Source organism: Triticum aestivum, chromosome 7B, assembly GCF_018294505.1.
Source record: "Triticum aestivum cultivar Chinese Spring chromosome 7B, IWGSC CS RefSeq v2.1, whole genome shotgun sequence".
NCBI lineage: Eukaryota > Viridiplantae > Streptophyta > Magnoliopsida > Poales > Poaceae > Triticum > Triticum aestivum.
Window position 1 is genome coordinate 98,781,362 of NC_057813.1, and position 72,089 is coordinate 98,853,450.

The window sequence follows — 72,089 nt, forward strand, 5'->3', positions numbered from 1 at the left end:
GGTAAATTCCAATCAGGTGGCTGAACGATAGGTGCAGTGATCAAAGCTTTCTTAAGTATTTCAAATGCTTTGACACAATCATCATCAAAGACAAAAGGAATATCTTTTTGCAATAAATTAGTCAGAGGCATAGAGATTTTAGAAAAGTCCTTAATGAACCTCCTATAAAAACCGGCATGACCAAGGAAACTTCTTATACCTTTAATGTGCTTGGGACATGGCATCTTTTAAATAGCATCAACTTTAGCTCTATCAACTTCAATACCTTTTTCAGAAATTTTATGCCCCAAGACAATGCCTTCATTAACCATGAAGTGGCACTTTTCCCAATTCAAGACGAGACTAGTGTCTTCATATCTCTGCAAAACTCGATCAAGGTTGCTCAAGCAATCATCAAAAGAGGATCCATAAACGGAGAAGTCATCCATGAATACCTCACAAATCTTTTCACAAAAGTCAGAGAATATAGCCATCATGCATCTTCGAAAGGTAGCACGTGCATTACATAAACCAAAAGGCATATGTCTATAAGCAAAAGTACCGAAAGGGCAAGTAAAACTAGTTTTTGATTGATCTTTCGCTGACATAGGTATTTGAGAGAAACCATAATAACCATATAGAAAGCAGAAATGTCTATGTTTGGATAGTCTTTCTAGCATTTGATCAATAAAAGGTAAAGGGTAATGATCTTTCTTAGTAGCTTTATTTAATTTTTGGAACTCAATTACCATCCTATAACCTGTAATAATTCTTTGCGGAATCAATTCATCTTTATCATTAGGAACAACAATAATACCTCCCTTCTTAGGAACGCAATGGACAGGACTTACCCAATCACTATCAGCAACGGGATAGATTATACCTGCCTCAAGGAGCTTTAGTATCTCCTTTCTTACCACTTCTTTCATCTTAGGATTTAACCGTCATTGATGATCTCTAACTGGTTTGGAACCTTCGTCCAATTTAATTTTATGTTGACACAGAGTGGGACTAATGCCCTTAAGATCATCCAGAGTATAACCAATAGCAGCATGGTGCTTCTTCAGAGTTTTCAATAATCTTTCCTCTTCTTGCTCTAAAAGGTTAGCACTAATAATAACAGGATATATCTTCTTTTCATCAAGATAAGCATATTTAAGATTATTAGGTAAAGTTTTGAGCTCAAACACGGGATCACCCTTGGGTGGAGGGGGATCCCCTAGGATTTCAATAGGTAAGTTGTGTTTCAGAATAGGACCCTGTTGAAGGAATACTTTATCTATTTCCCTTCTTTCATTCATAAACATATCATTTTCATGGTCTAGCAAATATTGTTCTAACGGATCAGTAGGAGGCACGGCAATAGAAGCAAGACCAATAATTTCATCCTTACTAGACAAATCTTTATCACGGGGTTGTCTACGAAATTTAGCAAAATTAAACTCATGAGTCATATCATCCAAGCCAATCGTGACAACATCCTTTTCGCAATCGATACTAGCATTAACAGTATTCAAGAAGGGTCTACCAAATATAATGTGAGAAAATCATCTTGTGGGGAACCCAGAACAAGGAAATCAGCACGGTATTTAACTTTCCCACACAAGACTTCAACATCTCTAACAATCCCAACTGGTGAAATAGTATCTCTATTCACAATCTTAATTGTAACATCTATTTCTTCTAACTCAGCGGGTGCAATATCATGCATGATTTCATTATATAAGGAAAAAGGTATTGCACTAGCACTAGCACCCATATCACATAAGCCATGATAACAATGATCTCCTATTTTAACAGAAATAACAGGCATGCCTACAACAGGTCTATGTATCTTAGCATCTAGTTTAGCAATATTAGCGGTTTCACCACACAAGTAAATAACATGCCCATCTATATTATCGTCCAAGAGATCTTTAACCATAGCAATACTAGGTTCAACTTTAATTTTCTCAGGAGGTGTATAAGTTCTAGTATTACTCTTACGAACAACACTTGAAGCTTTAGCATGATCCTTCATTTTAACAGGAAAAGGTGGTTACTCAACATAAGTAGTAGGAACAATAGGATCATTATAAGTGATAGTCTTTTCTTCAAATTTAATGGGTGCAACTACTTTTACTTCAATGGGAGGATTATATTTAAACCACTTCTCCTTATAAAGATCAACGTGAGTAGCAAAAGATTCACAGAAAGAAGCTACTATCTCAGAGTCAAGTCCATATTTAGCGTTAAATCCACGAAAAGCATCGGTATCCATAAAAGATTTAACAAATCAAACTTAGGTGTCATACCTGACTCCTTACCATCGTCGGAACCCCAATCTTCAGAGTTACGTTTAATTCTTTCCAATAAATCCGACTTGAATTCAGTAGTCTTCAACATATAAGAACTAGCACAGGAAGTATCGAGCATGGTGCGATCATTTAGAGAAAGGCGAGCATAAAAAATTTGAATAATCATTTCTCTTGAGAGCTCATGATTGGTGCATGAATATAACATTGACTTAAGCCTCCCCCAAGCTTGAGTGATGCTTTCTCCTTCGCGAGGCCAGAAATTATATATGTAATTACGATCACGATGATGAAGATGCATAGGGTAGAACTTGTGGCGAAATACCAACTTCAATCGTTTATAATTCCAAGATCCCGTATCATCGCATAGCCTATACCATGTCAATGCGTCTCCACTGAATGATAGAGGAAAGACCTTCCTCTTGACTACATCATTAGGAATACCTGCAAGCTTAAATAATCCACAAACTTCATCCACAAAGATAAGGTGTAAACCGGGATGCAATGTTCCATCTCCTGCAAAGGGATTAGCTAGCAGTTTCTCTATCATACCCGAAGGAATTTCGAAGTGAACATTTTCAATAGGTTCAGTAGGTTGAGGAGCAACTATTTTCTCTACTGGTCGGGGCGAAGATGCCCCGAACAAGCCCCTCAAAGGATTAGTTTCCATAGTAACAAGTGACAGAAAATTTCAACACACTATATAAATGTTTCCTTACCAAGTTCCACTCACCAAAGGCGCTTCACTCCCCGGCAACGGCGCCAGAAAAGAGTCTTGATGGCCAACAAGTATAGGGGATCTATCATAGTCCTTTCGATAAGTAAGAGTGTCAAACCCAACGAGGAGCAGAAGGAAATGACAAGCGGTTTTCAGTAAGGTATTCTCTGCAAGTACTGAAATTGTAGGTAATAGATAGTTTTGTGATAAGATAATTTGTAACGGGTAACAAGCAATGAAAGTAAATAAGGTCCAGCAAGGTGGCCCAATCCTTTTTGTAGCAAAGGACAAGCCTAGACAATTTCTTATAATGAGAAAAGCGCTCCCGAGGACACATGGGAATTATTGTCAAGCTAGTTTCATCACGCTCATATGATTCGCATTTGTTACTTTGATAATTTGATATGTGGGTGGTGTCGGTGTATAAACCGGCGGATCTCGGGTAGGGGGTCCCGAACTGTGCGTCTAAGGCTAATGGTAACAGGAGGCTGGGGACACGATGTTTACCCAGGTTCGGGCCCTCTCGATGGAGGTAATACCCTACTTCCTGCTTGATTGATCTTGATGATATGAGTATTACAAGAGTTGATCTACCACGAGATCAGAGAGGCTAAAACCTAGAAGCTAGCCTATGGTATGATTGTTGTTCTGTCCTACGGACTAAACCCTCCGGTTTATATAGACACCGGAGGGGGCTAGGGTTACACAGGGTCGATTTATAGAGAAGGAGATCTACATCCGAATCACCAAGCTTTCCTTCCACGCCAAGGAGAGTCCCATCCGGACACGGGATGAGGTCTTCTATCTTGTATCTTCATAGTCCAATAGTCTGGCCAAAGTATATAGTCCGGCTGTCCGGTTACCCCCTTATCAAGGACTCCCTTAGTAGCCCCTCAACCAGGCTTCAATGACGATGAGTCCGGCGCGTAGATTGTCTTCGGCATTGCGAGGCGGGTTCCATCTCCGAATACTTCAAGATAAGTTCCAAACACAAGAATCGTCTCCGGCTCTGCAAGACAAATTCCATATACCACCATAGAGAGAATAATAATAATCCACGAATCTAATATGCTGACAATTCTTCGTAGTGTGACATCACGCCACGGCTTGGCAATTATTCGAACCGTTTTCCACAACCTGCTTCAGCACACATCGCGAGGTGGTTTCCTTGGCACGTCTTGTCAAAGCAGAGATCGTGTCCCCTTATCATGGGATCTCCATCAATACGGGTATGGGTAACCCAACCAGCGTCATCAATCGAGGCGCTTGGAAAAATAAGAGATTTCGAGAGGCAAGTGGGGAGGCATACATTTTACATCTCCTTTATAAAGGGACAGGGATCTCCCGTTTTCACCCACGCCTTATTCCTCCTTTGGTCATCCGTTCTTGCACCCTCGAGCTCCAGCGCCCAAGTTCTCACCTGCTCTGTAGGACCGCAGCATGTCCGGAGCGGGAGGCAAGTGGATGGCCTCCTCTGTCAAAGAGGAGAACATCACCAAGATTCGGGAGGCCGGATACCTGGCCGAGAGCATCACGCATAGGCTTCCGGCAGAGGGACAGATTACCCCCACTCCGAAGTCTCGGGAGAGAGTAGTATTTCTCCCTCATTTCATTCGCGGAATAGGATTTCCACTCCACCTGTTTGTTCGCGGGCTCATGTACTACTACGGGCTAGATTTTCATGATCTGGCCCCCAATTTCGTCCTCAACATCTCGGCGTTCATCATCATGTGCGAGGTCTTCCTCCGCATCAAGCCTCACTTCGGCCTGTGGTTGAAAATCTTCTGCGTGAAGCCGAAGATCGTGAGCGGCCAACAGGCGGAGTGCGGAGGCGCCATGGTGGGCAAGATGCCCAATGTCGCATGGCTCGACGACTCCTTCGTGGAGATCATAAAAGGATGGCAATCAAGGTGGTTTTACATCACCGAGCCGCACGACGCCAACTGGGTGGCGGCCCCCAAATTCAAATTCGGAATCCCCATGCGGCTCACTTCTTAGCAAAAGAAGGGCCTGGCCTGGGGCGAACCCACGGAGCTGACCGGACTCGAGAACTGCATCAAGGGTATGAGGGACAAGAAGATCAAGCTTGTCAACGTGGCCCGGGTCATGCTCATTCGCCGGATTCTCCTGTGTCAAAGACGGTCATTTGGTATGTGGGAGTTCGACCCGGCCGAACACCAGATGCTGCTAGAGCTCTTCGACACAACACACAAAGATATCTGGAAGGTGTTGTTCAAGACTGGCAAAGTTCCGGCTCCCCTTTCCGAGGACTATGGGCTCAGCACAAAGCGGTTTGCCAGTCTGGTAAGTCCTCTGACTATTACAAGATGTTCCTTTGGTACATTCGGGGGAGGATTTTTAAGTCACCATGCTGACCAAACAGGATTGGGTGGAGACGGCGGAGCAGATTAACTGTCCGGCTCCACTGCCCGAGGACCCAGTAGACGCACTCCTAGCAGAGATGCTAGTTCTGGCGCCTTACAAAGTGCCAGAGAAAAAGGCCGAAAAGAAGGCCACGAGGACCAGAAGGGGCTTCAGCGCGAGGCCGCACCTGACGCCTTGCCAGAAGAGGACGAGGCGCACTCCTCCCATGAAGGGGAGGAGAGGAAGAGGAAAGCCGCCTCAACTGAGGGGGCTGAAGGGTCCAAGAAGGTGGCCGCGGGGACCGAAAAAGGTCTCCGGCGCAAGGCCGTGATAGAATCGTCATCCGAAGATGACGAGGAAGATTCCCCTCCCCCCCCCCCCGAAGACGGGGGAAAACATGAAGAGATGCCCCCTCCCCGTGCTAGGGATGAGAAGAAAAGGAAGGCCGCCCCGTCGGGGGAGGCCGAGACGCCGAAGAAGGGAAAGGCGTCCCTTCTCGATCACTCCACTACCGCCGCTTTCAGCGAAGAGGAGTGGCTGCCCAGGGGCAAACCCCGGGCAAGATCGTAAGTATCCGCATTCCATAATATTTTCCTTTCGACTTTGACCCCATGGTTTGAAATGACGCCGAATCACGTATATGCAGTCTGGCCGGGTCCGATTTCGAGGTGTCCTCTTCGGAGGAGTCTCTGAACGAGTCAGAGATGAATTCACTCCCGACGGCCACCTTCCGACGACCTGCGAATGACACCGAGGTGTTTTCCCGGAGGATGCCAGAGCAGGAGGCGATGGTTCCGGAGACGCCCCAAGGAAAAATCCCGGGCGCCGGACACATGGGGGGTGAGATCCCCATGGATTATGTTGACGGGAGCCACAACAAGTCTGGCTCCCAGCCGGTTACTGCGCCGGAGCCTACAAAGGTTCCGGATTCCAGTAAGCAATCCCTCGCGAAGGAGGGAGAGCCGGCCGTGCTGATGACCTCCGCCCAACCGGAGGCGTCGGATAATTTGTCGGAAGTGCTTCGAGGCGCTTCCATCGACAATGAACACCGTACGCTTATGGGTACGGTGATTGAGAAGGTTTGGTTCACCAAAGCGGATTGACCGAAGCCTGCACCAGCCTGCTAACAGGCTTCGAGGTAAAACAAAGTGTGAGGAAATATCACCCGATAGACAGTAGCCCCTGATACTCTGGTTGGTGTTCGGAAAGAAAAGCCAAACGGAGGGTCAACTAAAAAACCATAGGAAGCTAATAATACTTGTCTGTATGAACAAACAGGCACTGCTGCTGACCGCCGCTGCACGCACGGCTGAGGTTGCCGGACTCAAGCGCGAACTGGGGCAGGCTGAAGAAGAGCTCGGCCTCGTGAAGAAGTAGCTCGAGGAGAACAAAGATAAGTCAAAACCCGTCCATATGTCGTATAGAGGATAAAAAGCTAGTGATGCTAATAAAAAGCATCATGGCTTTTGATAGGGACCACGACCGAAGTGGCAACCCTGAAGGAAGCGCTGTCCGCGGCCGAAGCCAAGGCGGATACGGAGCGCACCGAGCGAGAGAATCAAGATGCTCGGGTGTGAGAGGTACAGCAAGAGCTCCAGGAGCTCGGCAAGAATTTCTACTCCTTGGAGCATGACTTCAAGACGCAAGCGTCTGAGCTTGCGAAGGCCCTCCAGAGTGCGACCGACGCCAAGGCCGAAACCCAAAAGGCCCTCCAGGAAATCCAAGCGGCCAAGAATATAGCGGAGGGTAAGGCATTCTTTATGCAAAGCAAGCATGTGGAGGAGTCATTTCTTTTACTTACACGAATCCGGAGCTCTCCAGGGGCATTCGCAGATCTGCCACGCAGCATTTCGGATGCCGTGGAGTTCTATCGCGCTGAAGAGGGGAGCTCCACGGAGAAGCTGTTCTGGTCCCAATATACTGGGGCCGAACACCCGATGCCTCTGAGTGACCAACTGAAGCAGCTGGTCGAACTCCGCAATGCGTCCGAACAGGCCATGAAGGACCTCAAAGTCCGGATGTGGCCTAGCGAGCCCCTGCTCGGCAGCTACTTTGGCCTGGTTAAGAGGATGGTGCATGTCTGTCCACGGCTAGAAGTTATCAAGTACTCCGTATGTATTGAGGGTGCCCGACGGGCCTTTGCCCGCGCGAAGATGCATTGGGCCAAACTGGTTGCTGAAGGATGGACCCCGAAGGGCAAGGAGCATCGCTACCCCGAAAAATATTATAATGGCGTAATGAAAGGTGCTCGGCTTGTGGCGAATGAATGTCCTAAGAACATTATTTTCGAGTAAATGTACTCATGTTGTCTGTGTAATATGAGGACGGGTTTGATTGCGCTATATAATGCTTTCTTTGATTTAAGATATAACCTTCTCTGCGGCCGTTTATCAAAATCTGAAAGTAGGCCAGTCGTCGGCTTCCGCCCCCTTGTAACAAGTACTGGGATGTTCGTGGAAAACCCAAACACTCTTTTTCCAAATTCTTGGTCCTTTAAGGAGGTGTTTAGCGCAGCGAACAAGGCAATCGGACTATTCGGCTTTATAACTCTCACTTGGCCATAGAAGTCTATAATTTTAAATTTCGGCAAAGCCCCTAGTATTCGGAAGGCCGAACTGGGGCGTTATACACGCCTAAATCGGGCAAGGCCGATTCCTCACCTTAAGCGGAAAAAATCATTAGGGATTTAGTACCTCGCGAACAGCGACCAGCTCTCGCCGCATCATGACGGTCAGTTTTCGGCTTTCTCTACTGAGGTGCTCGTCCGGAAGAACCGGGACACAATCACAGTAGTTCTCCCTCTGCTACCTTAGCCGATATAACGGAATGTAAGGTACCAAAACAAGGGAGCCGGGCTAACCCAACTATTGACCCAAGACATGATTCGGAGCTAATGCATATAATGCTATAAGTTCGGGGTGCCGCACTATCGAAAGTGTTCGGGCTTTTCTTGCCATATTATGTGGCTCGAAAAGAAGCCCCTGGCAAACTGAGCGTACCAAGATGTACGGATGCAATATTGAATAAATATTCAACGGAAAAATATGAAGATAGTAATAAGAAGCTGATGCTGTGTACTACTTCCAATTTATTTGGACAATACGGCAAGGCGTACGTGTGCAATTAATGCATTAAGCAGAAAGAAATAGGACTATTTGACATGTCCTATGCAATGGCAGGCTACATGCGGGTATGTAAGGACAGGTATAACGATCATTGAAGAAGACGAATTGAGTATTCCCTTGTGTGCAATGCCTCTTGCCTCCTTGGTGTGCCCTCTGTGATGAGTCTGGTTATCCGATCTCTCTGAAGGGGCTGCCCGAAAGTGGGGTCCTGAAAAAGAAAAAATTGTATGCGGGCCTCATGGCGGCTGAACCGCACTCTGGCCGCATTGTCGTCTCGCCTCCACCTATGCCCATGGTATTTTGAGCGCATAGTTGTGTATGCGTGGTACGAACGCCGCCTGAATGGGGCTGGGGTGGAGGCTGGATTGCTAATCGAGCTCCTGGCGTGCCTGACGGTCCCGCTGAGGGGTACTCCGGACTCGCTTGACGGTGTTCGGGGATGTCGTTTCCGAATTGGATGTTTGTCGGAGGAGGCTGCTTTGTACTTCTGCCGCGAGGGCCGCGGTGTGCTCTTCCGTATGAAGGGAGCGGTCTGTATTTCCATTGACTGTTATGAACCCGCGAGGTCTTGGCATCTTGAGCTTGAGGTATGCATAGTGTGGTACCGCATTGAATCGAGCGAACGCGGTTCGTCCAAGTAGTGCTTGGTAGCCACTACGAAAAGGGACGATATCGAAGATTAATTCCTCGCTTCGGAAGTTATCCGGAGATCTGAAGACCACTTCCAGTGTTATTGAGCCCATGCAGCGGGCCTCTACCCCTGGAAATACACCTTTGAAGGTGGTTTTGGTGGGTTTGATCCGTGATGGATCGATGCCCATTTTGCGCACTGTGTCCTGATAAAGCAGGTTTAGGCTGCTGCCACCGTCCATGAGGACTCACATGAGGTGGAATCCGTCGATGATTTGGTCAAGGACCAATGCGGCTAGGCCGCCGTGACGGATGCTGGTGGGATGGTCCCTACGATCAAAGGTGATCGGGCAGGATGACTGAGGGAGTTCCGGACTAGGGGGTGTCCGGATGGCCGAACTATCATCATCGGCCGGACTCCAAGACTATGAAGGTACAAGATTGAAGATTTTGTCCCGTGTTCGGATGGGACTTTCCTTGGCATGGAAGGCAAGCTTGGCGATACGGATATGTAGATCTCCTACCATTGTAACCGACTCTGTGTAACCCTAGCCCTCTCCGGTGTCTATATAAACCGGATGGCTTTAGTCCATAGGACGAACAGCAATCATACCATAGGCTAGCTTCTAGGGTTTAGCCTCCTTGATCTCGTGGTAAATCCACTCTTGTAACACACATCATCAATATTAACCAAGCAGGACGTAGGGTTTTACCTCCATCAAGAGGGCCCGAACCTGGGTAAAACATCGTGTCCCTTGTCTCCTGTTACCATCTGCCTAAACGCAGAGTTCGGGACCCCCTACCCGAGATCCGCCGGTTTTGACACCGACAATGACCATGGGTTGAATTTTGGGGTGACGGGCTCCATCGCATAGACGTCCCTAAGTGCATGCTTTCGCTCCTGTTTGGGGATGTGAGTGGCATAGATCATGTTCACCATTTTTACCTGGGGAGGAAATTTATTCTGTCCTCCAGTGTTCGGACGCCGGGGCTCCTCGTCATCATCGTTGTGCAGCCCCTTGTCCTTGTTCTCGGCATTTATCTTGCCGGCCTGTTTGAACACCCAGCAATCTCTGTTGGTGTGATTGGCTGGTTTATCGAGGGTGCCGTGAATCTGGCACGAGCAGTCGAGTATGCGGTCCAGACTAGACGATCCCGGATTGTTTCTTTTGAACGGCTTCTTCCGCTGACTGGACTTGGAGTTGCTGAATCCGGCATTGACTGTCGTATCCTTAGCATTGTCGCCATTGTTTCGATGCTTGTGTCTATTGCACCGTGGCTTTCCATTACTGTCACGGATATCTGAAGTGCCAGGGTTTCCTGACGCGGTGTTATTGCGAGCCAGCCAGCTGTCCTCACCCGCGCAAAAGTGGGTCATTAGTGTCATGAGGGCCTCCATTGTCTTCAATTTTTCTTGGCTGAGGTGTCGGGCAAGCTACTCGTCACGGATATTATGCTTAAAGTCCGCCAGGGCCTCGGCGTCCGGACAGTCGACAATTTGGTTATTTTTGGTTAGGAACCGAGTCCAGAATTTCCTGGCTGACTCTCTGGGCTGTTGGGTAATGTGACTTAAGTCATCAGCATCCGGTGGTCGCACATAGGTGCCCTGGAAGTTATCGAGGAATGCGTCCTCAAGATTTTCCCAACTGCCAATGGAGTTTGCTAGCAGGCTATTCAGCCAGTGTCTGGCTGGCCCTTTAAGCTTGAGTGGGGGATACTTGATGGCATGTAGGTCATCACTGCGGGCCATGTGAATGTGGAGAAGAAAATCTTCGATCCACACCGTGGGGTCTATTGTGCCATCGTATTACTCGATGTTGACGGGTTTAAACCCTTCTAGGAATTCATGTTCCATTACTTCAACAGTGAAGCAGAGGGGGTGTGCGGCGCCTCTGTGTCGAGCTATGTCGCGGCGTAGTCCGATTAGGTCTGGCCGGCTATGTCCGGCCAGGCCGGATTTATCAGTATTGTATCCGGCATGACGATCGGTGTCATGAGCTGTGGCGCGCCCCCGCGATCCGTAGATCGATCTTGGTTGTCATGCATTGTTTTCCAATATGTCTTGCAGGTCCTGCGTATTGCCCCGGGCCATAGTGAACCGGTGTGGGGGTGCGGGCTGGTGACCGGCCTGATATGTCGTTTTATCCCGGCCACGGGGTGGCCAGTCAGCCTCCTCTTGTGCTGGAAGTTCAGGCTCTTCGGCCTCTTCTTCTAGCGGTTTGTGCTTTGGGTATCCCCTACTTGGGGGCTCGAGTCCATATTCCTCGGCTACCAGGACTTCGGTCCATCTGTCAGCGAGCAGATCTTGGTCAGCTTGAAGCTGCTGCTACTTCTTTTTCAGGCTTCTTGCAGTGGCTATAAGCCTGCGCTTGAAGCGCTCCTGCTCTATGGGATCCTCTGGTACGCCGAATTCGTCGTCACCGAGGCTCACCTCATCTTTGAAGGGAGGCATATAGTTATCGTCCTCCAAGTATCCGTCTGTCACCTGTTCGTTTGGGCTAGCCTGCCCGTGTTCTTGTTCGGCTTGCTCGAAGGTGGGTTGATCAGGATCGTATTCCTCTTCGGCACCATTTGGATTTTCTTCTCTAGTGCTGGTGTTGTTGTGGTGGGGCTTGGAGCGGCGCCGATGACGCCCATGTTTTGATTTTTTTCCCCGAGGGGTTATCTCCCGTTGCCTCATCACCGTTGGTTTCCTTGGGAGTATCCACCATATATATATATCATATGAAGAGGTGGCAGTCCAGCGCCCTGTGGGCGATGGTTCCTGTTCTTCTCCCGCATCGTCGTCTATATCGTCGATGTCTTCGGAATCGAAGTTAAGCACGTCGGTCAAGTCGTCGACCGTGCCTATTAAGTGGGTGGTGGGTGGGTAACAAATTTCTTCGTCGCCAGCTTCCCACTCGAGCCGGACATAGTTTGGCCAGGAGTTTCCTGACAGAGAGAGAGACCTTAATGAATCTAGCACGTCTCCGAAGGGTGAGTGCTGAAAGATATCCGCGGCAGTGAATTCCATAACTGGAGCCCAGTTAGATTCGATGGGCATGGATGCGCGCGGTTCGAACACACGACCGAAGATGAGTCCGGGGGTCCGGAGACACAAGTCCCTTTAGGAGAGGAGTCTGTGTTCGTCTCCAACGCCGAGGAGTGTGCGGCCTCCGGGGCGGGGTCCATCCACCCGTCCTCGGAAGGCACGACCTGCTCTGGAACAAAGTCCGGAGCTGTAGCAGGTGTGATGTTCCGAATAATGTTCGACTGTAGATCTAGGTCATGCACGTCGTGATCGCTCGGCGCTCCTGCCACGGGCCCAAATCCGTCGAAGATCAAGGGTTCGCGGATGTCGATAGTGTAGTTTAGGTTTCCAAACCTGACCTGATGGCCAGGGGCATAGCTATCGATCTTCTCCAGATGGCCAAGCGAGTTGGCCCGCAGTGCGAAGCCGCCGAACACGAAGATCTGTCTGGGGAGAAAAATCTCACTCAGGACGGTGTTGTTGAAGGTTGGAGAAGCCATCTAGCCTTACAGCGACGACACAGAGGAACTCTCAATGAAAGCACCAATGTCGGTGTCAAAACCGGCGGATCTCGGGTAGGGGGTCCCGTACTGTGCGTCTAAGGCTAATGGTAACAGGAGGCTGGGGACACGATGTTTATCAGGTTTGGGCCCTCTCGATGGAGGTAATACCCTACTTCCTACTTGATTGATCTTGATGATATGAGTATTACAAGAGTTGATCTACCACGAGATCGGACAGGATAAACCCTAGAAGCTAGCCTATGGTATGATTGTTGTTCTGTCCTACGGACTAAACCCTTCGGTTTATATAGACACCGGAGGGGGCTAGGGTTACACAGGGTCGGTTTACAGAGAAGGAGATCTACATCCGAATCGCCAAGCTTTCCTTCCATGCCAAGGAGAGTCCCATCCGGACACGGGACGAAGTCTTCTATCTTGTATCTTCATAGTCCAATAGTCCGACCAAAGTATATAGTTCGGCTGTCCGGATACCCCCTTATCCAGGACTCCCTCAGGTGGACCAGTGCTTGGGTACTTCCCATTCTTGGACAAGCATCCCACTTATGATTAACCCGTATTGCAAGCATCTGCAACTACAAAAGAAGTATTAAGGTAAACCTAACCATAGCATGAAACTAGTGGATCCAAATCAGCCCCTTACAAAGCAACGCATAAACTAGGGTTTAAGCTTCTGTCACTCTAGCAACCCATCATCTACTTATTACTTCCCAATGCCTTCCTCTAGGCCCAAATAATGGTGAAGTGTCATGTAGTCGACGTTCACATAACACCACTAGAGGAGAGACAACATACATCTCATCAAAATATTGAACGAATACCAAATTCACATGACTACTAATAGCAAGACTTCACCCATGTCCTCGGGAACAAACATAACTACTCACAAAGCATATTCATGTTCATAATCAGAGGAGTATTAATATGCATTAACGATCTGAACAGATGATCTTCCACCAAGTAATACAATTAGCATCAACTACAAGGAGTAATCAACACTACTAGCAACCCACAGGTACCAATTTGTGGTTTTGGATACAAGATTGGATACAAGAGATGAACTAGGGTTTGAGAGGAGATGGTGCTGGTGAAGATGTTGATGGAGATTGACCCCCTCCCGATGAGAGGATCATTGGTGATGACGATGGTGATGATTTCCCCCTCCTGGAGGGAAGTTTCCCCGAAAGAACAGCTCCGCCGAAGCCCTAGATTGGTTCTGTCAAGGTTCCGCCTCATGGCGGCGGAGTTTCGTCTCGTGAGCATGCTTCTGATTTTTTTTTCTAGGGTAAAAGACCTCATATAGCAGAAGACGGGCACCGGAGGGCCACCAGGGGGCCCAGGAGACAGGGGCGCGCCTAGTAGGGGGGCGCACCCCCGCCCTCCTGGCTAGGGTGTGGGCCCCCTCTGGTACTTTCTTTGCCCAATAATTCTTATTAAATCTAAAAATGACTTTCGTGGAGTTACAGGTCTTTTGGAGCTGTGCAGAATAGGTTTCCAAAATTTGCTCCTTTTCCAGCTAGAATCCCAGCTGCCGGCATCCTCCCTCTTCATGATAAACCTTGTAAAATAAGAGAGAGTAGCCATAAGTATTGTGACATAACGTGTAATAACAGCCCATAATGCAATAAATATCGATATAAAAGCATGATGCAAAATGGACGTATCAACGATCAAGAACAAGTACCCACTGCCAATGATCAATGATCTGTTTGATCAGTTGCAAGGAGCTAAAGTGCTTTCCAAGATCGATCTACGATGAGGATATCACCAGCTAAAGATTCGAGAGCAGGATATCCCTAAGACAACTTTTACCATGAGGTACGGGCTATATGAGTACACCATTATGTCATTTGGTCTGACTAACGCACCTGCCTATTTCATGAACATGATGAACAAGGTGTTTATGGAGTTTTTGGACAAGTTCATCGTGGTGTTCATTGATGACATTTTAGTCTACTCGAAGAATGAAGAAGAACATAAGGAGCATTTGCGTTGGTACTTGGAAAGCTCAGAGAACATCAGTTATATGCCAAGTTTAGCAAGTGTGAGTTTTGGCTGAAGGAAGTTGGATTCCTCGGACATGTTATATCCGGAGAAGGAATAGCAGTAGACCCCACCAAGGTAGTTACTGTGACAAATTGGGAAGCACCCACATCAGTTGGAGACATCCGGAGTTTCCTTGGACTCGCAGGATACTACCGGAGATTCATTGAGAATTTCTCGAAGATTGCAAAGCCCATGACAGAGTTGCTTAAGAAGGACACCAAGTTCAAATGGACTGAGGAATGTGAGGCCAGTTTTCAGGAGTTGAAGAAACGTTTGGTTACAACTCCAGTGTTGATTCTGCCAGACCAACGTAAGGATTATCAAATATATTGCGACGCTTCTCGTCGAGGACTTGGAGCAGTGCTTATGCAGGAGGGAAGAGTTGTATCATATGCCTCACGACATCTTAAACCCCATGAGTTGAATTATGCTACACATGATTTGGAGTTAGCAGCCATAGTGCATGCGTTGAAGACATGGAGACATTTTTTCATAGGAAACCATTGTGAGGTGTACACGGATCACAAGAGTTTGAAGTATATCTTCACGCAGAAGGAGCCGAATCTCAGGCAAAGGACATGGTTGGAGATCATCAAAGATTATGATATGAAGTTGCATTATCACCCTGGAAAGGCTAACGTAGTAGCTGATGCATTGAGTCGCAAGAGCCATGTCAATACATTTATGACCGGAGAGTTACCCAAAGAGTTAGCAGAGGATCTTCGTGAACTATGCTTGGAGATAGTTCTGAGAGGCTATGTAGCAGCATTGGAAATTCAGTCTACTTTGATGGATAAGATCAGAGAAGCTCAGAAGACGGACAAGGAGATTGCAGAGATAAAGGAAAGAATGAGCAAAGGAAAAGCTAAGGGATTTCGTGAGGATGAACACGATACATTATGGTTTGGGGACCGCGTATATGTGCCCAATGATCCAGAGATCAGGAAGTTGATTCTGCAGGAGGCCCATGATTCGCCGTATTCGATTCACCCAGGAAATACCAAGATGTATCTAGACTTGAAGGACAGTTTCTGATGGACCAGAAAGAAAAAGGATATTGCGAAGTATGTAGCAATCTGTGGTGTTTGTCAAAGAGTGAAGGCAGAGCATCAGAAGCCAGCATGATTGCTACAGCCATTGCCGATACCCGAATGGAAGTGGGATAAGCTAGGCATGGACTTTATCATGGGATTGCCCAGGACTCGTTCAGGCTATGACTCGATATGGGTTGTAGTCGATCGTTTGACGAAGGTAGCTCATTTCATTCCTGTGAAGACCACTTACACTAGTGCTAAGTTGGCAAAGATATATATGACCAGGATCGTATGTCTGCATGGAGTTCTAAGGACCATTGTATCAGATAGGGGAACCCAATTTACCTCAAAGTTCTAGAATCAGTTGCATGAAACTTTGGGTACTAGGCTGGTGTTTAGTACAACTTTTCATCCGCAGACCGATAGACAGACCAAGAGAGTCAATCAGATTCTGGAGGACATGTTGAGATCTTGTGCGCTAGATTATGGATCTAGTTGGGACGACAATTTGCCGTATGCAGAGTTCTCTTACAACAACAGCTATCAAGCTAGTTTGAAGATGGCCCCTTTCGAAGCTTTGTACGGGAGGAGGTGTAGGACACCGTTGCTGTGGGATGAAGTTGGAGACCATCAGTTGTTTGGACCAAATTTGATTAAAGAGTCTGAAGAGAATGTTAAGCTGATTCGCGATAGACTCAAGGTAGCCCAGTCCAGGCAGAAGAGCTATGCGGATTCGAAATGCAAGGAGACAGTTTACGAAGTCGGAGACAGAGTTTATCTTCGAGTGTCCCCACTTCAAGGAGTTAAATGTTTTGGAGTTAAAGGAAAGTTAGCACCACATTTTGTGGGACCATACAAAGTTTTGGAACGTATGGGAGAAGTTGCTTACAAGTTGGAGCTGCCCGAAGGATTGTCCGGAGTTCATGATGTGTTCCATGATTCCCAGTTGAAGAAGTGCCACACAGAGATGGCCGACATTCCTCTAAGAGATACAGTGCCACTGGAAGTGATTCAGTTGGATAGCGACTTGACCTAGGAGGATAAACCAGTGAAGATTCTCGAGATTGCCAACCGAGTCACACGCAGCAAAGTGATCAAGTTCTGCAAAGTTCAGTGGAGCCACCATACCGAGGAGGAAGCAACCTGGGAACGAGAGGAAGACCTACGGAAGGACCACCCTCACCTACTTTCTAGCCAACCCGAATCTCGAGGGCTAGATTCATCTTAAGGGGGGTAGGTTTGTAACATCCCAAATTTTCAATTTGGAATGTTATACATTAGATCATCATTGCATATCATATTTTATTGCATTTTGGCGTGATCCTAGAAATTCTACGCAACTCAAGGACCCGCGGAGAGAGTTGAGGATTTCGTTATTTTCATATTTGAGATTTTCTAAAATTTTGAAAAGAGGATTGTTGATTTTAATTATTTTTCTTTCCAAATATTTCTTCTATCAAATTAAAAGAGAGGGGATAAATGACTTCCCCAAAATAAAGAAATATTGGAGATTAAATATTAAAATCAAATAATAATTTTATTCAGAGTTTTATGGCTATTTTATTTGAATTAGGAAAATATGCGTTTTCGAAAATTGCATTAGAGGCCCAAATAAATGTTCACCTGGTCCGTCTTATTTTTAGAGGACGGGAAAAATTTATTTCAAGATTTTTCGAGTCCGTTTAGTATTTCTTTTCTTTGTTTTTCTGTTCGCGAAATTATTTAAAAAAAGTCAACCGACTTGGTCGGGCCGTACCCGACCCGGACTCTTCCGGCCGTCCCTCTTAAAAAGGCCCGCTCGGGACCCCATCGGCCTAGCTGCCCGCCCCGAAACCCTAAGCTGTTGCCGCCTCGTGAACCGTGTCGCCGCCGCCGCCCGCATCTCGTCGCCGCCCCTCGCCGCCGCCCACCCCGCCGCCACCCGCCGCCGCCTCGCCGCTCGTCGCCGCCACCGACCACCGCCGGAGTTGCCGCCGCCCTCGCCGGACTTCGTCGAGGTAGCCGCCGCCGCCGCCGGTTTTCTCTTGAAAATCGTGCGTTTTTAGAAACCCTAGGTTTTTTTAGATCGGTTTTAGTTTGTTTTTTCGGTTTAGTTTTTTAGCGAACGCATGTTCATACATTTGTTTCAATGAACGGTGTTCACCATTTAGCCGCAGACAGCGAACGTTCGTTCGTTAGCCTGTTCGTCAGTTTTTCTTTTTCTAGGGTTTTTCCGCGATTATTTTCGATCGTGATTTCAGCCCAGATCTTAGTTTTAGTTTATCTTTTTGCTCGTTTATCGGAATCAGGCGATTCAAGCGCCTAGATCTTCGTTTCGAAGCTCTCTTTCTGTTAAACCAACTTGAACAAGATTTTGGTACTTTAAAATTTGACTTTAGTCCAGATTAGTAATCAGATCTTGTTTCTTTCGCAATTTGAGTGTCGTTGCTTCGTTCGATTTGATTCTTTTTGCAAACGGAGTTCTTAAGTTGAACTTTCTGGTTAGATTTTTTATTTTAGTTTTACCCGTGCTTCTAGTTGAGTGCTTATTGTATGCTTGTTTGTTTGTGATAGAGTACCCGGAGTGCGAAGGGTGCTACTACGAGTCTCTAGGTTTCACGGATCATCAGCAAGGCAAGTAACACTTTGATCATTCCTCTTTACTACCCAGTTTTATTGCATTAGATTAATCCTCAAACAATTACATGGTTAGGATCTAATTAATATGTGGGTTTGGGGAAGTAGATGAGGTAGTACCTATTGTCCTGTTTATTATCAAACCCTTGGGAAGTTACTTCTTCGTTACTTATATTGCTATGCTATGCTCGTAGAAGTGGTTTGGTTCGAGTGATACATGAAAGATGTGAGTATTGTTAATTAATGGTTGAATTAAGGTGGCTACTTAAAAACACATCTGGGTGGATTGCTTGAAGGCACCCTGGAGTACCCAGTGGTTGTCAGGGCACCTAGAGAATCCAGTGTTGTCCTAGGATATCCCGAAGTACCCATGTGATCATCCTACGGTCTGCCACCTAGGCTCAAAGGGATCATAAGATTATTCATGCTAGAAACTTCCATGTGCAGCCACAAGCCAATATGGGCTCTAGCATAGTTGAGTAAGTTGCGTGAAGCTCTTGAAGAGGTAGACTAGCAGATGTAGTTGGGTTGTAGGTGGTACTGTCTATCCAGAGTAGAGAGTTAATGCTTCAGAAAGACTGTGTCTCGATTCTCCGACCATGGATGTAATCGAGTCTTATGGGGAAAAGTGTGCAAACCTCTGCAGAGTGTACAAACTAATCATGGTTAGCCGTGTCCCCGGTTATGGACATCTTGAGTATCTAGTTTGTTGGATTATCATGTTGATCTCATCACTCTTAACTATAATTTGATTGAGTTTAATGATGATGCTTAATTGGGATTGAGTTGGAGGAACCTTCTCAATGTTTAACAACCACCATGATAGTTAAATAAAACTTTATTCCTTTGTTGTAGGGAAAATTTGGCTTTATGCAAAACTGTAACGATAGAGCTTTCCACTGTCAGGACCCCAACTCAATGCCACATCGATCTAGCATGTAACACCTCATATCACTTTGCGGCCTCACGCACGGTATTCCCACGGGTGTCGCCTTACCTTTGACCGGGACCGTTTGCGCCTTTTGGCACACGTATATGATAGTGTCGCTAGCATCCATATGATAAGGAGCCCGGGCTGACATGGCTAGTCGTAAACCCAAAGTGGCACAAACTTACAGGGACAGGCATCCATGACCCAGCATCGAACGTGTCGGTCATCACCGAGTGGATCCAGGCTGTAGCACTGGGCTAGCAGGACTCCGGTGAACCGGGCTGTAGCGGGCTAACAGGACTCCGGTATTCATCGCGTGACATTTCCCCGAAGGGACAGACACAGGAACGAAGAAGGACACATGCCGGCCAGCCTAAGTGTTCCAGAGCAGTGGCAAGCTACCATGGCTCAGTGGAAGCACTAGGAGACATTTCCCGGTAAGAGAGGCTACTAAGGATAAACAACTAGATAGTCAGATCCCACACATACCAAGCATTTCAATAACATACACACAATATGCTCGATATGTGCAAATACAACATGGCATCACAATATGACTCTACAACTCAAGTATTTATTCAATAGGCTCCAAGGAGCGAGATATTACAAACATGGGTCTCACGACCCGACATTCAGAGCATACAAGTCAAAGCACAAGCGGAAGCTTAACATGTCTGAGTACAGACATCTACAAATGAAAAAGGCTGCGAAGCCTGACTATCTACCAGATCCTGCCGAGGGCACAAGATCGTAGCTGAGGTAACAAGCTAAACGTCGAAGTCCACGAGGAACTACTAATGAGACTGAAGTCTCTCTGCAAAACATAAAATAGTCAAACATGAGTACAAATGTACCCAGCAAGACTTACATCAGAACTAACTACATATGCATCATTATCAACAAAGGGGATGGTGGGGTTTAACTGCAGCAAGCCAGCTTTGACTCGGTGGCTATCCTGAACTACGACTCCAAGTAACTCTTTTGAGGTGGCGCACACGAGTCCACATATTCACCATATCAATACACCACTATGGATCCGCTCCCGTCTCCCTACGAGAACGCCATCCGTAGCACTCACGCTTATCTTGTGCATTTTAGAGTATCCACTTTCACTTGTCTATGAACTGTACAGGCAACCAGAAGTCCTTTTCCGTGGACACGGCTATTCGAATAGATCATATTAACCCTGCAGGGGTGTACTTCTTCACACACGCTCTCGCCACTTACCGCCATGTACACCTCGTGTATCTCGGCAACCTTCAAGCGGAAGCCTGACGAGGGAGACGGCCACGACCTGACTAACCACACAAGTCTCTCGTCCAGGTTTATCACCTATTCGGGTTCCATCCGCAAGGAGATCCGGCCGGGGTGTCGCTCACGGCCCCAAATGATGTGAGCAGGGTTCCCAAGCCCACCATCTGGGTGCCACTTGGTACACCGTGCCACTGTGCCTAGTCTGTCCCAAGCCCACCTGTACCGGGTGCCACTTGGTAGACTACTAACACTACCTACAAACACCAGAAACTAGTTGCAACTCCTGGAAAGAGATCAGGTTGATTAATAAGTCGAGAGGGTCACTTAAGCATTCCAATGCGTGGTAGTAACTGTTCATGGATCACAAACACAGAACTCAGTTCCTAAGGACGGTTGCAATGAGACAACCCACCATGTACTCCTACATGGCCTCTCACCGCTACCTTTACCAAATCATGTTCACACACTTAGCTCACACACAGTAGGACATGTTTACACACCTCCAATTCATCCCCGATGAATCTGACCTGACTCAACTCTAAGCAGTAGTAGGCATGACAAACAAACATGAATGAGTAGGCACATCAGGGCTCAAACAACTCCTACTCATGCTAGTGGGTTTCATCTATTTACTATGGCAATGACAGGTCATGCAGAGGATAAGGGGTTCAGCTACCGCAGCAAGTAACAAATATGTCGTTGTTGTCCTAATGCAATAAAAGAGAGCAGGAGCGAGAGAGTGGGATTGTATCGGAATGAACAAGGGGGGGTTTGCTTGCATGGCACTTCTGAAGATAATATAGTTCTTCATCGGTGTCATCGAACTCATCATCAGTACGTCGTCTACTGAGAGGGGACAAACACCGGCAACACAGAAGGAAACACCATCAATGCAATGCACAATATGATGCATGATCATGACATGGCAATATGTTGTGGTTTGAGCTAATGCAACTAGTAGCAGTTTAAATGAAGTTGGTTTGAACCCTAGGTTCAAATTCAAACTCCGTATGTGAAGGTTTAAATGCCATTATAAGATTTGGCCTAAACAGCATCCCTAAGTTGTTCTATCATGCATGAAAATGGTACAGGTGGACAGATTGGATTTTTCTGATCATTTTTCATATATAAATTATTTCATTTGGAGTTACGGTTGAATTTCTATGATTTTTAGAAGTTTAGGCAATTTTTTGGATTTTCTGAATTATTTTAAATCCAGGAAATTATTAACTGCGTCAGCATTGCGTCACTGTGACGTCAGAAGGTCAACTGCGGCTGACTAGGTCAAATCTGACCAGTGGGGTCCACTGGTCAGTCACACAGTGTTGTCTGCGTCACTGACAGGTGGGGTTAGATCAAAAGCCATGTCAGCAAGTCCGCACAGAACGTGTGGGGTCGGTCAACGTGTGACGTGGCCGAGTTAAACTGACCTGTGGGGCCCGTGTGGTTAGTTTAACCTAAACAAAAGCTAAACCAGAGTTAATTAAGCAGCGGGGCTCGCATGTCTATGAGTCTGCGATCATTAGCTTAATACTAATTGGTTGTTAGGCTGGCGTTTAGCCGCCGGCGACGAGCAGAGGCGGCGGCGAGGCTCGGGTTTCGCCTACAGACTGCGGTTTGAGCCGCGGTTGGTCTCTACGGCTAGCTGGAGCTCGCGCACATCTATCGGTGGCAGTGGGAGGGCACGAGGTGGCCGGAGTTGAGCACGGCGTCGACCTCGACAGCGGCCGGAGTTCGGGTTAGTTTGAGCTCAGCGTTAGGGTACTCGGGAGGAGGAGCTGGTGGGAGCGGCGTGCTCCTGGGAAGGCACTGAACGTGTTGATGCGCTCAGGTGCGAGCTATGGTGGCTAAAACGACGGCAGCATCATGGCCGGCGGCGATGAGCTCTCGGCTCTGGCAGAATCGGGCTAGCGGAGAGAAACGGAGGGGGGCGAGCATAGGGGAGGGTGAAGGAGCTCACAAGGGGTCGGGGGAGAAGCTCAGCGGGCTCGGGGACGAGTCGCAGACGACGAACGGGCGCCGGCGATGTCGGGCGCTCGCGGTTGAAAACGGCGGCAACGAGGTCGAAGTAGGGCGTCCCCAGCTGCGTGGCTTGACGAAGACGAAGAAGGCGATGGGGCGGAGCTCTAGGACACAGCAGCGAGGCGAGGGGAGCACAGTGGGCACGGCTATGGCAGGCGGCAGCGACGAACCCGTTCGGGCTGCGAGAGAGAGAGAGAGCAGAGGAGGGGGACAGGTCCAGGGAGAGTGAGAGAGGGGCCAGGGGTGTGCGTGGCATCTCCAGGGCGTCCGGGGAGAAGCGGCAAGCAGGAGGTGACCGGGGCGCGTGTGCGTGCACGGCGGCCACACGCCCTCCTACCTACTGGCAGGAGGTGGAAGACGACAGGGAGGAGCCCTGGTGGGTTGGGCTGGCTTTGCCCAGCTGGGCTGCTACAGTACCAGGCCAGGTGGGCTTTGCCAGGTAAGTTCCTTTCCTTTTTATTATTTCCTGTTTTCTATTATTCTGCAACTTTGTGGCTTTAATTAAAATATTAAAACAATACCAAAATTCATGAAACTGCTCATGACCACTGTTGGGGATATATCCTACAGTAAACATTTCAGTTCATGAATATTTGGACATTTAAAATATTCTATAGCATTTAAATGCCCAAATGCAAGTATTATATGATTTAATTCAGTGACCCTATGTTGTCCTAGTAAAATGTGCACCATTTTTGTGAGAGGTTCTGGACCAAGGCAAAGATAATGAACATTTTAGAAGGGCATTTTGGGTTTAGTGAAAATGATTTTATTTAAACCCTAGTTCAATTTCATTTGCTGCTAGGGTTTATCAGCCCCCATTTCAAAGTTTCATAAAAATTTAGACATGATGCATGGAGGCTTATGCAAGACAGGCAAGGCCAGAATTGGGGCTGTGACAGCTCACCCACTAAACAAGAATCTCGTCCCGAGATTCAAGACGTGAGGTAAGAAGGCAGAGGGGAAACAAAGCCAACACAAGCTTCTCGATCCAACTTGCGCTCCATAAGAATGTTGATTCGATCATCATCTTGATCTTGATATCTTTGCTTTCGAGATTTCATCCAAGACGACGACAGAAATAAACTCTACAGGATTCAATCTTCTCATAGATCGAGCAACTCACGATCAATTCATGAAGTGAGACATAACAACATCTCTTGAGTTGAGACACAAAACATACCTAGGGAAGAGGTTGAGAGGAATAGATGACGACAACAATTCCACGCTTGAATAAGATGGTGCACTAGTTTCAGAGTAGCGAGGAGATATATTGCCCTTAATACCACAACAGGGCACCTTACGGAAGGTGGCTCGTTGGATTGTTCCCTTAAGTGGCAAAAGGAATTACTTTTGATCCATAGATCATTGAAACTCTTCATACCAACCTAAGGCAATTTACAAATGATCATTTGAAAGAATTCAAAAGAATGGCACACTCGGTTTGGAAGGGAAACTATGGTTATAGAACAGCTCGGCAAATGGAAGGCACATTCCAGTTGATACCAAGGATATAACCTAGTGACTAAGTGTGCTTTCAAGAACTTGAGCATTTCCATATTCATCAAGGTCTTACCAACATCCGTGCCGAGGATCCTGGCAACACACCCTACTACCATGATGAATAGTGATGGACAATGCAGATGCAAAGGAAGACAACGCTTTCTCAAATTTCACCTTGGCGAGGCCAAGGAAATGAGATCTGGATGATCGACCGAGAGACATTTAGCACTCCGCTTCTAATGTTCTCCTTGACGTTCTAGGTACCACGATCATGCTTGAAAACATCACTATGACCATCAAGTAAGGTCTGACTTCGGGAGCACAAAGGATCCATAAGGAGCAACTTCTAGAATAAGTCACACGAAATCCTCATGGAGAAGATGGTCAAATAGCTCAATCAAGATACTACAATGATAGATCTTCCGTCTAGGTGTGTTGGCCAACATCAACCTTGTCGGGACCTACATCATAGATCTTGGAATAGTTCCAACCATCATATATTCCTGAGATTCAGATCTGGTTGGTAAAAGGATATTCCAGACTCATCAAGTCTAGAAAGGAAAATGAAAGTTTGCAACACAATCGACGAGACGACGTTGCGAGATTCTCGGGAAATGTACTACGGTAGTAAGCTCCAAAACATGAGTTGGTTCTGCTACAAACATGTGAACATGTTGTCCAGACAAGCATGACCACGTAGTAGTCTTATAATAAAACAGTACCGAGTTCAGGTGGGGAACCATCATCGAGGATATTTGAATCCTGTGCATGAACTAGTATTTGCACAGCAACTCCTTTTCCTCGAACAAATCAATCAGTGGCTTGGTGTGCTAGGAACACATATGGAGTGGAGGCGGCCAACCTACCAAACCATAGAGTACTTTGCACATATGCGTGACTAACTTGGGATGATCCCAGAGGAAGCAAAAACAAGCTTTCTCGAATTCATGGCGGCAACTTGCATCAAATGCACATGAATTTAGAGGAAGCCACTTCTTTCATACAAACATATGCTTCATGAGCTAGCTTGAAGAAATGCTTTCAAAAAAATTCCAACACTAGCTTTAATGTTCAACAAAATCATGGAGGAGATCAGGATGTTGTCGATGAGCTCAACAACAATTCATCAAGGTTTCCATATAAATGGAATTCCATAATTAGGTGAACGAGGTGATAGTATTGGTCAGACCAAAAGATGTAATGGTGTATGCTCGAGGGTTCAACCACGAATAAGACAACATTACGAGCATCGTTGGTTCTTACTTGATTTGAGGATAGCCCACACCCAAATCAAAGTTTTTATACGACAATAGGTTCAACAACTGATCACAGGGACCAATCGATGAGAATACCATCTTTCTTCAACACACATACAAGATATCCCTTAAAATGAGCTAAGCTAGGCAAGCTTTTATCATCCAACTCTCCAAGTTGTTGTTTGGTGTGACTAACTAGCTCAGGGGTATCCAACACAGATTCTTGGAGAAAGGGTGGTTTACAGAAAACCCAACTTGATCACGAACTCAACATAGCGGTCAGGTGACGACATGGTGATACTTCCGAGAAGATATTCAGAAAATCACGAACCACCGATATGTCACTAGGCTCGAGAACAATCTTGCTTTTCAGGGCGAGACGAGATGATCAAATAAGCAAGGGATTGAATAATCCTAACTCATTGATTGAAGAGTGCACCGGAAATAAGGACTAGGTAGCACGATCAGTCTTAGAATGATGATTCAAGAACCAACACGCTAAGAATGAAATTATTGTCCTTTAACTACCAAGCAACAAGGTTGCTAGGAGTATTGATTTCACACATCACGATTCACTTGTCGACATTCTGGTTGCAACAACCCGGGAACCGAGAAATGAATAATGATGGAGAGAGTATCACTGTATCAAGAGTTCATAGGATGGTGTGCAATTCCCATGATATTCTTGATATAAAGATGGTAATACTCCAAGGTGGAGCAAAACAAAAGCTGGATTAGTATTTGATCTGCGGAGCGCAACTGCTTTGACCCAATCCTGGATATGGATGAGGTACTGGAGTTTGTTTCTCCTAGTCATTCTAAACTAGATTGGCTTGACGGACCAAAGAATGATAGGCACCAATGAACGAATGCACGCATACTCTTGACTATCAATTGATAGGCGAAGGTCAGAAGACAACTAAAGAGGGACAACTCAAGGAACATATAACTTTCTGAGTTGTGGATGCATAGATTAGTATGTCAAACCAAGTTCAACAGGTTTCTTCCGGATAACCCATGCGGAGAAGGTAGATCTGGCAGAGTCACAATATAGAGTAGAGAACTCGCCAAGAGCACTCTGGTTGTGATCTTTCGGTTCAATGATGGAACTTCTGCCATAAGTAGTCCATGGTATTTGGAAGAAGAAATACCACGAACCTCGAGGACTATTGCAAAGGTTACTAATATCCTAAAGGAACTAGCAAACACTATCAACATGAAATAAGTAGGTTGAATCTCGGGTTCAAGAACCCAGGAATAGAATACCTACTAATTAAATTGCATCACGGGATGCTTTCGAGAATGATGGCCAGAATGATCACATTCGAAACACTAAACATGGCTAGATTACTAGGTGATCCCCTAAGATACCTAGGTCATAATAATAGCTCCAACATATATACCGAGGCAATGAAGTACCTCAACACACTAGTTAGTGTGGTTAACCTGGCCCAAAAGAACATCAAAACCAGAGGGAAAGGATTTGCAAATGCATCAGATTGTTTAGAAACCTGGGATGACTCGGACAGCATAACGGCTGTAAATGCTCAAAAAGATTGGAGACATGCTAGAAAAATTGTGGCATGGTCACTCAGAGGCACAATATCAATGTTCCGATATCAACTATGAGCACATAGAGGTATTAGAAACTGAACTGGGCTTAAATCCAACAATCTTACAAGTCTACAGATTAGTAACACATGATCCTGATAGAAAGAAGAGATAGCCTAGTTCCTTAACCCCGTATAAAAGATATGATGATCAGAAGGGCATAAGGTAAAGGAGTAAAAGAGCCTTACGTTCCATCCCACAATCAATTCCCTTATATAACTAAAGAATTTCTAGACTCAACTTCGACCAGTTTGTCTTGGTAATCCTACAGGCAGTCAAGCTTTGATACCAAAGCTGTCAGGACCCCGACTCAATGCCACATCGATCTAGCATGTAACACCTCATATCACTTTGCGGCCTCACGCACGGTATTCCCACGGGTGTCGCCTTACCTTTGCCCGGGACCGTTTGTGCCTTTTGGCACAGGTATATGATAGTGTCGCGAGCATCCATATGATAAGGAGCCCGGGCTGACATGGCTAGTCATAAACCCAAAGTGGCACAAACTTACAGGGACAGGCATCCATGACCCAGCATCGAACGTGTCGGTCATCACCGAGTGGATCCAGGCTGTAGCACTGGGCTAGCAGGACTCCGGTGAACCGGGCTGTAGCGGGCTAACAGGACTCTGGTATTCATCGCGTGACATTTCCCCGAAGGGACAGACATAGGAACAAAGAAGGACACATGCCAGCCAGCCTAAGTGTTCCGGAGCAGTGGCAAGCTACCATGGCTTAGTGGAAGCACTAGGAGACATTTCCCGGTAAGAGAGGCTACTAAGGATAAACAACTAGATAGTCAGATCCCACACATACCAAGCATTTCAATAACATACACACAATATGCTCGATATGTGCAAATACAACATGGCATCACAATATGACTCTAGAACTCAAGTATTTATTCAATAGGCTCCAAGGAGCGAGATATTACAAACATGGGTCTCACGACCCAACATTCAGAGCATACAAGTCAAAGCACAAGCGGAAGCTTAACATGTCTGAGTACAGACATCTACAAATGAAAAAGGCTGCGAAGCCTGACTATCTACCAGATCCTGCCGAGGGCACAAGATCGTAGCTGAGGTAACAAGCTAAACGTCGAAGTCCACGAGGAACTACTAATGAGACTGAAGTCTCTCTGCAAAACATAAAATAGGCAAACGTGAGTACAAATGTACCCAGCAAGACTTACATCAGAACTAACTACATATGCATCATTATCAACAAAGGGGATGGTGGGGTTTAACTGCAGCAAGCCAGCTTTGACTCGGTGGCTATCCTGAACTACGACTACAAGTAACTCTTTTGAGGTTGCGCGCACGAGTCCACATATTCACCATATCAATACACCACTATGGGTCCGCTCCCGTCTCCCTATGAGAACGTCATCCATAGCACTCACGCTTATCTTGCGCATTTTAGAGTATCCACTTTCACTTGTCTATGAACTGTATAGGCAACCCAGAAGTCCTTTTCCGCGGACACGGCTATTCGAATAGATCATATTAACCCTGCAGGGGTGTACTTCTTCACACACGCTCTCGCCACTTACCGCCATGTACACCTCGTTTATCTCAGCAACCTTCAAGCGGAAGCCTGGCAAGGGAGTCGTCCACGACCTGACTAACCACACAAGTCTCTCGTCTAGGTTTATCGCCTATTCGGGTTCCATCCGCAAGGAGATCCGGCCGGGGTGTCGCTCACGGCCCCAAACGATGTGAGCAGGGTTCCCAAGCCCACCATCCGGGTGCCACTAGGTACATCGTGCCACTGTGCCTAGTCTGTCCCAAGCCCACCTGTACCGGGTGCCACTTGGTAGACTACTAACACTACCTACAAACACCAGAAACTAGTTGCAACTCCTGGACAGAGATCAGGTTGATTAATAAGTCGAGAGGGGCACTTAAGCATTCCAATGCGTGGTAGTAATTGTTCATGGATCACAAACATAGAACTCAGTTCCTGAGGACGGCTGCAATGAGACAACCCACCATGTACTCCTACATGGCCTCTCACCGCTACCTTTACCAAATCGTGTTCACACACTTAGCTCACACACAGTAGGACATGTTTACACACCTCCAATTCATCCCCGATGAATCTGACCTGACTCAACTCTAAGCAGTAGCAGGCATGACAAACAAACATGAATGAGTAGGCACATCAGGGCTCAAACAACTCCTACTCATGCTAGTGGGTTTCATCTATTTACTGTGGCAATGACAGGTCATGCAGAGGATAAGGGGTTCAGCTACCGCAGCAAGTAACAAATATGTTGTTGTTGTCCTAATGCAGTAAGAGAGAGCAGGAGCGAGAGAGTGGGATTGTATCGGAATGAACAAGGGAGGTTTTGCTTGCCTGGCACTTCTGAAGATAATATAGTTCTTCATCGGTGTCATCGAACTCATCGTCGGTACGTCGTCTACTAAGAAGGGACAAACACCGGCAACACAGAAGGAAACACCATCAATGCAATGCACAATATGATGCATGATCATGACATGGCAATATGCTGTGGTTTGAGCTAATGCAACTAGCAGCAGGTTAAATGAAGTTGGTTTGAACCCTAGGTTCAAATTCAAACTCCATATGTGAAGGTTTTTTTTGACCTGATCCATATGTGAAGGTTTAAATGCCATTATAATATTTGGCCTAAACAGCAGCCCTAAGTTGTTCTTTCATGCATGAAAATGGTACAGGTGGATAGATTGGATTTTTCTGATCATTTTTCATATATAAATTATTTCATTTGGAGTTACGGTTGAATTTCTATGATTTTTAGAAGTTTAGGCAATTTTTTGGATTTTCTAAATTATTTTAAATCTAGGAAATTATTAACTGCGTCAGCATTGCGTCACTGTGACGTCAGAAGGTCAACTGCGGCTGACCAGGTCAAACCTGACCAGTGGGGTCCACTGGTCAGTCACACAGTGCTGTCTGGGTCACTGACAGGTGGGGTTAGATCAAAAGCTATGTCAGCAAGTCAGCACTGACGTGTGGAGTCGGTCAATGTGTGACGTGGCCGGGTCAAACTGACCTGTGGGGCCCGTGTGGTTAGTTTAACCTAAACAAAAGCTAAACCAGAGTTAATTAAGCAGTGGGGCCCGCATGTCTGTGAGTCTGCGATCATTAGCTTAATACTAATTAGTTCTTAGGCCGGCATTTAGCCGCCGGCGACGAGCAGAGGCGGCGGCGAGGCTCGGGTTTCGCCTACAGATTGCGGTTTGAGCCGCGGTTGGTCTCTACGGCTAGCTGGAGCTCGCGCACATCTACCGGTGGCAGTGGGAGGGCGCGAGGTGGCCGGAGTTGAGCACGGCGTCGACCTCGACGGCGGCCAGAGTTCGGGTTAGTTTGAGCTCAGCGTTAGGGTGCTTGGGAGGAGGAGCTGGTGGGAGTGGCATGCTCCTGGGAAGGCACTGAACGCGTTGATGCGCTTAGGCGCGAGTTGTGGTGGCTAAAACGACGGCGGCATCATGGCCGGTGGCGATGAGCTCTCGTCTCTGGCGGAATCGGGCTAGCGAAGAGAAACGGATGGGGGGCGAGCATAGGGGAGGGTGAAGGAGCTCACAAGGGGTCGGGGGAGAAGCTCAACGGGCTCGGGGACGAGTCGCAGATGACGAACGGGCACCGGCGATCTCGGGCGCTCGCGGTTGAAAACGGCGGCAACGAGGTCGAAGTAGGGCGCCCCCAGCTGCGTGGCTTGACGAAGACGAAGAAGGCGATGGGGCGGAGCTCTAGGACACAGCAGCGAGGCGAGGGGAGCACGGTGGGCACGGCTATGGCGGGCGGCGGCGACGAACCCGTTCGGGCTGCGCGAGAGAGAGAGCAGAGGAGGGGGAAAGGTCCAGGGAGAGTGAGAGAGAGGCCAGGGGTGTGCGTGGCATCTCCGGGGCATCCGGGGAGAAGCGGCAAGCAGCAGGTGACCGGGGCGCGTGTGCGTGCACGGCGGCCACATGCCCTCCTGCCTACTGGCAGGAGGTGGAAGACGACAGGGAGGAGCCCTGGTGGGCTGGGCTGGATTTGCCCAGCTGGGCTGCTACAGTACCAGGCCAGGTGGGCTTTGCCAGGTAAGTTCCTTTCCTTTTTATTATTTCCTGTTTTCTATTATTCTGCAACTTTGTGGCTTTAATTAAAATATTAAAACAATACCAAAATTCATGAAACTGCTCATGACCACTGTTCGGGATATATCCTACAGTAAACATTTCAGTTCATGAATATTTGGACATTTAAAATATTCTATAGCATTTAAATGCCCAAATGCAAGTATTATATGATTTAATTCAGTGACCCTATGTTGTCCTAGTAAAATGTGCACCATTTTTGTGAGAGGTTCTGGACCAAGGCAAAGATGATGAACATTTTAGAAGGGCATTTTGGGTTTAGTGAAAATGATTTTATTTAGACCCTAGTTGAATTTCATTTGCTGCTAGGGTTTATCAGCCCCCATTTCAAAGTTTCATAAAAATTTAGACATGATGCATGGAGGCTTATGCAAGACAGGCAAGGCCAGAACTGGGGCTGTGACATCCACTAGCCATATATGCATGTAGTGATAGCAATTATTTTTGTTCATTACTCTCTTGTGTTACATTGCCAGCATATTCCATGTGATGACCCGTTTTCGGGCTGCAACGTTCATGTTGCAGACTTTTCAGACGACGAGTAAGGTGCCTTAGGTCGTGATCTTTCACTCAGCTATGCCGTTGGAGTTGATGGACTCACTTTATCTTCCAAGCCTTCCGCTGTTATCGTTTTTAGATGGCCTTAAGCCATATTATTGTAGTAAGTTCTCTTTGAGACATTCTTTGAGAGACTGATGCACAGAGACTAGACTGTTTGAGGTTTGGTCGCTACAAGTTGACACCCTGCTTCTGTCTCAAAAACAAATTAGATAAATGCCACTCCAATTATCGCGATTCATAAAAATGCCACTACAATTTCCAAACTTTGAAAAATGCCACTGCAATTTTTGCAAACTTTAAAAAACGCCACTGCAATTTGCAAACATTGAAAAACGCCACTCCAGACTTCGAAAAATGCCACTGGAAATGGCATGAAATGGCATTTTTCAAAGTTTGGAAATTGCAGTGGTATTTCTGGGAATCACTAGATTTGGAGTGGCATTTATCAAATTAACCCAAAACAAAAATAACTGGACGAGCTGCTGGGTCCCTGGTGTTAGCCGCTTGTTGTGCAATTCTCTCGTTTATTGACTACGTTGACAATGGCATGGGACCCAGATGTCAAAAATCCATTAGGAGGAGCCATTTTTTATTGGCTTGAAATAAGGAGGCACTTGCTTGCGTACTGGCATGACCTTGGTGGGTCCCTGCTGTCATCCTCTCCACGTACAATCATCTCCTGATTGTGTACGCGTCAACCTGGTAGGCCCACAAGTCAGACTCTAAACCCGTGGCGGACAAATACAACTCATTTAAAAAAATAACAGCCCATTCTATATGTTCAAACGGAAAGTTCAACATTCAGAGCAAAGTAACAGGTCTGATCCAGATATAGAGTACTGAACTTCCACGTTGACAACCATCATAGCCAAGTTAACTATCTACTCCCACTAATACTCTAGTAGTGTACAAGTACTAACTTACTCTTAGCTAACTAGACGATGTCGGCCGCCATCTGCGGTGCACACTAAACACAGGCACCGGCGTCTTCTGCCTTGCCTCGAAATTGCCAGAGGTGCGATAGGGTGTGTTGCTCATGCGCGTTGGCCCTTTCCATGCCGGCGTGGTCCACCGAAGCTTCGGCTTCTAAGCGGGAAACCCACTTGACGAGCTGGTAGTAAAATTCAGCATCGCGAACGCGTGCGTGTGCGACAACCTCCAGGGCTATTTGTCGGGCGCCAGCCTCCACGTAGTTGGCCCAGTTGCGGGCTCTCTGATCGTGACTTAGAGCGTTGGTGTGCTGCTGCTCCATGTCACGCTGGCGGCGCAAATCGGCGATACGTTGCTCCTTCGCCAGGCGGTCGCGCTCCAACAACTCCTCATACTCCGCATTGCCATCTAAAGACCGATAGAATGCCTCCTCCCTCCGTATGCCTTCCGTGAAAAACTGAACACTAGTTTCGGCGGTGACCGCATCTGGCGTCGCCTACCGCGGACGGGCGGGGGCATGGCGGATGTGGCGAGAGCGAGGATAAGTGGCAAGCGATGTCGGTGGGGGCTTATGAGGATAGGGCGAGTTGGGTGATGGTGCCACCGAAGAAGGCCGGGAAACAGTAATTATAGGCGGAAGGTAGGCGAACCAGCATGTCACGGGAAACGCGACAGTCATCGCAGTCATCGAAATTCAATGCATAAGCAGGCATGGCTTAGCACGCCAGCTTGGCGTGGAAAACTAGAAAAACTAAAATTATGACTGTATCGTCCCATCCCGTCAGTGGTGCGTCCCGTCCGTGCTGGGTCGCACGCCGGCATGACGGTCAAACGAGTGCACTCGAATCATCCAGATGAGATACTCCCTGCTTGTCAAAAATGATTCCACCACTCATCATCTACCTTGGTTGTTGAGATTTTTCAATTAAGCCCTACAAACCGGAAAGGAGGTAGTACGTGTGTGATCCGCTATTTATTCGTGTAGGATCGAGTAGGTCATTTTTTGAACTGAGCCCTGTAAACCAGAAAGGAGGTAGTACGTGCGTGATCCGCTATTTATCCGTGTAGGATCGAGTAGGTCGGATAGTGTACGTGTAGGATCGAGTAGGTCGGATGGTGTACGTGTATGATTGCATTAGCTGATGAATGTCCACTAGGAGATAAGGCATTTGCGAACGTTTTTGCTGGCAGTTTCTTCATATTCGCATGGCATTTTCTTCAGAGCAGCTTGTCAGTTTCTTCAGAGGTAGGCATTTTTATTCAAAAATTGCCACTTCGGATCTTGCGTCACAACTAAAACTACCAGGAGCGCATTAGTAGGAGTAGCTAAACGCTGAGCAAACAGAAATAAGGAACTGTTAGTAACTTGTAAACACTGAGAACACAAAAATATGGATCATGTTGTGCACAGCAGTAAGAGCCGATCCGTTTGAAATGTTCACACGAGACTCACAGGCCTGGCATTGTAATATGTTCACATTAGTAGCCTAAATTCAAAACCAACTAGTATGATGCCCATAGATAAGATCAACATGTTAATGCATCTCAATGATTCACGGATCATATACAAATATGTAGCTCCAAAAGCAAAGATCTGGAAAAAACATCTGTTCTTCCTACTAACATGGATGCTTCTCTTGGCCAACATTCAGTACAGAGTAAAAGACAAATTTGTTTGTGAAGTCTACAATTCCTCTTGCAAATGTAAGTGGTTTCACCAGCAGCTAGAACCATGAGAATGAACCACACATGATGGAGGAACATCCACTACAATATGATTTGGTCTTCTCTCGATCACTCGGTGAGACTATTTTCGAAATACAAACTTTAACTTAGGCAAAATGACGCCCATTGTATAATCAGACCAAAGCAATGAAGCACCTAGAGTTGGCCAATAAATAGTATAGTACTACTTTTCTGCAGTCCATGAAGTGACTATCCAATCTTTCTGTGTCTATTTTCAAATGGCACTGCATGCAGTGACTATACTATTCTCTTGTGCAGTTTAAACCAAATTGCAGTCACTTTATTTGTTTGCCAAATAGCAACGGGCAGACATCTCTGTCTGCACAAATATCAAGCAACTAGTAAACATATACGCCACCTTGTATTTTCGGTTTAAACACGTCTCTTCCGCTTAGCATCTGTCATGTTTTGCACTGGACAATTTGATACAATTATGTTTTGCCCTGGACAATTTCATACTGAATTGATTTGCTGGTTCAGAGCAGAAATATAGCGCCTATTCTTCATTAGACCAAGGATATCCATGTTCGTAGTGATGGAAGAGGTGAAATCGGTACAACCAAAATTGAGCATCTAATCATTGAATCCTATCCTGCACCTCCAATGTAGGTCCACCCTGCCAATAAATTCACATGAAACCACTAGTATTACTATCTAATGATAGTACAAAAAGAGTAGCAAGATAGTAGGAAACCATTTACCTTCATAATGAACAACTCATAGTGCCACCAATTGGATATAAATGATTGGAAGGAAACATGGTCCTAATGTTGAACCATTTGGACTTTTTGTGTAGTTCCACTAAAATCGAGCATCCCTGTTTGCATAGATATTGAAAGTGTGATTACTATAAAAGTGGCACTAGTTGAAGCATAGACTCGCAAATATAAGTATTCCAATTTCTTAATGGGAAAAGGTAGCAAGATTGTTTCTAACCACATGTTTCAAGGAATAAATAAGGCAACAACGGTTGATGTCAGGAAGGCATACATAGTTTTTTCTGAAAAATTGAGCCATTCCTGACCTTTCCACTTCTTTTAAGCATATTTTGTGCGATTCAAATAAAATAAAATGCCATCACCGCCTTGATAATTCAGTGACACTGTACAAAAGGAAATGACTTAACATTACATCATGATGTCAGGTATGTAGTCGACAGGCATTAGATACAAACATACAGACCTCCTCTGATAACATAATGAACATTAATTTTAACAAAGGTGTGACTAGCTTTACCGGGATAATTTGAGTGAACTCTACACCCTATGTTCCTTAATATAAGACGTTTTCGCAGTTCAATATAAAGTACCCAAATGTCTAGTATTTAGAAAAACAGCTGGTAGTTTTCTTGAGCACATATCTGGGAAAGCTTGCCACACTTTATATATGTCCATACGCTAATGCAACAACATTCGAATAGTACAAATATACACTAATCCAGTGGCTAGTGCAACAGTAGAGTAGTTATTTTATTACAGGGTACAGTACAATGGTTTTACTGAACAAATTTCCATCAGCTCTTGCATTGGATGATTTCTATAAGAATTAACAATGCAAAATGTAAAGGTAACAAGTGTCAGCATTGGTATACTAGTTGTGCAAGAGCATTAAACCAAATACAAAAGTCTGAAGGTAACTAGCATTATTAACTAATGACAGTATAAAAAATTGCAAACCATGTACCTTCAAGGTAAATATCATTTCGAACTCGAGGGGACCTAAAAATTGCTATCCCAATCTTGATAATCGGTCAAACATAAAAACTTGATCAAACAAATCAAGAGAACAACCGGAGGAGGAGGTGCCCACTCTTGACCTTTCCTCTTGACACTGTACAAAAAAAGTTGACTTATCTCATGAAAGTGAGGTATGTAATCTATAAGCATTAATAGTGCAAAAATCTAAAGGTAGTAACAAGATTCATCTTTGGTATACTGGTTGAGCAACAGCATTAGAATGCCTTAGCTGAAAAATCTTTAATACATCCACAATCAACAACTAACCCTGAAATAATCTAGTGACATTAAATGGCATTTCTTAAATTTATCGGTGGCATTAGACTGAGTGCGGCATTAGTTAAATGTGGCATCTCTTTAGCGGTAGCATTGCTTGACTTGACCGCTAGCATTATACTAACAGCAAAAAAGTGGCGAGCATGAGAGGCCCATTCGGACAGTGGGCGCACCAGTATGATGTACCTCCATGGACACATAGAGTGGTGAGGGAGGTATGGTTTCTCATAGCAACAAATATCTAGGTAGCATATGTGGACTAAGTCCCATTTTTTTCTCTTTAGCCACCTTTTTCCTATCTGAGGACAACAAACCGATTGACCTGGTCATTCTCTATTATGTTATCATGCCTTTCTACCCTTCTTCAACCAAGAGACACCAGACTCGTTCCTTAGCTACTGATTTTCCCCTTTTCAACCTAGATGCGGGTTCGATGCCTACCCTCTTGGACAGTACAGTCTCCCTTCCTTTGCTTATTCAACCCAGACATGGATTAGTCTGCATGAAGTAGAGTTTCCTTTAATAGTGCATGAAGGAAATATGCCCTAGAGGCAATAATAAAGTTATTATTTATTTCCTTAATTCATAATAAATGTTTATTATTCATGATATAATTGTATTAACTGGAAACTTAGTACATGTGTGAATAGATATACAAAACCTATAGTCCCTAGTATGCCTCTACTTGACTAGCTCATTTATCAAAGATGGTTATGTTTCCTAGCCATAGACATGTGTTGTCATTTGATGAACATGGTCACATCATTAGGAGAATGATGTGATGGACATGACCCATCCGTTAGTTTAGCATAATGATTGTGTTAGTTTCATTGCTACTGCTTTCTTCATGACTTATACAAGTTCCTCAGACTATGAGATTATGCAACTCCCGAATACCGAAGGAACACTTTGTGTGCTACCAAACGTCGCAATGTAAATGGGTGATTATAAAGGTGCTCTACAGGTGTCTCTGAAGGTGTTTATTAGGTTGGCATAGATCGAGATTAGGATTTGTCACTCCGTGTTTCTGAGAGGTATCTCTGGGCCCTCTCGGTAATACTCATCATTATAAGCCTTGCAAGCATTGTGAATAATGAGTTAGTTGCAGGATGAAGTATTACAGAACGAGTAAAGAGACTTTCCAGTAACGAGATTGAACTAGGTATTGAGATACCGATGATCAAATCTCGGGCAAGTAACATACCGATGACAAGGGAACAACGTATGTTGAGAATGTGTAGGAACCAATATGAGCATCTAGGTTCCACTACTGGTTATTGACCAGAGACGTGTCTTGGTCATGTCTACATAGTTCTCGAACCCGTAGGGTCCGCACGCTTAACGTTCGATGACGATTGGTATTATGAGTTTATGTGATATGTTGTACCTAAGATTGTTCGGAGTCCCGGATGTGATCACGGACATGACGAGGAGTCTCAAAATGGTCGAGACATAAAGATTAATATATTGGACGACTATATTCGGACACCGGAAGTGTTCCGGAGAAGTTTCAGATAAAACCGGAGTGCCGGAGGGTTACCGGAACCCCCCGAGGAACTAATGGGCCTCGATGGGCCCTAGTGGAGAGAGAGAGGGGCCGGCCAGCGCAGGCTGCTTGATGGTTATGAACATTTTGCTAGCTCAATATGATGACTACTTGGTGTTTGTGTTGAGCATAAATATGATTAGATCATGTTTATTGTGATACAATTATTCATCTAACACAGAGAATAAATTGTTATTCTGCTTACATGAATAAAAAACTTCTATGGTCATACACCCAATGTTGATGGTTTATTGAATCTTGATCGTAGTGATACACATATTCATAATATTGATGCCAAAAGATGCAAAGTTTATAATGATAGTGCAACATATTTGTGGCACTGCCGTTTGGGTCATATTGGTGTAAAGCGCATGAAGAAACTCCATAAAGATGGACTTTTGGAATCACTTGATTATGAATCATTTGATGCTTGCGAACCGTGCTTTATGGGCAAGATGACTAAAACTTCGTTCTCCGGAACAATAGAATGAGCTACTGACTTGTTGGAAATAATACATACCAATGTATGCGGTCCAATGAGTATTCATGCTCGTGGTAGGTATCGTTATCTTCTTACCATCACAGATGATTTGAGCAGATATGGTTATATCTACTTAATGAAGCATAAACCTGAAAATTTTAAAAAGTTCAAAGAATTTCAGACTGAAGTGGAAAATCATCGTAACAAGAAAATAAAGTTTCTACGACCTAATCGTGGAGGACAATATTTGAGTTATGAGTTTGGCCTTCATTTAACACAATGTGGAATAGTTTCACAGCTCAAGACACATGGAACACCATAGCGTAATGGTGTGTCCGAACATCGTAACCGCACTTTATTGGATATGGTGCGATCTATGATGTATCTTACTGATTTACCACTATTGTTTTGGGGTTATGCATTAGAGACAGCTGCATTCACGTTAAATAGGGCACCATCGCAATCCGTTGAGACGACACCTTATGAACTGTGGTTTGGCAAGAAACCAAAGTTGTCGTTTCTTAAAGTTTGGGGCTGCGATGCTTATGTGAAAAAGATTCAACCTGATAAGCTCGGCCCAAATTGGAGAAGTGCATCTTCATAGGATACCCAAAGGAAACTGTTGGGTACACCTTCTATCACAGATCCGAAGGCAAAATCTTTGTTACTAAGAATGGATCCTTTCTAGAGAAGGAGTTTCTCTCGAAAGAAGTGAGTGGGAGGAAAGTAGAACTTGATGAGGTAACTGTACCTTCTCCCTTATTGGAAAGTAGTTCATCACAGAAATCAGTTCTAGTGATTTCTGCACCAATTAGTGAGGAAGCTAATGATGATGATCATGAAGCTTCAGATCAAGTTGCTACCGAACCTCGTAGGTCTTCCAGAGTAAGATCCGCACCAGAGTGGTACGGTAATCCTATTTTGGAAGTCATGTTACAAGACCATGATGAACCTACGAACTATGAGGAAGCGATGATGAGCCCAGATTGCGTGAAATGCCTTGAGGCCATGAAATCTGAGATGGGATCCACGCATGAGAACAAAGTGTGGACTTTGGTGGACTTACCCGATGGTCAGCAAGCCATATTAAATAAATGGATCTTCAAGAAGAAGACGGACACTGATAGTAGTGTTACTATTTACAAAGCTCGACTTGTTGCGAAAGGTTTTCGACAAGTTTAAGGAGTTGACTACGATGAGACTTTCTCACCCGTAGCGATACTTAAGTCTGTCCAAATAATATTAGCAATTGCTACATTTTATTATTATGAAATTTGACAAATGGATGTCTGTAACTGCATCTAGTGCCACCCCTAGTTGGTTTTGGAGTATTACGATAAAGTTGGTTGAGGGACTAATGCGTTTGTGAGAATTGCAGGATAACGCAGGTAGTGTCCCTCATTGATTCGATTTACCTACCGGAGATGACCCCTAAAAATGTATGAAGACATTGACGACAATGGTGCTATATGAAGATATTCATATTGAAGACTATGACATGAGAAGACATTGAGTGAAGACTATGGAGCGCGAAGACTGTGTTGTTTCATTGTTTCCTTTTCTTCTTTGTTGAGTCATAGGAACCACCGTACTGTTAAGTGGGGTCCAAGTGAATAAAGTCAGAATGACTGAAGTGATGCTCAACCCAAATCCTATGTCTTCGAGCGAAGACAATGAGAGCAAATCTTATCCAGAGCTGGATGAGTCAGCTTTGCTTGTAGCCTAAGTAAAGTTGCCATGTGTGTTTGAAATCTGACCGTTGGAACACGTGTCAGTTCCTTAGTGAACCAGGGTCATTTCGGACATATCAGGTCGGGTTGCCTTGTGGCTATAAATAGCCCACCCCCTACACCATAAATTGGTGGCTGCTCAGAGTTAGTTCACGGCTTTTGTCGTTTGAGAGCAACCCACCTCGAAGCCTTCGAGAGAGAGAAATCCTTGCGAGGACAAAGCCCAAACACCTAGAGCCAAAGAGTGTTAGGCATCACCGAAGTCTTTCTGTCTGAGTGACCTGAAGACTTATTACACTTGAGGACTGTGTATCCTCCAGCCGGTTAGGCGTCGCGTTCTGAGCATCCAAGAGTCATTGTGGATCGCCGATGAACAAAGTCTGTGAAGGTTCGGAAGTCTGCCTTGAAGACTTACCAGAGTGATTGGGTGAGGACTGTGTGTCCTTAGCTCAAGGGGAATAAGGTGAAGACGCAGTCTTCTGAGTTAAATCTCAGCCTCCCTAACCAGACGTACAGTTGTCACAGCAACTGGAACTGGTCCAACAAATCCTGGGTCTTCAACAAGTGACTGGTTCCATCCTCTCCCTCCCTTTACTTTGAGTTTGTCTTCGTGAAGTCATTGCCTATTTGTCGTACCTGTTTGACTTCATTGCTTGACTACTATCGTTGGTTGGCTTCATACTATCTTCCATCCTGATCCTTACTACCAAGCTTCTATTAGTCTTTGTACTTTCACATTATTGCATACTTGACTATGGTTTTCTTGTTGGAGTTTATCTTCCGCTGCATATCAATTTGGTCATTTCTATTGTTTGTCTTCGAAACTTCCACATTTTGAAGACTTTGATAAAAATCACCTATTCACCCCCCCTCTAGTCGATAACTAGCACTTTCAATTGGTATCAGAGCAAGGTACTCCCTTGTTCTGTGTGATTCGGTTTAACCAACTGGAGTTTAGCTATGTCGACTGCAGGATTGAGGAATGTATCTTGCCCCACCTTTGATGGTCATGAGTATCCTCGGTGGAAGGCCATGATGAAGAAGCGACTCATGGCTATGGATAGCGAACTGTGGACCGTCACTAAAATTGGTCTTACCGATCTATGCAAGATGGCGGAGGCTGATGACATTCGCAAGTACACTCTACTGAACCTCACAGCAAAGGATGTCATCTGCTCCTGTCTGTCCTGAAATCAGTTCAGGAACGTCATGCACCTCAATCATGCGAAGCTAATCTGGGACCGGCTTTCTGAGGTCTATGAAGGTCATCTTAATCGTCATGATCCTTGGTTTGAGGACTACATGGAGTCTCTTAAAGAGATGACCTTTCCACCTGAATCGTCTTCATCTTCACCATGCCTCATGGCAGGGGGTGCTAAGATAACTGAACGCTACCTCTCTGAAACTAGTGATGATGAATCAGGTGATGAATTTGGCCCCAGCTATGTCAAACTTGCTTCCCTTGCCACTAAACAACAAAGAGCCCTGGAAAGGTTCAAAACATGCTTAGTAAGAGCGATGACATGTTGGGTGAAGAAATGGATCAGTCAAAAGCATTGGCTGAGAGTCTTCAGAGACTTCATTCCAAGTTTGACGCCCTTCAAGATCAACATAATGCTCTCTTGTCTGATCATGAGAAGCTTTCTTCTGAATGTCTTCAAAGAAAGCAAGATCTTGAAAAGATAAGAGTGGACTATGGAGATCTTCAGAAGGAGCGCGATTCATTACTTTCTCAACAAATCAGCGTTACACAGGATGGATATGAACCACCTTGTCTAAAATGCATTGAGCGTGATAACGCTACCTCTATTGCTGAATGTTCCACTGCTGCTACTGTTGCATTGTCTTCAACTACTGATGTGGAAACTAACCCCTCTACGGAGGATACCACTACTATTGCTGATGAAAACGTTAGGTTGAAGACATTGCTTGAAACAGGGATGTATAAAAGTCTGAAAGGACATCAGACACTTTGTGATGTCCTCAAAAAGAAGATTCTGAACCGAAACCCTAGGAAAGAGGGTGTTGGGTTCGAGAGGAAAATGAATGTTGATGGTTCCTACTGGAAGCCTGAGCAGTATCCCAAAACCACATGGGTTGCTGCAAAGGGACCTTCAGTGGATCCATCCACCTTATCTGGCTTTACCTGTGTAATCCTATTATCATTGATGAATCCTTTGATGCAAACTATAAACTATTCAAAAATCAAAATGGTGAAGTGTTTGCCAGGTATATTGGTACTAACTGCAGGAATGGACCACCTATGAAGAAGATCTGGGTACCTAAGCAGTGTATTGAGAATCTTCATGTGAATGTCATCATGACACCACCAAGGAAGAAGACAAACCCCAGACCTATGGCTTCATATGACCCAAAGGCTTCATACAGATACAGGACTCACCTGAGTCACCCTAACGCCAATGTTTTGCAGGGAAATCGTACTCAAACTTATGAATATGAGCGTGTGTCTTCAAACCTCTATGTTCATAAAACTAAGAACTTTTCTGCTTAGAGGCTATTTGCTAGGGCTTTAAGGCCAAAATTCTCAGATGCTGCACTTAGACTCATTGCTTCTAAGCCACCCCTGAAGATGTGGGTGGTGAAGAAGAATTAACTTTCTTTTGCAGAATAAGGTCTCCAGCCTGCAATCAAAGGCGTCCGATACTATTTCTTGGGACCTAAAACACATTAAGGGATGCATGATAAAATGGTCTTACTATGTATTTCACATGTGAATCGCTTACCAGTCATACTATGAGTTCTAACCTTGATCTAAGTTGTCATAATCCTTGTGTGCGTCAAATGCTTATGCTTCACAACACTCTTTGTGAAGCCTATCCTGCTAACTGCACTATAGGGTATGACACCTCATGCTTCAGAGTGGATTATGGACAGCGGATGCACTAATCATATGAATGGTGATTGAAGTCTTCTCATGGACTCAACCTTACGTCCATCAGACAAGAGTCACATCACATTTGCTGACACTAGTAAAAGCAAGCAGGTCCACAGCTTGTCGTATGTCTTCTTGCAAAAGCTTCAGAATGCTGGCTCTGGCATCGGAGGCTGGGGCATGCTGGCATGAGGAACTTACACACACTCTTCAAGAAGAAGCATGTCATAGGCATTGAGGGTGTCAAGTTCAAGAAGGATCATTTGTGTGGTGCCTGCGAAGCTGGAAAGATGACTAGGGCAAAGCACCCCTCGAAGACAATCATGACGACATCTCAACCCTTCGAGCTGTTACACATGGATTTATTTGGCCCTACTCACTACTCTACCCTCACAACAACAACTTTTCTCTATGGCTTCGTCATTGTTGATGACTACTCAAGATATACATGGGTGCACATAATTCTCTACAAGACTGAAGTGCAAGATGTCTTCAGACGCTTCGTCAATCGAGCCATGAACAATTATGGCGTCAAGATCAAGCATATCAGAAGTGACAACGGCACTGAGTTCAAGAACACTGGGCTTGATCTTTATCTGGATACAATGGGAATCACTCATGAGTTTTCTGCTCCATACACACCTCAGCAAAATGGCATTGTAGAGCGCAAGAACAGAACCCTCATTGAGATGGCTCGAACAATGCTCGACGAGTACAAGACACCAAGAAAGTTCTGGCCTGAAGCTATTGATACAGCATGTAACATCATCAACCGTGTCTACATCCATAAGCTTCTGAACAAAACATCCTATGAGCTCCTTACTGGCAAGAAGCCAAATGTCAGCTACTTCAGAGTATTTGGTGCTAGGTGCTGGATCAAGGATCCCCATCACAAGTCAAAATTTGCACCTAAAGCTCACGAAGGCTTCATGCTCGGTTACGTAAAGGACTCGCACTCTTACAGAGTCTTCAACCTCTATCTCTACAAAATTGTTGAAATCGTGGACGTGCAATTTGATGAAACCAGTGGTTCACAAAGAGAGCTCCTGCCAAGTACACTAGATGAAGCTCCGCCAAGCGAATCTATCAAGCTGATGGGAACTGGTGAAATCATGCCTTCTGAAGCGCAGCCTGAAGAGGAACTTATCATTTCTGCACCAAACCAACCTGAAGACAATGCTCAGACCGAAGACAATCCTCCCAATGATGACAATGATCAGCAAGAGAAAGGTCTTCGTCTAGTTCATCCTCGTGTTGCAAATGAAGTACAAATTGAGAAGATAATTGATAGCATCAATGCACCTGGTCCACTTACTCGCTCAAGAGCAACACAGTTAGCAAATTTCTGTGGGCACTTTTCGTTTGTGTCAATATCAGAACCCAAGAAAGTTGCTGAAGCCTTTATGGAACCTGAATGGATTCAAGCTATGCAAGAAGAACTTCAACAGTTCAAGCTGAACAATGTTTGGGAACTAGTCAAGCGTCCTGACCCTCGCAAGCATAACATTATTGGCACAAAATGGATATATCAAAACAAGCAAGATGAGCATGGTCAAGTCGTCAGAAACAAAGCACGTCTTGTGGCTCAAGGATATACTCAAGTTGAAGGAATTGACTTCGATGAAACATTTGCTCCTGTCGCTAGGCTTGAAGCTATTCGCATACTGCTAGCCTATGCTAACCAACACAACATCTTACTATATCAAATGCATGTGAAGAGTGCATTCCTCAATAGCAAGATTGAAGAAGAAGTGTACGTTGCTCAACCACCTGGCTATGAAGATCCAAAACATCCTGATATGGTGTACAAGCTAAACAAAGCACTGTATGGCCTCAAACAAGCTCCTCGCGCTTGGTATGATACGATCAAAGACTTCCTGAAGAGCAAAGGCTTCAAACCTGGATCCCTCAATGTGACGCCCGGATAATCAAGCTACAGTAACCTCTGCTAATAATGCCACGTCACCTCAATTACTGTTGCTAATCTCGCGTTAGTTCGAAACCAAGACAAATTCAAATTCAAAGTTTGGTAAATAATGAAAATATTCAAACATTAAAATAAAAATGTTCGGGTTGTACTAAACATTACATAGATAAATATGGTGTAGTAAACACATTTTTATAAAAGGCCTAAATAGTTTAAAATGATATAAAACAGAAAAGTAAATAAATAAAAAGAAAAGGGCAAAACAAAATCACATACCCCCCGGCCAAATTGGGCCAAACGGCCCAGCCGGCCAGCCCAACTGGACCCAACCGGCCACCCCCCCCCCACTCCCCTTACCCACCCCGAGCCGAACCGTAGTCGGTTCCATCCCCACTCGCCCCCACTTCCCTCCCCCCTCGATCCAGATCGGGCGCCCCTGGCGCCGATCGAACCAACCTCGCCGCCGCTTGGACCCCGCGCTCCCCGACACCGACACCAGTTCCCAGCGCCGCCCTGCTGCCGCTGTGGCTCACGACCTCGACGCGCCGAGCCTCGTCACCGTCACCTCACCGCTTCGACCCCGACGCCACCGCCGCGCGGAGCTCGCTGTCGTCCGCCCCGTCCTCTCCCTCACCGGACAGCGCCGTCCCCGCCTCTCCCCGCGACTACGGCCCTCCCCGAGCACGCGTTTGCACCACTACAGGGCTGGTGAGCCACTCTGTCGACCCCCTCCTCCTTCGCATGGATCCGTCGCCGTTGACGTTGTACGTCGCCGTGGCCGAGCTCACTAGAGCTCGTACTCACCCATCCGCCCGCGCCCATGGGCGCACTCCCGCATGCTCCAGCTGCCCCGCTCGTCTGCCACGCGCGCGACGCCCTCCGTTGGCTCCACCCGTCGCCGACTCCTCCGTGCTCGCCGCCGTTCACCTTGCCCCGCTCCTGCAACCCCCCCGCACCGTTGACGCCGCCATGTCCGCGGCCAACTCCGGCGCTCTGACCGCCCCGCTCTCCTCCTCTCGCGCGCGGCCTTGCCGCGCTGAACGCCCGTCTCCGCCTTCCGTGGCGCCGCCCTCCGTTCCCTTGGCCGGCGTCGTGGGCGCCGGCGGCCTCGCCACGCCCGTGGCTGGCGCCCCCCCTGCCTGTCGATCTGGGCACTCGCCTAGTCGGGCGCCGACGCCCAGCGCCCGCACCCACGACAACCGCAGCGCCCGCAAACCCACTAGGCCCCCTGGGCCAATGACAAGGGGCCCCCACCCCCTGAATGTATTTAGAAAAATAAAAATAAAAATAAAAATAAAAATAATTAATTAATTAATTAGAGAAATAGTTAACTTAATTAATTTTGTTTAATAAACTAAACAACTAGTTAGACTAATTAAACATTAGTTATCTATTTAACCGGTTAGTTAATTAGTATGACAGTGGGGCCTACCCTTAATTAATTCTGATTAGATTAAATTAAATTTGGATAATTAACATGTGTCTCTGACCAGTGGGACCCACTGGTTAGGTTGACCAGTCAACTCTGTTGACTGCTGATGTCAGCATGACATCATGCTGATGTCATTAAAGCATTTTCGAATTAATTAAATAATTAATTAAAACCTAGAATTTAATAAAATCTTTAGAAAATCATATCTTTTAATCCGTAACTCGGATTAAAATATTTTCAACATGAAAGTTGCTCAGAACGATGAGACGAACCCGGAAACGCAGCCCGTTCATCCGCCACGCGTCCCTAGCATAGTGAACCTGCAACATTTCACCTCCGGTTCATCTGTCCAAAAACGCGAAACACTGGGGATACTTTCCCGGATGTTTCCCCCTTCACCGGTATCACCTACTACCGTGTTAGGGCACACCGAACACCGCGTATTGCCATGTTACGCTTTGTGATGCTTTGATTGCTTTGTTATTTATTGTGTTTTCCCTCCGTTACTTCTTTCCAGTAGACCCCGAGACTGCCGGTGACCCCAGTTCGACTACGGAGTTGAAGACCCCTCTCTCTTGCCAGAGCAACCAGGCAAGCCCCCCCTTGGATCACCAGATATCGCCTATTCTTCTCTATACTGCTTGCATTAGAGTAGTGTAGCATGTTACTGTTCGGTTACTCCTATTCTGTTGCATAGCCTGTCATTGTTGCTACAATCATTGATACCTTACCCGCAATCCTAATTGCTTAGTATAGAATGCTAGTTTATCATCATTGGCCCTACATTCTTATCAGTCTACCTTGCTATACTATCAGGCCGTGATCCCTCGGGAGGTGATCACGGGTATATACTATACATATATACATACTACAGATGGTGACTAAAGTCGGGTCAGCTCGATGAGTACCCGCAAGTGATTCTGATGAGGGCGTTGAAAGGACAGGTGGCTCCATCCTGGTAGAGGTGGGCCTGGGTTCCCGACGGCCCCCAACTGTTACTTTGTGGCGGAGCGACAGGGCAGGTTGAGACCACCTAGGAGACAGGTGGGCCTGGCCCTGTTCGGCGTTCGCGGATACTTAACACGCTTAACGAGATCTTGGTATTTGATCTGAGTCAGGCCATTTGGTCTATACGCACTAACCATCTACGCGGGAGAAGTTATGGGTATCCCGGCATCGTGGTATCAGCCAAAGCACTTCGTGACGTCGGCGACGGAGCGGCGCGCACCGGATTGGACTGGAACGCCTGCTAGGCTAGGTCTGCTTCCGGCCGCCCTTGCAACGTGCAGGTGTGCTATGCGCGATGGGCCCAGACCCCTGTGCGCTTAGGTTTAGACTGGCGTGCTGACCTCTCTGTTGTGCCTAGGTGGGGCTGTGACATGTTGATCTTCCGCGGCCGGGCATGACCCAGAAAAGTCTGTCCGGCCAAATGGGATCGAGCGTGTTGGGTTATGTGGTGCACCCCTGCAGGGAAGTTAATCTATTCAAATAGCCGTGATCTTCGGTAACATGACGACTTGGAGTTGTACCTTGACCTTATGACAACTAGAACCGGATACTTAATAAAACACACCCTTCCAAGTTCCACAGACAACCCAGTGATCGCTTTTCCACAGGGCGACGAGGGGAGGATCGCCGGGTAGGATTATGCTATGCGATGCTACTGGAGATGCTACTTGGAGTTGCTACTTGGAGATGCTACTTGGAGGACTTCAATCTACTCTCTTCTACATGCTGCAAGATGGAGGCTGCCAGAAGCGTAGTCTTCGATAGGACTAGCTATCCCCCTCTTATTCTGGCATTCTGCAGTTCAGTCCACTGATATGGCCTCCTTACACATATACCCATGCATATATAGTGTAGTTCCTTGCTTGCGAGTACTTTGGATGAGTACTCACGGTTGCTTTCTCCCCCCTTTTTCCCCCTTTCCTTTCTTTCTGGTTGTCGCAACCAGATGCTGGAGTCCAGGAGCCAGACGCCACCGTCGACGATGACCCCTACTACACCGGAGGTGCCTACTACTATGTGCAGCCCGCTGACGACGACTAGGAGTAGTTAGGAGGATCCCAGGCAGGAGGCCTGCGCCTCTTTCGATCTGTATCCCAGTTTGTGCTGGCCTTCTTAAGGCAAACTTGTTTAACTTATGTCTGTACTCAGATGTTGTTGCTTCCGCTGACTCGTCTGTGATCGAGCACTTGTATTCGAGCCCTCGAGGCCCCTGGCTTGTATTATGATGCTTGTATGACTTATTTATGTTTTAGAGTTGTGTTGTGATATCTTCCCGTGAGTTCCTGATCTTGATCGTACACATTTGCGTGCATGATTAGTGTACGATTGAATCGGGGGCGTCACAAGTTGGTATCAGAGCTGACTGCCTGTAGGAATCCCCCTTTCCAACTCCTTGGTCGAAGTTGAGTCTAGTCGATGAAAATTGTTTTACTAACTTGGCTGTGCGGCCCATGGGCCCACGTCGCCAATTGGGTGGTATTAGGATCTTTTACTCCTCGTCTATACTCTGGGACTCTGATCTCTCTTCTATTCGGGTTTAATGAATTTTACTAAATCTAACATTAGGATCTCGTGATCACTTTCACCCGGAGAGCCCCTTATTACCGATGATCATCGGCTGCACCAGAAGATTTTGAAGATACTCTCTGATGTTCTCTCGAGACTCTGTGTCCGTCGCATTTGCAATCCCCTACCACCGATACATCCCTATGGATAAATGCTTACACATGTCCTTCTTACTTTCAGTCCCAGCTGCTCTTGTTATTACAAGATGCATCGAATTATTCTTTGACTTTTAAGAATCTCTTGAGCCTTATGCCTTACAAATCTTTGCCGCATGAATACCCCTACGGATAATTCCTCGCACTTATCGAGTATCCGCTCATTCCCAATTGTTCATGTGTTTCATAAAATTCTTCGAAATACTATTCGATCTTACGAAAATCCTCAACATGCTATTGCTCTTGAAATTCTTGCTTGCTTGCATTATGGTTAATCCCATAAGTCTAGTAATCTTATTGGCACCCTTTGTCACTATTATTTTGAGTACATTAATTCGATATGTTGCAAATGCTCGCAATCATCAAGCAATAGAATTCTTCCCTTCGGCCCAGACGTCGCTCCGGACATGAGCTGGTTCTGGACCAAACTAATTGTCGTCAATTGTGCCTCTGGTCTATCCAACTTATCCATCCTTGATCAGAGTGTCTGCTTCTGATCCCTTGTTTTGGAAATCATAATTCCTTTGTTATCTAAGCATCGAATTATTCAGATGTTCTATAATCTAATGCCCGTGCATTCTTTCTCCCTCTGATTGAGTATCAATACTCACATCAGCTCCGTTGTGGATCGCCCGATCCATTGTTGGATTTCATCCGACATTGTCCTTCATAATTAATCACCTTGTGAATTCTTTCTCCGATACATAATGCCTTTGGTAAATTGTATCCTCTCCTTTTGCCAACCATGCTCTGCTTTCAAGCTGGTGATATTTACTCTTGAAGCTTGTGGTATATGTTCCTAAGATGCCCTGATGGGTTGGACCTATGCCTTCCTTACTATGTGTGAACTCGGAAGTTTTCACGGGTCATACCCATCTGGTATTTCACCAGGTAAAACTTTCAACACTAATGCCATTATCGAAATGAGAAGTGAATGTAAGGTTATGCAGTGGAGAGGTGGGAGTCGACCTTGAACTTTGTGTTCATGCCCATGGACACGATGTAGATCCTACCATAGAAGCTTCTTGTGTTAATAACTATTTTCTTGATAAATATCATCTGGTATCTGTGAATTGATCCTTCGCAACCGTGGTTCCGACCATGTTTGTTCTCCATTGATTCTATTTCTCAGACAAGTTAGAGTACTTGTCTTCTGCAGAGCATTACCCCAGTCCAACCTCTACTTTGATCTGTCATTGAGTATTACCCCCTGGTATCTCGAGATTATCATGGAACTGCATAACTTCTAATGAGTTCTTCATCAAGTGCTACCTTCCCACTGATTCCAATTTTTCACGGGCTCTGAGTTATTAAACACTCAAAGACACCGATAACTGAACCGAGTCCGCACTACGGTTCAACAACTCTCCAGTAAGCTTCTATAAGTACGAGTTTGTACCCAATCACGCCATTCCTAGCCTGTTTGGCTATATCATTGTCTTCATGATTTCAAACTGTGCTACCTGGTCCTTATTCCGGGAGCACCAGTTTCGATGATGAGCTAAGCTTACGTCGATCTTCCTCATCATACCATTTCTCCTTGATCAACAAACTTGATTTCGAGTTTGTGTTGTACCCATGGTTTCAATAACCTTTTGCTTCATCATTCCTTTGACTTGATGTCATCGCCAATTGATTACATCTTCATGAATTCTCTCGACAAATTGTCGTGATCATCATCAACATTTTGACTCCTCCTAGGTTCCCAATGGAAGTCATGATGAGAAATACCATCCTTGCCCTCGATGATTTGTGTTATCATCAACGACATTCTTGCATTTCCGCAACACAAAACTTGTTCTAGTTTTGCATTGTAACTTGAGTTCCTTTCTATCCAACTTATGTTATGATTCTACCGCAGAGTATTACCATCTTTGATGTCAAGAATGTTGTGAGGATTGCTCCACCTCTTCAGAATTCTTGCTATGATGATACTTCTCGCCATCTTCGTTCATTCCTTGGTCCCCGTGTTGTTTTTAACTGGAATACCGACAATTGAGCTATGATGCGTGAATTCAAAACTTCTAGCAACCCTATTGCTTTGAAGTGAATGGGCGATAGTTTCATTCTAAGTCTTTCGATAATTGAATCACCATTCTAAACATTGATCATGCTACCTAAGACCATATTATCGGTGCATCTTTCAACCAATGTTTAATTGTGTAGGTTTTCCTCGAGCTTGCATCGTTATACCATTTGATCTGGCAAATGTTATCTCCTTGTTCACACAATTGTGGAATCCATCCTTTCGAAATCTTGATGATTTGTTGCTGAGTCCATTAGCCACCTCATCATCCTTTCCTTGGTTTACTAATGAACTCTTGTTTCGGAACTCGCTTCCATAGTTCATTCCTCGAGAATCTTATGATGTCTTCTCGTTAATTCGTGTCGCACCTTTTTATCTCAGGATCCTGAGTCTGAGGTATCCTGGCACCAATCAGATCTGAATCTCGGTCAGATGTGATGGTTGGTACATATTTCCAAGAGTTATAACATTGGTCTTTATATGACCCGGTAAGGTGGATGTCATGCCTAGCACCCCTGGCCGGAGGACCTATTGTTATAGTTTCCTTTTTGGCAAGGTTAGTCATTCTTCCATGAGCAAATTGTAAAACTTATTCTATAAGTTGTTCCTGATCGATCCTTTTTGATTCCAAAGTCTGATCTTCACTTGTTGACCATGTCAATGCTATCTCGAAGCATGTCTATGGTACTCCGATTTTCAACAGGAACATTTGAAGCCCAATGCTAAATGTTTCTTGCTCAATTATCCAAACACCGTTGCATGGGTAATGTCATGATATTTCTCTCCCCTTTCCTAAAGGGTTTTCTACATTATATCATGTCATGGATATCATGCTCTGCTTGTCCTTGGGAAGGATATACCCTTGAAATATGTGTTTAAACACATTTTCCTTTCCATTGTTCTGTTTAATCTGGTATTCGTATTTTCCTTTCCATTGGTTGGTTTAACGTTTCTTGTGATCGTTATGATCTAAGCAATAATATTCTCCTGCTTATGTAACCACCTCGGTGTACAACTCTATCAGTAAGACCCTGTTACTATTGTTGATGACATTTTGGTAACCACCGATGGACGAGAACTTTGCCTATTGGTCTACCTCGTTCCACGAGCAGGAAAATGGTTCTCTTCGTCCCTCGCCCTTGGTACCGACATTTTTGTCGACATAACTGATAGGCTACCCTCTGACATGTCTTGCTATCATGACTGTGCAAGATGTCAACACCCTTCCTACTTTTAACCACATGGTGGGCCCATAACCCACAGTTCCACAGGATCAAAACCTGACTCTCCTGTACAGCCCTGTTACTAATGGTTATTTCCCACGCTTGGCTTCGTATTTAATTCATGGGCACCTTCCTAATGCTCTATTCTGGTATCAGACGCAATACTTACTCTCGTTGCTCTGAACCCCTTTCTCACTCCGGTTCAGACTTCGAGCAACTATCTATTCGCTTGGAACCTATTATTGTACCTTCGTACCTTACTCTCGACATATTTTATTGGTTCAACTCGAGAGATACTCTTATGCTCATTCATGGGTTAACCCCAGATTGTCTCCCTCATAAGCATTCTGTCGTAGCCGAGCTGCCCCTTACCTATTCGTAAGTATGTTGGAGTTCTCGAAGAAAAGGACGACTTCACCATGATGACTTGAAGCACAGAAATAAATACGTCAATGTAACGGATCGGCCTCTTCGAGAAGAGAAACCAAAGACGAGAAGACCCGTTAGAATTTCGTAACCAAAATTGTCCCCTTAGTCCCCCTCTTAAATCTCGGGACGAGATTTCTTGTAGTGGAGGAGAATTGTGACGCCCGGATAATCAAGCTACAGTAACCTCTGCTAATAATGCCACGTCACCTCGATTACTGTTGCTAATCTCGCATTAGTTCGAAACCGAGACAAATTCAAATTCAAAGTTTGGTAAATAATGAAAATATTCAAACATTAAAATAAAAATGTTCGGGTTGTACTAAACATTACATAGATAAATATGGTGTAGTGAACACATTTTTATAAAAGGCCTAAATAATTTAAAATGATTTAAAACAGAAAAGTAAATAAATAAAAAGAAAAGGGCAAAACAAAATCACATACCCCCGGCCAAATTGGGCCAAACGGCCCAGCCGGCCAGCCCAACTGGACCCAACCGGCCACCCCCCCACTCCCCTTACCCACCCCGAGCCGAACCCTAGCCGGTTCCATCCCTACTCGCCCCCACTTCCCTCCCTCCTCGATCCAGATCGGGCGCCCCTGGCGCCGATCGAACCAACCTCGCCACCGCTTGGACCCCGCGCTCCCCGACACCGGCACCAGTTCCCAGCGCCGCCCCGCTGCCGCTGTGGCTCACGGCCTCGAAGCGCCGAGCCTCATCACCGTCACCTCACCGCCTCGACCCCGACGCCACCGCCGCGCGGAGCTCACCGTCGTCCGCCCCGTCCTCTCCCTCACCGGACAGCGCCGTCCCCGCCTCTCCCCGCGACTACGGCCCTCCCCGAACACGCATTTGCACCACTACAGGGCTGGTGAGCCCCTCCATCGATCCCCCTCCTCCTTCGCATGGATCCGTCACCGTTGACGCCGTACGTCGCCGTGGCCGAGCTCACTAGAGCTCGTACTCACCCATCCGCCCGCGCCCATGGGCGCGCTCCCGCATGCTCCGGCTGCCCCGCTCGTCTGCCACACGTGCGACGCCCTCCGCTGGCTCCACCCGTCGCTGACTCCTCCGTGCTCGCCGCCGTTCACCTTGCCCCGCTCCTGCAACCCCCCTTCACCGTTGACGCCGCCATGTCCGCGGCCAACTCCGGCGCTCTGACCGCCCCGCTCTCCTCCTCTCGCGCGCGGCCTTGCTGTGCTGAACGCCCGTCTCCGCCTTCCGTGGCGCCGCCCTCCGTTCCCTTGGCCGGCGTCGTGGGCGCCGGCGGCCACGCCGGCGGCCTCGCCACGCCTGTGGCTGGCGCCCCCCCCTGCCTGTCGATCTGGGCACTCGCCCAGTCGGGCGCCGACGCCCAGCGCCCGCACCCACGACAACCGCAGCGCCCGCAAACCCACTAGGCCCCCTGGGCCAATGACAAGGGGCCCCCACCCCCTGAATGTATTTAGAAAAATAAAAATAAAAATAAAAATAAAATTAATTAATTAATTAATTAGAGAAATAATTAACTTAATTAATTTTGTTTAATTAAACTAAACAACTAGTTAGACTAATTAAACATTAGTTGTCTATTTAACCGGTTAGTTAATTAGTATGACAATGGGGCCCACCCTTAATTAATTCTGATTAGATTAAATTAAATTTGGATAATTAACATGTGTCTCTGACCAGTGGGACCCACTGGTCAGGTTGACCAGTCAACTCTGTTGACTGCTGATGTCAGCATGACATCATGCTGATGTCATTAAATCATTTTCGAATTAGTTAAATAATTAATTAAATCCTAGAAATTAATAAAATCTTTAGAAAATCATATCTTTTAATCTGTAACTCGGATTAAAATATTTTCAACATGAAAGTTGCTCAGAACGACGAGACGAACCTGGAAACGCAGCCCGTTCGTCCGCCACGCGTCCCTAGCATAGTGAACCTGCAACATTTCACCTCCGGTTCATCTGTCCAAAAACGCGAAACACTGGGGATACTTTCCCGGATGTTTCCCCCTTCACCGGTATCACCTACTACCGTGTTAGGGCACACCGAACACCGCGTATTGCCATGTTACGCTTTGTGATGCTTTGATTGCTTTGTTATTTATTGTGTTTTCCCTCCGTTACTTCTTTCCAGTAGACCCCGAGACTGCCGGTGACCCCAGTTCGACTACGGAGTTGACGACCCCTCTCTCTTGCCAGAGCAACCAGGCAAGCCCCCCCTTTGATCACCAGATATCGCCTATTCTTCTCTATACTGCTTGCACTAGAGTAGTGTAGCATGTTACTGTTCGGTTACTCCTATTCTGTTGCATAGCCTGTCATTGTTGCTACAATCATTGATACCTTACCCGCAATCCTAATTGCTTAGTATAGGATGCTAGTTTATCATCATTGGCCCTACATTCTTATCAGTCTGCCTTGCTATACTATCAGGCCGTGATCCCTCAAGAGGTGATCACGGGTATATACTATACATATATACATACTACAGATGGTGACTAAAGTCGGGTCAGCTCGATGAGTACCCGCAAGTGATTCTGATGAGGGGGCTGAAAGGACAGGTGGCTCCCGACTGTTACTTTGTGGCGGAGCGACAGGGCAGGTTGAGACCACCTAGGAGACAGGTGGGCCTGGCCCTGTTCGGCATTCACGGATACTTAACACGCTTAACGAGATCTTGGTATTTGATCTGAGTCTGGCCATTTGGTCTATACGCACTAACCATCTACGCGGGAGTAGTTATGGGTATCCCGGCGTCGTGGTATCAGCAGAAGCACTTCGTGACGTCGGCGACGGAGTGGCGCGCGCCGGATTGGACTGGAACGCCTGCTAGGCTAGGTCTGCTTCTGGCCGCCCTTGCAACGTGCAGGTGTGCTATGGGCGATGGGCCTAGACCCCTGTGCGCTTAGGTTTAGACCAGCGTGCTGACCTCTCTGTTGTGCCTAGGTGGGGCTGCGACGTGTTGATCTTCCGCGGCCGGGCATGACCCAGAAAAGTGTGTCCGGCCAAATGGGATCGAGCGTGTTGGGTTATGTGGTGCACCCCTACAGGGAAGTTAATCTTTTCGAATAGCCATGATCTTCGGTAACAGGATGACTTGGAGTTGTACCTTGACCTTATGACAACTAGAACCGGATACTTAATAAAACACACCCTTCCAAGTTCCACAGACAACCCGGTGATCGCTTTTCCACAGGGCGACGAGGGGAGGATCGCCGGGTAGGATTATGCTATGTGATGCTACTGGAGATGCTACTTGGAGTTGCTACTTGGAGATGCTACTTGGAGGACTTCAATCTACTCTCTTCTACATGCTGCAAGACGGAGGCTGCCAGAAGCGTAGTCTTCGATAGGACTAGCTATCCCCCTCTTATTCTGGCATTCTGCTGTTCAGTCCACTGATATGGCCTCCTTACACATATACCCATGCATATGTAGTGTAGTTCCTTGCTTGCGAGTACTTTGGATGAGTACTCACGGTTGCTTTCTCCCCCCCTTTTCCCCCTTTCCTTTCTTTCTGGTTATCGCAACCAGATGCTGGAGTCTAGGAGCCAGACACCACCATCGACGACGACCCCTACTAAACCGGAGGTGCCTACTACTATGTGCAGCCCGCTGACGACGACCAAGAGTAGTTAGGAGGATCCCAGGCAGGAGGCCTGCGCCTCTTTCGATCTGTATCCCAGTTTGTGCTAGCCTTCTTAAGGCAAACTTGTTTAACTTATGTCTGTACTCAAATGTTGTTGCTTCCGCTGACTCATCTATGATCGAGCACTTGTATTCGAGCCCTCGAGGCCCCTGGCTTGTATTATGATGCTTGTATGACTTATTTATGTTTTAGAGTTGTGTTGTGATATCTTCCCGTGAGTTCCTGATCTTGATCGTACACATTTGCGTGCATGATTAGTGTACAATTGAATCGGGGGTGTCACACTCAATCCCACACTCTTCACGAAGACATATGATGGAGAACTGTTTGTGTGCCAAATATATGTGGATGACATTATCTTCGGCTGCACCAACCAGAAGTATAGTGATGAGTTTGGATACATGATGCAAGAGCAATATCAGATGTCCATAATGGGTGAGCTGAAGTTCTTCCTTGGTCTTCAAATTCGTCAGCAAAGGAATGGCATCTTCATATCTCAAGAAAAATATCTCAAAGACTGTCTGAAGAAGTTTGGAATGCAAGATTGCAAAGGTTACACGACACCAATGCCAGCCAAACATCATCTGGGTCCCGACGACAATGGTAAAGAGTTCGATCAAAAGATATACCGCTCCATGATTGGTTCTTTACTTTACCTATGTGCATCTAGGCCAGATATTATGCTTAGTGTTTGCATGTGTGCTTGATTCCAAGCGGCACCAAAGGAATCGCATCACTTAGCTGTGAAGCGAATTCTTCGATATTTGGCTTACACCCCAACACTCGGATTATGGTATCCAAAGGGCTCAAAATTTGATCTGGTTGGATTCTCGGATGCTGATTATGCTGGTGACATGTTGGATCGCAAGTCTACATCAGGCACATGTCACTTTCTGGGACGATCACTTGTCTGTTGGTCTTCAAAGAAGCAAAATTGTGTATCACTCTCAACTGCTGAATCTGAATACATTGCTGCTGGATCTTGGTGCGCTCAGCTTCTATGGATGAAGCAAACTCTCAAGGACTATGGCGTCAATCTGAAACAAGTACCTCTATTCTGCAACAACGAAAGCGCCATCAAGATTGCCAACAATCCAGTCCAGCACTCGAAGACAAAGCACATTGAAATTCGTCATCACTTTCTCAGAGATCATGTCATGAAGAAAGATATTGACATCATTCACGTCAATACTGAAGAGCAACTGGCAGATATCTTCACAAAGCCCTTGGATGAGAAAAGGTTTTGCAAGTTACGGTGTGAGCTAAATATCTTGGAATCCTCAAATGTCCTGTGATCAGGCACACATCCTAACACTTATGCATGTTGATGACTTAGATGTGCAACACACGAAGTAAAGTATATCTTCAATCAATGAAGACTTACATTCTGAGTGTGAATACATTAACGTGGAATTTGACTTTGGAGCGCCACGATAATTGTGCGCCGTGTCTGGGTCTAATACTTCCTATACGGTGGGTAACGCCACTACCAAATTTCTTGGTTTGAAGTGTTTCACTCATGGCGTTATTTTTGCAATGTCTACGCATTTGGTTTGTCTTCAAATTTCAACTTATCTTCATGATTTACTTCACTATGTTGATTTGATTGCTTTCTTATATATATACTAGTATTCTGTCCTCTACAGCATTCACTTATAGCTATGTCTTCCATGTTGAATCTTTTGAACTAAGTGAATGTGATCGGACCCTAATCTCTCTATGCTTTCTATCTCAAATTCTATCTGTCCAAATCATATGCATTCTATTGAAACTGTCGAATGTCTTCTCTGCATCCTTGTCAGCAGAAGACACAGAGACAAACATTAAGTCTGTTTTAAATGATTCATCCTTATTGTTTGAAATCCGGAGAAGCCGGAACAACCATCCGACAAATCTAGCGAGCGTGGGAACGTGGGACAACTCTGAGTATGTTGCATGCTTGCCACGTGCCCCTCAGATGTGATCCGCCAGGGGCACCTGCGTAATTGCACTATGCCGCACACTTCCTTATAAATACATGTCCCCTGCGGTAACAAAAACCTTCTTCCACCTCTCCACCTCGTCAAAACCCTAGCGCCACCGCTAGCTGCCGACGACACCGGCGACGAAGCGCTTAGCTGCCGCGACTTCTCCGATGCTGTCCTCACGCCGGCCACGGACATCGTCCTCTCCGCCGCAGCCGTAGGTGTCCTCCATCGCCAAGTTAGGGCACGGTGGATTGAACTGCTCGGTCTCCTATTCATCCCATCTAGCAGTTCTTCGTGTGGTAAATACAACTCTATTTTTACCACCTTTTTGATCCTCAATGATTCATCCTATTTACCAAAATTGGTTTCTGCCTATACAATGTTAGATCTATTCTGTCTACATCTCATACTGCCTAGTATATTCACTTAAGCTTCATATCTAGTTAGATTCCTCACTTGTACTTATTCACGGATTCGTACAAATCTAGAACCAACTCTCAACATATAAGTGAATGTCTTCGCAACATGACGTCAATGTCTTCAAACTGATTTATCTTCAAAATCTTCTGAGAATGCATATGACCTCTTCCCCTTCCCTCGCATCTCTAATGCTGTTACAGGTACATGTCCGTGGGAGAATCCCTTGGTTCTCATAGTCTGCATTCGTTTGCAGAATTCTTACAGCAACACAGGTATATAAGAAAGCCAGTTCCTGTTTGTCCAGCAAGCGAAAGCCTTTGAAGCCTTTGAACATATTGAAGCCATTCAGTTTGAAGTTCATGGCTGCAGAGAAATCAGTAAGGAAGGGTGGCAGACAGCGTTGAGGGAGAACATCAAAAGATTTGCCTGATGACCTCGCAGACCTTTACAAGAAGGATCCGAGCGCAAGACACGAATCCAATGGATTCGACGATATTGGGCTGAACAATGGTTCAAATACAAGTTCGTGACCCAAGAATATGCTAAGAAGAATGCTACCAAAAGTCCTTGGGGTGATATTCACTATCGAGGCCTTCCACCCAAGAACAGAGCTGAAGCTATTGCACAGGGTTTCTATCCTTGTATGGTCCGTGGACCACAGCCTAAAAATGCCGACCCATCATCATTGCTCTGGTGTCGTGACGATAATCTCTTCAAGCGCAACTTCCAACATGCAAAGGCATCGGCCAAGGAAAACAAGAAGTCATTGGGATTAGACTTCAACCCTGATCCCTCTGCTCCCCGTGCTGACGGCTCACGTGATGCAGAACCCAATGTCATCGGCCCCTTTTCAAACCTTGATGGCCTAATCACATACATCTTGGTCCAAGGTGCCAAAGTGGGTCATTCTGATAATGATGCCGACACTGATGAAGCCCCAGCTCCTCCTCCAAAGCCGCTGAAGCTAAAGAAGACTAACGCTTCACGACCAGGTGCTCCTCCAAAAGCTTCACATGCGAAGCCACTGGCCACTGCACCTCCTGAAGACAGTGTGCAGTCCAAAGATCTATCACGCATCTCCAAGAAGACAGAGAAGAAAAAGAAAATCGTCAAGAATACTGATCAGGCATTGACTCCTGCTGCCATTCTGCGAGAAGAGCACATTGATCTGTCCAGCGATGAAGATCTTGCAGATGATGCTCTTGAGCAACTGATCAAGAGCAAGGAAGAAGCAGAGATCTTCAATGATTTGCCTCTCTTTGATGTGGCAATCATCCATAACTTCATTGATGAGTGGTTTGACACCCCAAATCTCAGCTTTGATGATCTGCGACTTCCCATTGGCCTCAGCGTCACCTTCAGTGGCGCCATTGCTTCTGAGCTAGCTCTTGCTCAGCGCATCGTTGAACTGAAGCACAAGATCGACTATGAGAAAGCTCAGTTCAAGAAGCATGTGGCCAAGCTCAGCGTGCAAGATGTCAAAAACTTCAAGATCATGCTGCACGAGCTCAAAGAAGCCTTTCACAAGAAGCGCGAAGAAGCTAGAGGCTCTCATGAGCGCATGAAGAGTCTGGCTGACAAGTGTGTGCTAGCCTACAATGAGGCTGAGAAGCGCAAGGCTCTTGGTCGTCCTGTCATTGACCCTAGAATGGTTGCAAAGAAGAAGAAACTATCAACTGTCCAATCTGCACTTTCAAGGCAGGATGAACCTCGCATAGTCTTCCCAAGCAGCATGACTGGCTCGAAGCCAAAGGTCATGTCAATCGCTTTAGAACTGAAGAAGACGAGGGCTGCCGAGGCTGAAGCCAGAAAAAGGAAAAACACCGAAGCCTCTGATGTTGCTCCCTCCAAGAAGAAGTGCAAAACCAAGAAGAATCGGGCTGCTCCCATAGAGCCCTTAGTTGTTGAACCTATCTCAATGGTTCGCCCTGCATCTGAACACCAAGAATGACGGATGATTGTTCATGAGCCTGCTTCCACAGAGGCTTATGAAGCTTAAGACATTCCAGCAGTTGATCACATCGCTGCTGAAGACATTGGTCACCATGACAATGTTGAAGATGATGAAGTTCTTCCTCAGATCAAACACAACTAGATATCATCGCCTGTTCTCACGAACAGCGAACTCATCAGCATTGGTCGTCCTCTGACGCCAATTGCTCAGGATGCATCATGGGCTGATCACCCACAACAACAAGACTCCCCGAATACTCCCCAACAACAACAAGTCACACCACCTATGCAAGAAAAAGAGGATGAGGCACAGCCAACTCCATCTCCAAAGGCGTCGCCCGTATTACACAGGCTTCGCAAAGGACCAAGGTCTCAAGTCCCTCTTTCGAGTGTTCAGAAGGAGAAGTGCACCACCAATCTGTTGCACGTCAGGTGTTTCCAGAAGCCACTCCGACTGTGAATGTCTCCGTGTCTGAAGCCAAAACTGCTGAAGACAATCCGGCTGCATCAGCCGATGACGAACAAGAAGAAGAATGTGTCCCTACTCCCCCCATTACTGAAGAAGTTGTTCCTGAAGTAAACGTGCCAGTGCCAGACCCTCCAGCTCATCAAATGGAGGTTGAAAATCTTGAGGCTGCCACCACCAACACAAATGAAGCCAATGACGTAGTCATGGCTGAAGCAAGTGTGGAGCCTGCACCAACCAATATGCCACAAGCCAATGCTGCAACTGCTCCTGAAGCTTCTGTTGTGCAGCCTGAAGCCTCTGTTGTTGCCACTGCTCCTGTTCCGCCACCAAGGCCCCATACAATTGAGCAAGCATACAACCATGGCCAGCTAATCACTGTCAAATTGCATGTTCTGGTCCCTCCGCCTAATGTCTCTGGTCCTCAGTTTGATTATCATATTGAGCATAGGCCTCGGGTCTAGAAACCAAAGCCAAGACTGCCAAGGTTCCCAGGTACTGCCACCTCTACAGGGTCCTTCAATGCAAATGGCTTCAAAAGCCACAACACCTTCTTTGATAGCACAAAGAACCCCTACTCAAGGCCAAGAATATCATCTCATCGTTTCTGGAGCCATCAGCAGCAAAGCTATTACTCCTGTGTTCTGTATGATCAAGGGCGCATTTTCCCTCATATGCGCCTCAACACTGAAGCCATTGTTGGACTGTCATGCTTAGAAGAAGCACTTGACTGCTTTCGTGATGCAGGTCTGCTCAGCTTTGTGACAGACAAAGAACATTGGAATGAGGAACTTTTGCTTCAATTCTATGCTACCCTCCAGATTCACGGCTACAACAGGGATACAAAGACATTGGTTCTCGAGTGGATGACAGGAAATGTTCATCATGAAGCCAAAGCTCTTGACATCATTGAGCTTACAGGCCTACCCACTCCCGGAGAGCTGTTCGAACCTGATTTTCAACTCCACCGCAATGCACTGGAGAGCATCTTCCATAAGCCAGAACCCAACATGAGCCAGATGTTGAGCATGATGAAGCCTCTGCCACATGACGCTGAATACACAAAGGAGTTCTTTGTTGATGACCTTGAGTATCTGCCTCGCACAATATATCACATCATTAGGCGAACTCTATGGCCTATCAAAGGGCATTCATCAGCTGCAAAACTTGAAGGAGCCATGAAGACATTGGTCTTTTACATCCTCAATGGCATCAGCTTCAATACGCAAGAATTCTTCCTCCGGCAACTGGCTGCGTCTGGATCAGACCTTTTTGGCCTGAAATTCTATGCTCCATGGGTCATGCGCCTCATCAAGCTACACTCTGCTATCAACTATCAGCCCTCTGCTCGCAATCATCTGATCTTTCTACCAGAGGTTGATATGTCAGTTGAAGCCATATACCCTGAGCCTGCCAAGAAGCCTCTTTGTCTTCAAAATGCTGAACACCAAAGCTTCACTCAGCCCATGGAAGGAGTCCAAGCAGTAACTCGTGTCTATCCAATGGCTGGGAACACTCGTCTACCTCATTGTGCGCCAACTGAAGCTACTGAGAGCACAATTGCCCGAAGGCCTAAGAAGCGCTCTCGCGTCCTAAATGACCGAGAACTTCTTGTGGTACTACATCAGAAACAAGACAAGCATCACTTCTGGCTCAAGCGACAGATGCAAAGCCTCTTGGTGGACGTAAATCGCATTCGAAATCTTGCCACCAAGAATTCCTTTGTCACTCACGAAACCTGTCGGCGATCATGGAAGAGTTTGACACTCCTCAGTGTTGAAGCAGATCTTCTAGACGATGGCTTCACTGGAAGATTCAAGTTTGACTCCACTCCTCCACGGAATGCTGTCCTATGTCGAACTCCATCCCTTGAAGACTCTGACTATTCCTCCTCTGCGGCAACTGTGAATGCCAAAGTGATCGATGATGAAGATGATGCTACTTCACCGCCCCCTACTTCTGCACGCATCGACACTGCACCAAGTTTGTCTGCGCCGCCAAACAACAACGACAACCTAGCTGCTTCACCTACTCCTCATGAGGACGAGTATATGCTCTATGTCTTCAAACCTTTTTGGTCATTACTGAAAAAAGGGGGAGAAGCATATGAGTTTGATAGTCTTCAAGCGGGTTCATATGGGCGGTTGCTTTATATTTTGTCTAGTGATTACAACTCTTGCTTTTTATACATTTCGTTCTTTGAGTTGTAACACTTAAACTCGATGGTCCTCTGCTACTTATTTGCTTTTCCATGTGCGATGATAACTTCCGCACTTAGATCATTCTGCAGACGTCCATTTTTCATTATGCATGTCACTCTCCTAGTTATATCATTTCATGCATGATGAATTATCTTCATAAGTTGAAGAGGATCTCCACAAGTACAACCTGCCATGTGCATTTGCATACCAAAAGCAAATTACTTATATGCACATCTTCAGGGGGAGCCTTTGCCACTTATGAAGACAATACCCTATCCTTTACAATTTCACATACTTTATCCCCGTTGAAAACTTCAACCAGTTTGTCATCAATCACCAAAAAGGGGGAGATTGTAAGTGCATCTAGTGCCACCCCTAGTTGGTGACAAAGTTTGTTGAGGGACTAATGCGTTTGTGAGAATTGCAGGATAACGCAGGTAGTGTCCCTCATTGATTCGGTTTACCTACCGGAGATGACCCCTAAAAATGTATGAAGACATTGACGACAATGGTGGTATATGAAGATATTCATATTGAAGACTATGACATGAGAAGACATTGAATGAAGACTATGGAGCGCGAAGACTATGTTGTTTCGTTGTTTCCTTTTCTTCTTTGTTGAGTCATAGGAACCACCGTACTATTAAGTGGGGTCCAAGTGAACAAAGTCAGAATGACTGAAGTGATGCTCAACCCAAATCCTATGTCTTCAAGCGAAGACAATGAGAGCAAATCTTATCCAGAGCTGGATGAGTCAGCTTTGCTTGTAGCCCAAGTAAAGTTGCCGTGTGTGTTTGAAATCTGACCGTTGGAACACGTGTCAGTTCCTTAGTGACCCAGGGTTATTTCAGACATATCAGGTCGGGTTGCCTTGTGGCTATAAATAGCCCACCCCCTACACCATAAATTGGTGGCTGCTCAGAGTTAGTTCACGGCTTTTGTCGTTTGAGAGCAACCCACCTCGAAGCCTTTGAGAGAGAGAAATCCTTGCGAGGACAAAGCCCAAACACCCAGAGCCAAAGAGTGTTAGGCATCACTGAAGTCTTTCTGTCTGAGTGACCTGAAGACTTATTACACTTGAGGACTGTGTATCCTCCAGCCAGTTAGGCGTCGCGTTCTGAGCATCCAAGAGTCATTGTGGATCGCCGGTGAACGAAGTCTGTGAAGGTTCGGAAGTCTGCCTTGAAGACTTACCAGAGTGATTGGGCGAGGACTGTGTGTCCTTAGCTCAAGGGGAATAAGGTGAAGACGCGGTCTTCTGAGTTAAATCTCAGCCTCCCTAACCAGACGTACAGTTCTCACAGCAACTGGAACTGGTCCAACAAGTCCTGTGTCTTCAACAAGTGACTGGTTCCATCCTCTCCCTCCCTTTACTTTGAGTTTGTCTTCGTGAAGTCATTGCCTATTTGTCGTACCTGTTTGACTTCATTGCTTGACTACTATCATTGGTTGGCTTCAAACTATCTTCCATCCTGATCCTTACTACCAAGCTGCTATTAGTCTTTGTACTTTCACATTATTGCATACTTGACTATGGTTTGCTTGTTGTAGTTTATCTTCCGCTACATATCAATTAGGTCATTTCTATTGTTTGTCTTCGAAACTTCCACGTTTTGAAGACTTTGATAAAAATCGCCTATTCACCCCCCCCTCTAGTCGATAACTAGCACTTTCAATGTCAAAACTGCATTCCTGAATGGATTTCTAGAAGAAGAGTTGTATATGATGCAACCGGAAGGTTTTGTCGAGCCAAAGGGTGCTAACAAAGTGTGCAAGCTCCAGCGATCCATTTATGGACTGGTGCAAGCCTCTCGGAGTTGGAATAACCGTTTTGATTGTGTGATCAAAGCATATGGTTTTATACAGACTTTTGGAGAAGGTTGTATTTACAAGAAAGTGAGTGGGAGCTCTGTAGAATTTCTAATCTTATATGTGGATGACATATTCTTAATTGGAAATAATATATAATTTCTGGATAGCATAAAGGGATACTAGAATAATATTTTTTTAATGAAAGACCTCGGTGAAGCTGCTTACATATTGGGCATCAAGATCTATAGAGATAGATCAAGACTCTTAATTGGACTTTCACAAAGCACATACCTTGGAAAGGTTTTGAAGAAGTTCAAAATGGATCAGTCAAAGAAAAGGGTTCTTGACTGTATTACAAGGTGTAGAGTTGAGTAAGACTCAAAGCCCGATCACGACAGAAAATAGAAAGAGAATGAAAGTCATTCCCTATGCCACAGTCATAGGTTCTATAAAGTATGATGTGTTGTGTACTAGACCTATTGTGTACGCTGCCCTGAGTTTGGCAAGGGAGCACAATTTTGATCTAGGAGTAGATCACTGGACAGCGGTCAAGATTGTCCTTAGTGAGGACTAAGGAAATATTTCTCGATTATGGAGGTGATAAAAGAGCTCGTCGTAAAGAGTTACATCGATGCAAGCTTTTACACCGATCCAGACGACTCGAAGTCTCAATCTAGATACATATTGAAAGTGGGAGAAATTAGCTAGAGTAGATCCGTGCAGAACATTGTAGACATAGAATATTTGCAAAATACATACGGCTCTGAATGTGACAGACCCGTTGACTAAACTTCTCTCACGAGCAAAACATGATCACACCTTAGTACTCTTTGGGTTTTAATCACATAGAGATATGAATTAGATTATTGATTCTAGTAAACCCTTTGGATGTTGGTCACATGATGATGTGAACTATGGGTGTTAATCATATACAGATGTGTATATTGGTGTTAAATCACATGGTGATGTGAACTAGATTATTGACTCTAGTGCAAGTGGGAGACTGAAGGAAATATGCCCTAGAGGCAATAATAAAGTTATTATTTATTTCCTTAATTCATGATAGATGTTTATTACTCATTCTAGAATTGTATTAACCGGAAACTTAGTATGCCTCTACTTGACTAGCTCCTTTATCAAAGATGGATATGTTTCCTAGCCATAGACATGTGTTGTCATTTGATGAACGGGATCACATCATTAGGAGAATGATGTGATGGACATGACCCATCCGTTAGCTTAGCATAATGATCGTGTTAGATTCGTTGCTACTCCTTTCTTCATGACTTATACAAGTTCCTCAGACTATGAGATTATGCAACTCCCGAATACCGGAGGAACACTTTGTGTTCTACCAAACGTCACAACGTAAATGGGTGATTATAAAGGTGCTCTATAGGTGTCTCCGAAGGTGTTTATTGGGTTGGCATAGATCGAGATTAGGAGTTGTCACTCCGTGTTTCGGAGAGGTATATCTGGGCCCTCTCGGTAATACTCATCATTATAAGCCTTGCAAGCATTGTGACTAATGAGTTAGTTGCGGGATGAAGTATTACCAAACGAGTAAAGAGACTTGCCAGTAACGAGATCGAACTAGGTATTGAGATACCGATGATCACATCTCAGGCAAGTAACATACCAATGACAAAGGGAACAATGTATGTTGTTATGCGGTTTGACCGATAAAATCTTCATAGAATATGTAGGAACCAATATAAGCATCCAGGTTCCGCTATTGGTTATTGACCGGAGACGTGTCTCGGTCATGTCTACATAGTTCTTGAACCCGTAGGGTCCGCACGCTTAACGTTCAATGACGATTAGTATTATGAGTTTATGTGATATGTTGTACCGAAGATTGTTTGGAGTCCCGGATGTGATCACAGACATGACGAGGAGTCTTGAAATGGTCAAGGCATAAATATTGATATATTGGACGACTATATTCGGACACCGGAAGTGTTTCGAAGAAGTTTCGGATAAAACAGGAGTGTCGGAGGGTTACGGAACCCCCCGGGGAACTAATGGGCCTCGATGGGCCCCAGTGGAGAGAGAGAGGGGCCGGCCAGGGCAGGCCGCGCCCCCCTGAGTCTGAATAGGACAAGTAAGGGGGGGCGCCCCCCTTGCCTTCCCTCTCTCCCTCTCCTTTCTTCCCCCTCCCTCCCCCAAGTTGGAAACCTACTAGGAATAGGATTCCTAGTAGGAATCCTACTTGGGACGCGCCCTACAGGGGCCGGCCGGCCTCCCCTTGCTCCTTCATATACGGGGGCAGAGGGCACCCTAGAACACACAAGTTGACAATTGTTTTAGTCGTGTGCGGTGCTCCCTCCACAGTTACACACCTCGGTCATATCGTTGTAGTGCCTAGCGAAGCCCTGCACCGGTAACTTCATCATCACCGTCACCATGCCGTCGTGCTGATGAAACTCTCCCTCGGCCTCAACTGGATCAAGAGTACGAGGGACATCTCCGAGCTGAATGTGTGCTGAACGCAGAGGTGTCGTATGTTCGGTGCTTGGACCAGTTGGATCGTGAAGACGTTCGACTACATCAACCGCGTTAACTATACACTTCTGCTTACGGTCTACGAGGGTACGTGGACACACTCTCCCCTCTCATTGCTATGCATCACATAGAAAGATCTTGCATGATCGTGGGAATTTTTTTGAAATTACTGTGTTCCCCAACATTGCAAATTAAGGTTTTCGTCTGCATGACCAGCAGAGCAGAGGATAGCAAATTGGGAAGATGGTGGACTGGAAAAAGATCCACATGCAGTGATATGGCAGATGGGGAAATAGAACAAGGGTATGGTTCGAAAAGAGGTAGCATACCAAAGGTTCGGCGGGAAGTGGCTTCGCTTGTGGTCGTCGTCCTCCGCACACACTACGACAGCGAGCTTGGGGATGGAGGCCCTCCCGCGCGGGCGCTAGGTCTGAGAGGACAGCCTTGTCGTCAGTGCGTGACCTCACTCGCCGACAACGAGTGCGTCAACACTGCACGTCCTTTTCTTCCCTAGCGGATCTGTGACCACCGGTGAGGAGGGAGAGAGAGGCCGTCTTTTTTAGATCTAGAGAGAGGGTGATAGTGTGAGAAGCAAGTGGGCAGCCCCTAGCAAGAAAGCGCTGAAGCTCCAACCTATATATCTTTTTTATACTACTTGTACTAGAGGTGGAGTAGTGGTAGAGTAGTTTATATTTTCAACATGGCCAGATCGCATTTTGCACAAGAAATAACACACCACGTTTCACTGACATGTGGTCCTGTTCCAACATGTCAGTGAGACGATGGTGAGTCCTTTTGTACAAGTTCTGAATGGACGCCTATGTAGGCCGGGGCGCCTCTTCGTGTACTGTGGCAACCGTCCACCGCCTCTTCGCCTTTCCCTCTCGATTTGGAACTGTTGTCACACGCTCTTCCTCCCTCATCCATTTTCCTTCGCCCTTCCTTTTGCCATTGTTCGATCGTCTTCTCCATGGAGGGAACAAGCCAGAAATGACCCCATTATTCTTTCCCCGATCTGAAAGATGATGTGGTGGAGGAACTCATTGATCGGTGCGACGTCATCACCTCGGCTAGCATGGCAGGTTCGTTCAAGACCATTCTCGACTCAACTAATAACATCATTACAAGGAACCCAAGGGTCCAGGAGCGGTTTGATCTCCCTTATCTTCTTCACTATAAGCCTGTTCACATGGGCGTGGACGACGGAAGCCTTGCCTTGTGCAAGTTAATACCGCTTGATAATGATACGTATGCTAGCCCTCCACGGGCGCTCCGCTTCAAATGGCGGACGAAGTGAGAGGTCGCGTCACCTTGTGTCCAGATCTGAGATGCCACATGTACCAGATGAATGACTCCAAGTTCGACCACCGTGATGCTAGGTGCAAGCCGATGAACACTGTTGGAGAGACCCCCCTCATAATTTTCCTACATTGGTCGTTTGATTCATAGGATAGAATGCTATAGGATTTTTTCCTATGTAATCATGTTTTAATTGGCAATCTAGCATCCACTCCAACTTTTGTTTCACTTCCTTGGTTCCTACGAAGAGAGTACTTGCTCTAAATGATGTGTTGCTGCAAGAGCCGCCTATATTAATTAACCATGCTCTAAAAAGGTGGACCAGCTTTGGCTATAGTATACTACTAGTAATGTACTAGGTTAGTAGGTGACCTTGTGCTTGGCTCTTCTCCTCTTCTGGAAGTCGAACAATAATGATGGTACTACAGTAGTACTTCTGGCAATCTGACACCAAATGAACTGCTGCACATCCACCGCTTGTCAGCAAAAGTTTCTCCTCGTGCTACGAGCCACCGCGCACACGTTGACGAGATAGAAGGCATAGTAAGCAAGCTTCTCATCGAGTTGACGGGACACATCAAAGTTATTTAGTACTCTCTTCAAAAAGGGTCAACCATGTCCATGGCTACCATCCCGTGCTCTATTATTGAGTACGTGCACTATTCATGTGCCATCGAGGAAAAAAATATTGCATAGTACTAGGTGTCATCAAAGTGCACGACTCACTTACACACTGCATATCTCCATTTTCTTGCATGACACGTCCATCTTGATGCTAGATGTCCCGCATGTCGGCAAAAGGATGAACAAAGCTCATGTCTTAAACGAAAGAGTGTAAGAACATAGATTCCCGACGACCGATAAGGAGCAACAAACCTCGCGGTGGAACGTCTGCACTCATAATATTTTATATTATTCAGCGATATAAAGTCAACCAAACCTCTCCATGTTCCTATACCATTCTATAGTATGAGAATAACTTTGAACTAAGCCATTGATTCACTCTATCCAATGGTCATAGTTGGAAAATCCAAACAAAACCAAGCATTGGATCAACTCTTTTAGCACTCAGATTGTTGCCGCCTGCCCACCTAGCCCACCTATATATCCGCTCATGTGTGATGACCACAAGAGCTATCCACTCATATTGTATGTTAAAAAAATAAAGGTCGATAACTAATGCGATACCTCATGCCAATGCGGCCAGATCGCATTTTGCACGAGAAATTACACATCATGTTTCGTTAACATGTGGTCCCATTCCAACATGTCAGTGGGACAACAGCGAGTCCTTTTGTGCAATTTTTGAATGGACGTCTATGTAGGCCGGGGCGCCTCTTCGTGTACCGTGGCAACCGTCCATCGACTCTTTGCCTTTCCCTCTTGATTTGGATTTGTTGCCGCACACACTTCCTCCCTCCTCCATTTGCCTTCACCCTTCCTTCTGCCATTGTTCGATTGTCTTCTCCATGGAGGGAACAGGCCGGAAACGACCCTGTTATGCTTGACCGATCTGAAAGATCACGTGATGGAGGAACTCATTGATCGGTGCACTGTCATCACCTCGGCTAGCAAGGAGGTTCATTCAAGACCATTCTCGACTCAACTAATAACATGATTACAAGGAACCCAAGGGTCCAGGTGCGGTTTGATCTCCCCTATCTTCTTTGTTCTGACCCTGCTGACCGATGCACGAACGACGGAAGCCTCGCCTTGTGCAAGTTGATGCCGCTTGATAATGATACGTGTGATGTTAAGATGCCATCGCTTGAGGGTAAGGCTTGGGCAGGCACAAATGGAGATTGGGTTGTTTATATTGGGTCCAACTGTGAATGTGTACACTCGTCACCGGGTTCCACTTCCAAAAATCTCAGACTGCCTAGAGGTTGAGGACACCGGTATTCTACGCACATTCAAATACAATCATGGTGACTGTTGTCTATGGAAGATAGCAATTTGTCGAGTTCCCAACTGCTCTTGGGATTACATAAACTATGAAGTTGTTGCTATCTTCGACAAGCTTGTTGCCGTGCTTACTTCCACGCCTCGATGGAAATTGCTCAAAAATCAATTTTTGTACACAAATGAGTACTGTGGTGCAATTCAATACAAGGGTCTTGTGTTTGCTGCCACCACTCGTGGCACTGTTTTTGCATGGGATCCTTATGCTTTCGGTGCGTTTGTCTTCCACCGTAATTATAATTGTTTCATCCACATGCATGTGGGTTAGCTAGTTTCCATTTACTAATTAACCTTCTTGTGTTTCCAAGGTCCTGTGAACATTCCACCACCTATACTTGAAAAAAATTATAACGAAGGGGGAGATGATGATGGTGATGATGATGAGCATGAGGACGAGCATGACCCATATACTCAGTGGCGCCTGGCAACTTATTCGGATGGATCACCTCTTCTTGTCTATGTACAGGGCACTGCTCATGATACTAAGGAAGCAGGTGTTGTCTCGCATGGTCACACTCTCCGGGCCTATTCCAACATCCGTTGTAGGGTATTCGGGATGGATACTAGTGTGCTAGCACCAACACCTTCTCACTGGTTCAGTATTGATAGTCTTGAAGGAAACACGCTCTTCCTTGGACAAAACTATCCAATGATGGTGAAAGGCGATCCAGCTGCTGTTGACACAATGTTACTACCATTTATGAGAAGCAACTGTTTCTATACCTCGGACATTGCTCCGCTTCCCTACCGTGGCCTTCACAATATGCGTCCTGACATAGGCCGCTTCAGCCTGGATGATCAGCCCTATGTTGATCTCGAGATTGACAGTAGCTGGCCCTTCCCAGAGAATCACTTCTGGTTCAAAGAAGTGTTTTCAACACCGATGAGTGGTTGAGCTGAACTTTATTTCATTGCTTGTTATTTGTTGTGTGATGAAAACTTTAGTATTTATAATGTAGCCTCGTTGTAGTTGTGGGTTGATGACATGTTGTATGTAATAAAATGATATGCATGTGATAAACTAACTAAATTTATGAATGGCTTTCGAGTCACTTCTTTGAGTGGGTGCTGCGACGAGGCAAAAAAATATTTTCCGAATACATAATTGTACCTGCATTGCAATAGGTTATCAGATGAGGCCAATCAACAATAGTAC